Source organism: Triticum aestivum, chromosome 7A (genome assembly GCF_018294505.1).
Source record: "Triticum aestivum cultivar Chinese Spring chromosome 7A, IWGSC CS RefSeq v2.1, whole genome shotgun sequence".
NCBI lineage: Eukaryota > Viridiplantae > Streptophyta > Magnoliopsida > Poales > Poaceae > Triticum > Triticum aestivum.
Window position 1 is genome coordinate 119,057,591 of NC_057812.1, and position 72,089 is coordinate 119,129,679.

Sequence of the window (72,089 nt, forward strand, 5' to 3'; positions counted from 1 at the left end):
TTCTAGGCATTTACTCCTGAATATCTCCCACTCCCATGTTCTCAAGCTAGCCTCAATCTCCTGTCACGTTGTCTTGTTAGGAGTAGGTGCTGGCAAGAAAGTGATGAACCTCTGGGACAATTGAGAAAACATACATGATCAATCGTGCCTCCTTGGTAGTATATATAGACGAATTGTTAATAATGTATCTCGTGGTCCTTCGGATTGGACTTCATGCGTTACTTTTGCACAAAAGATTTTCAAAACTTTTGACCATATCTAATTCACTACCAGAAAACCTGGGGTTGCCGACGGCCAAATCTATGCCGACGGCCCCCGTCGGCATCTATGGACCTATGCCGACGGCCGAGGATAGGCCGTAGGCGTAGAATAGCCGTCGGCATACATCCATCTATGCCGACGGGGCCGTCGGCATAGACGAGGCCGTCGGGACCGCCCGAGATACGTCTACAGGGCCCGTCGGCATATGACAGGCCATCGGCATAGCCCGGGCCCACCTGCCCGGTCAGCGCTGACCATTTGACGATGTTGATCCTACGCCGACGGGCGGTAACGGCGGCCGTCGGCATATCTGTGGCAGAGGTATGCCTACGGCATAGCCATCGGCATAGGCCCCTCTGCCACGTCAATGATCCGTGTGCCACGCCACGTCATCGATCCGTGTGTGCACAGATATGCCAATGGCCTTGCCGTCGGCATATGTTTACTTTACTTAATTTTTTATTTTTACTTTGGTTATCTGTGGCAGAGGTATGCCTACGGCACAGCCGTCGGCATAGGCCCCTTCGCCACGTCATCGATCCGTGGGACAACCTCCGTGTGTGCATAGATATGCCGACGGCCTTGCCGTCGGCATACGTGTATTTTACTTTATTTTTTTTATTTTTACTTTGTTTTGTTATTTTTACTTTATTTTAGTTTTTGCTTTTGCATAAGATAATTATGCATTATCTAAAAAAGCATACCCGATGGTATATCGATTGCCCCCCGTTATGAACGTCGCTATCGCCATGTCACGGAGGGGGGAAACGGTCGACACGGAAGGAATTCTGGTTGGTGGGGGGATTCAGGGGGTAGCTATGTCACCGAAACATCGCACGGGTCCCGATGCATATGTGAAAGTGTTCATGCATGCATAGACGCCGTCTTGGGGCTCCGGGGTGTGCCCCCCTCACGGACGGCGCCGCCGCCGGCACCTGGAGGGGGGAAACGGACGCGTGGGGTCTACACGGAGGGGATCTTGCTGTGGGTCTGGCCCGGATGTTGCTCCAAAGTGTTCCTATGGGCTGACCTAACACAACCGGGTGGGGAGGTCCACTGGTCAAAGCCCGTCCGTGCAAAGTCAAAGGGCTAGATCCCGTGGTCAAACGCTACAGGGTTAGGCGACACGGGGGCACTAGGGGGGTAGCAATGCCACCGGAGCGTCACACCGGGCCCTCATACATACGGGGTGGTGTGGTGGCATGTCCGAAGAGGCGGGACGCGTCTCCGGGGCGTGCCCCCCCCCCGTCACGGACGGCGATGACACGGTAGTAGATGTTCTGCGGTAACGATGCGGCGTCAATATTACTAAATACTCGGAGCGTGATAAAATCATGAGTTTTTTTGCATGACGTGGGCACATGTGCTATAGGAACGATGGTATTTTCTCATAATTTTTGGTGATGGAGAAGTATCTAAAAAATTCCCTCTATGCGGATTGCCCTTCGCGCGTCTACGGCTGTGGCCGGCGGCCTCCGGGGCTAGCATGACGCCAAATCTTGCGTAGGCGGCCTCTCACAAGTCTGGAAGTGTTGTGGCGGTTGCAAACGCCCGGCACGCGTGTCCGGGGTGTGCCCCCCCTCACGGACGGCGCCGCCGCCGGCACCTAGAGGGGGGAAACGGACGCGTGGGGTCTACACGGAGGGGATCTTGCTGTGGGTCTGGCCCAGATGTTGCTCCAAAGTGTTCCTATGGCCTGACCTAACACAACTGGGTGGGGAGGTCCACTGGTCAAAGCCCATCCGTGCAAAGTCAAAGGGCTAGATCCCGTGGTCAAATGCTACAGGGTTAGGCGGCACGGGGGCACAGGGGGGGTAGCAATGCCACCGGAGCATCGCACTGGGCCCTCATACATGCGAGGTGGTGTGGTGGCATGTCTGAAGAGGCGGGACACGTCTCCGGGGCGTGGCCCCCCACACGGACGGCGATGACACGGTAGTAGACGTTCTGCGGTAACGATGCAGCGTCAATATTACTAAATACTCGGAGCGCGATAAAATCATGAGTTTTTTTGCACGATGTGGGCACATGTGCTGTAGGAACGATGGTATTTTTTTCATAATTTTTGGTGATGAAGAAGTATCCTAAAACTTCCCTCTACGCGGATTGCCCTTCGCGCGTCTACGGCTGTGTCCGGCGGCCTCCGGGGGCTAGCATGCCACCAAATCTTGCGTAGGCGGCCTCTCACAAGTCTGGAATTGTTGTGGCGGTTGCAAACGCCCGGCACACGTGTCCGGGGTGTGCCCCCCTCACAGACGGCTCCGCCGCCGGCACCTGGAGGGGGGAAACGGACGCGTGGGGTCTACACGGAGGGGATCTTGCTGTGGGTCTGGCCCGGATGTTGCTCCAAAGTGTTCCTATGGGCTGACCTAACACAACCGGGTGGGGAGGTCCATTGGTCAAAGCCCGTCCGTGCAAAGTCAAAGGGCTAGATCCCGTGGTCAAACGCTACAGGGTTAGGCGGCACGGGGGCACTGGAGGGGTAGCAATGCCACCGGAGCGTCGCACCGGGCCCTCATACATGCGGGGTGGTGTGGTGGCATGTCCGAAGTGGCGGGACGCGTCTCCGGGGCGTGGCCCCCCCTCACGGACGGCGATGACACGGTAGTAGACGTTCTGCGGTAACGATGCGGCATCAATATTACTAAATACTCGGAGCGCGATAAAATCATGAGTTTTTTTGCACGACGTGGGCACATGTGCTATAGGAGCGATGGTATTTTTTTCATAATTTTTGGTGATGGAGAAGTATCCTAAAAATTCCCTCTACGCGGATTGCCCTTCGCTCGTCCACGGCTGTGGCCGGCGGCCTCCGGGGGCTAGCATGCCGCCAAATCTTGCGTAGGCGGCCTCTCACAAGTCTGGAAGTGTTGTGGCGGTTGCAAACGCCCGGCACGCGTGTCCGGGGTGTGCCCCCCCTCACAGACGGTGCCGCCGCCGGCACCTGGAGGGGGGAAACGGACGCGTGGGGTCTACACGGAGGGGATCTTGCTGTGGGTCTGGCCCGGATGTTCCTCCAAAGTGTTCCTATGGGCTGACCTAACACAATCGGGTGGGGAGGTCCACTGGTCAAAGCCCGTCCGTGCAAAGTCAAAGGGCTAGATCCCGTGGTCAAACGCTACAGGGTTAGGCGGCACGGGGGCACTAGGGGGGTAGCAATGCCACCGGAGCGTCGCACCGGGCCCTCATACATGCGGGGTGGTGTGGTGGCATGTCCGAAGAGGCGGGACGCGTCTCTGGGGCGTGCCCCCCCTCACGGACGGCGATGACACGGTAGTAGACGTTCTGCGGTAACAATGCGGCGTCAATATTACTAAATACACGGAGCGCGATAAAATCATGAGTTTTTTTGCACAAGTGGGCACATGTGCTATAGGAACGATGGTATTTTTTCATAATTTTTGGTGATGGAGAAGTATCCGAAAAATTCCCTCTACGCGGATTGCCCTTCGCGCGTCTACGGCTATGGCCGGCGGCCTCCGGGGGCTAGCATGCCGCCAAATCTTGCGTAGGCGGCCTCTCACAAGTATGGAAGTGTTGTGGCGGTTGCAAACGCCCGGCACGCGTGTCCGGGGTGTGCCCCCCTCACGGACGGCGCCGCCGCCGACACTTGGAGGGGGGAAACGGACGCGTGGGGTCTACACGGAGGGGATCTTGCTGTGGGTCTGCCCTGGATGTTGCTCCAAAGTGTTCCTATGGGCTGACCTAACACAACTGGGTGGGGAGGTCCACTGGTCAAAGCCCGTCCGTGCAAAGTCAAAGGGCTAGATCCCGTGGTCAAACGCTACGGGGTAAGGCGGCACGGGGGCACTAGGGGGGTAGCAATGCCACCGGAGTGTCGCACCGGGACCTCATACATGCGGGGTGGTGTGGTGGCATGTCCGAAGAGGCGGGACGCGTCTCCGGGGGATGGCCCACCCTCACGGACGATGATGACACGGTAGTAGACGTTCTGCGGTAACGATGCGGCGTCAATATTACTAAATACTCGGAGCGCGATAAAATCATGAGTTTTTTTGCACGACGTGGGCACATGTGCTATAGGAACTATGGTATTTTTTTCATAAATTTTGGTGATGGAGAAGTATCCAAAAAATTCCCTCTACGTGGATTGCCCTTCGCGCGTCTATGGCTGTGGCCGGCGGCCTCCGGGGGCTAGCATGCCGCCAAATCTTGCGTAGGCGGCCTCTCATAAGTCTGGAAGTGTTGTGGCGGTTGCAAACGCCCGACACGCGTGTCCGGGGTGTGCCCCCCCCTCACGGACGGCGCCGCCGCCGGCACCTGGAGGGGGGAAACGGACGCGTGGGGTCTACACGGAGGGGATCTTGCTGTGGGTTTGGCCCGGATGTTGCTCCAAAGTGTTCCTATGTGCTGACATAACACAACCGGGTGGGAAGGTCCACTGGTCAAAGCCCGTCCGTGCAAAGTCAAAGGGCTAGATCCCGTGGTCAAACGCTACAGGGTTAGGCGGCACGGGGGCACTGGGGGGTAGCAATGCCACCGGAGCGTCGCACCGGACCCTCATACATGTGGAGTGGTGTGGTGGCATGTCCGAAGAGGCGGGACGCGTCTTCGGGTGGCATACAGACGGTAAACTAATGAATACCCCCCTCCAGGTGCCGGGTACCGGGTCACATACAAACGGTAAACTAAGAATCTAAAAATGTAATAATTGAATTGATTAAAAACTCCGGTATTCATCATTGAAAATGTACAATTGCTGTGAACCTTTTAGTGCTCGGGCACCGGGCCGGCTGCCCGGGCACACCCGGTGCCCGAGCACTGAAAAGTTCACATCAATTGTCCATTTTCTTCATATAAGTCTAATGAATACCGGAGCTTATAACGTATGGATTAGTGAACGATTTAAACAGGTCTAATTGCTTTTCCCTCGGCGAGGTGGGACTATTTTAAAAAAAAAAGTAGTTGCCATCTATGCCTACGGTCTGGCCGTCGGCATAGAGCCACCCTTATCCACTCGATGGCCCTCTCGCTATCAGGTGGGACCACCCCTATGCCGACGGCCTGGCCGTCGGCATAGGGCCACCTTATCCTCGACACCCGGCCCTCCTCCTCCACTCGTTTCTCTCCTCGCACCCCGATCCAACTCCCTCTCCTCGACACCCAACCGCCGCCGCCACCCTCTCCGCGCCGTTGATGCCCCCCTAGTCGCTCGCCCCACCACCGGCCGTCGCCATCTCCACCCACCCGCGCCGCGCCGCCGTCATCTCCGCCCTACTCGCCCCGTCTCCACCCACCCACCCACCACCGCCGTTATCTCCACCCACCCGCGCCGTGCTGCCATCGTCCCCCCACCCCCCCGCCAGAGTCCCCCGCCTGATCTCCAGCCGCTGCTCGAGCCCCTCCGCCGAAGCCCTCCCTAAGGGGGGCCCTTCCCCGACGCCCCCTTCTCCTAGCCCGGCCCCGACCAACCTCCTCCGCCACCGCGCCGACAACCGTCCGCCCGGCGCCGACCACCATCTGCCAGGCCCCGCCTTTGCCTCATCCCGGCCCCCTCCGACGTCGCCACCTCCCCCGCCCCTGTTGTCCTCCAGCCGCTCCGGTGCTGCTGCCCCTCGGTGAGCTCCCCCGCCCCCGGTCACTCGCCGGAGTTGTAGCTGATGCCGCTGTTGTGTTAGCTAGATAGACAAAATTAGTGTAGTGCAATTATTTTGTATGTTTAGTGCAATTTTAGTAGATAGATAGAGAAATGTTAAAATTTGGATAGTTGAATGAAATGGGTAGATAAGTAGATAAATTTCTAGGTACATCAATGTATGGATAGGTAGGTACATTTTAGTTTTGACCAAAAAAATTAATCAATGCGGTAAAAATTTAATTTGAAGTATCATGATCATCTAAGTTTTTTACTTTATGTTTTGAATAATGTATAATATATGCATTCTGTCCTACAATTTGAGATGTTGTTGAAATGCTACATGAGATGCGAAGTTCCAAAAATTTTACTCGGTGGAATTTAAAGGGTTTGTGGCGTCGCATCTCCCAAGCTACATAAGTATATTATCTGCCTTACCCATGCCAGAAAGTGTGTCTAAAGGGTTGGGAAGTTGTGTTCAAGGTGTCGCCACATGGTAAGCTACCAGACCCGAATGAAGACGATTACTACAACATTAACCCCATGACATACAAGGGAGTGTTCTATCAAGAGCAACCTGATGATGATGATGATGATGTGGTTAGAAACGATGACGCTAGACCATTGGGTGATGATGATGTGGACCCAAACGTCGACGATGCACGGAATGATGGTGAGACCATTGTCAATGAAAATGACATACTTATGCTAGAAAAGTTAAACGAAGACGCTGACGACGAGGAAGAGCCTCCACCTCCGTCGGACAACGAAGATGATATGATTGATAGTGATGATGAGACGGACCGAGAAAGAGGTTACAACAGTGATGATTCATATGGGTTCTAGCAGATGTACATTTCAAGTATTTTTTTCTATAGTTTAGGAATATGCCTTTTTATGCATTTTTATTAATGTGTTTATTATCATGCCTTTTCCTTCATTTCATTAATGTACTAATTGCTTTTTCTCTTTTCAATGCAGGTTCGTGGAACATGGGCAAGGGGAAGGCCGACGACGTGGGTTTCCTACGCAAGGTCATCGGCCTGCCTAGTTGGAGTGGTCGAGCACGTAATCCTCCCCCTCGGCTACTTGACGATGACTCCTCACAGGGAGGTCGAGGGAGAGGTGCCCCTAGAGGAGGAGGGGGCGGGGGGAGAGCCTCTAGAGGACGAGGTGCTGGGGGGAGAGCCACTACAGGGGGTCGCGGCCAGAAAGAGCGCACCCTCACCGACTTAGGGTGTTGTCTTCGAGGCCCTCCTCTAGTGAGGTACCCTCCTCTAGTGAGGTACACTCTAGGGAGGAGGAGGAGGAGGAGGTGGTGGTGGTGGAGGAGGAGGAGGAGGAGGAGGAGGAGGAGGAGGAGGAGAAGGAGGAGGAGGAGGTTGGGGAGGAGGTTGGGGAGGGGGAGGCAGGCGAGGAGGAGGGTGGTGGCGGGGATGATGGTGGTGACAGGAAGGGGGTTGACAAGAAGGGGTGGATGCGTGGTAACGCAAAGCTACCAAAGCAGGTTCCGGCTACTGAGGAGCAGAAGTGGCTCATTGAGCCCACGGGAAAAGAGTAAGTGGTTCATTATTTTGCTTGTCACATGCTTATTCCGGTTGTTATTTATTTTGCTTGTCACATGCTAATAGTTCATTCTTTTGCAGCAACTGGATATATTCTAAAGGGGTCCGTATTCCCAACGGCCTCATCACCGTCTTGCTGAAGTTATACTGGCCGGGGTTGTATTGTCCGGATCTAGTCAAGCAGCCGGCTCGTCGGGTTTTGGCCACGAGCTGGGACCATTGGGAAGCGGCCTGCCACGCGGACCATGAGACCCATGCCAAGGCCGTGTTCACTACTTTCTGGGTGAGTTCTCTTCAGAAGAACAAGTCCATTCTAGTTTCATGAAAATGATTTAACTCATGGCTTCTTCCATTCTTGTTTCATGCATGATTGTAGAAATTCTATCGAGTTCTTCCGGAGCACAGGGCTAGAGCGGACCAGATCGTGCTGCGCCAATGCAAGAAGAAGGCCTGCCAGATGCAGTACGAGGTGCGCTATGTGGCCATCTCCACATACTACCACGACGTTCTTGGTGTGAAGATGACCAAGGAAGAAGCGCGGAGGATGGGCATTACCTTGGAGAGGCCCGAGTTCTTGGCGGTAAGTATACAAGATTTTTCATTATGCTTTCATATATTATGCTTTCATTATGCTTTCATTATGCTTTCATTACCTTGTGGTACATTATGCTTTATGCTTTATGCTTCCATAACACCAATTTGGACACACCTACATGCCATTATGCTTTTATTATGTAGGTGTGTCCAAATTGGTGTTATGGAAAAGACGAGTCCTGGGCGGCATTGGTGGATCTTTGGTGTGATGAGGCTGGAGCCTGGGCGACTATGAGAACCAAAAATAAGGCTAACAGAGGGACGGAGGGAGTACATGCTCAGGAAAACCGAAACCACTATCTCCACAAGGCAGTTAATGTATGACTAACCCCATTAAACATTCTTCTTCTTCTTCTATTTACCATCACTTTCTTATGTATGACTAACCTCTGTTTGGTGGTGCAGGAGGAGAAACCGAAGCGGCCGCTCTCAGACATGCAGGCATGGGAGATCGCCCATACGCGGAAGGACTCCAAGCCTGGCGAGCCCTAGTACTACAACAAGAAGACCGCGGGGAGGAAGCAGGCCTACTCCGAAGCGTATCTGAAGTTGCATCCTGACACACCTGACCCCATTGCGGCGCCTCTGGACGACAGGGCGGTGGTGAGCATGGGGCCCAAGGAGCACGGTCGGGAGGCGGTTCTCGATGCTGTGATCACTCCTAGTATCTCCTACACACAGCTTCGCCGGATCGACACGAGCCTGAGCCAGCGCACGAGCCAACCAGTGACCAGTGCACAGTCCCTCTTTCAGGAGCAACAATCTGTAAGTATTTTCCCTCTTATCTTCATTGCTCACTTTATTTTCCGCATTTAGTAGTTTTATGAGTTCCATCATGTCATACCGTAGGCCTACCTGGAGTACACATGCCAGGAGACCATGGCGTGGCATCAGAGGCTTTATGAACACCAAGTGCAGAGGGATAGCCAGATGCAGCAGGCTTTTCATGATATGGCGGCCGGCAGGTGTCCTCAGTTCCCTCCAGCACAATGCCCTCCAGCACAACCAATGCTGATGAGCTTTGAGGAGTTTGTGGCACAGAACGCTGGCCCCTCGCCGGTTAGTTCATCCCCAATCTATTCACCCAAAGCATGTCATGCCTTTCAACATAGTCATATATCCCGTGCATGTCTTTTCAACATCCAGGGAACAGGTGGATCTACCGTTGGCGGTGGTCTTCGCAGCACTCCGGAGACACGGAGCCCGACCACTCCGATCCACGGAGGCGGAGGCGGAGGTGGAGGCGGAGGCGGTCTTAGCGGTAGCGCTGCCGCTAGCAGTGACGACCTGGGCTTCGGCGATCTTGGCGGTGACGACCTCCGCGGTGCTCGATGATCCTTGTGTGTGGTGATGATGCTTGAGATGACTTGTGTGTGGTGATGATCATTTAGATGACTTGTGTGCTTCTCTATATGCTTATGCTTATGTTGGTTGTGATGATGATCATTTAGAGACTTGTGTGTGATGATGCTTATGCATATATTGTTGTGATGGTGCCGGATGATATCCCATTGTGTTTTATATGTCTATCCCGTCATATATATCTGCTGATATGTGCTGCTATTTGAATTGAATTGATTTGAAAACAAACAGAAAAAAGAAAAAAAGCAAAAGAAAACTATGCCAACGGCTAGGCCGTCGGCATAGGGCTAGCGTGAGCTCCCAGTAGCTGACACGTGGCACCTATGCCGACGGCCTAGCCGTCGGCTTAGTTTAAAAACCGTGCCGACGGCTAGACCGTTGGCATAGGCGCCCATGTGTCAGCTACTGGGAGCTCTGTATGAAGGACTATGCCGACGACCTGGCCGTCGGCATAGCCCTGGTCCACGAACAGCGGCTGGTCGCCACATGGCAAACCTATGCCGACGGTCTAGCCGTCGGCATAGTTTTTGACCGAGCCGACGGCTAGGCCGTCGGCATAGGGATGCCACGTGGCGACCAGTCGTTGGGCAAACTTGACGACGGCCGCCGTTAGGCGTGATCGTTGCCGACGGCAAGGGCCGTCGGCATAGATGTACGGCCCCCGTCGGGAAAGCATCTACGCCGATGGCTTTTCTATGCCGACGGCCGCCCTGGCTATGCCGACGCATATGTTGCCGACGGCCCTATGCCGACGGGGGCCGTCGGCATAGGTCTGTCCCGACGGGACTCAGGGCTATGTCGACGGCCCTGGCCGTCGGCATAGGGGGCGATTCTGGTAGTGATTAATGGCTATACAACTAGAGCATCTGCTATCTTAAATTTGCTTTTGCTCCACCTTGCGTCTCTCTCTCTCCCTCTCTCTCTCTCTCTATAAGTATTACAAATTCTTTACCTATGGTTGGAAATCCCCGAACACGCAAATTGGATCATGGCCCATCTTGCGACCCCGACCTAGTTCATGGCCTCTTTTATATCTAATATTTTTTGCGAATTAAGAGCCAACCAAAATAGATTGGCACAACTAGATAAAAGTGTAACAACATGAAACTCCGATCAGATAATATTTTTTCAGGAGTAAAACCTGAAATATTTTTTTTCAGGAGTCTCCAACTAATTGTGGAACATTAAACTTTAGCTTCAGAAGAAAAATATTTTTTCATATAATTCACAATCCAGGTATCCATTCTGAAATAAACGCATATGTTGTGTTGTTTCATACTCCATATATCCCTATTCACGAAGAAGACTAGGTCAATGACAAGGAAGCAGGCATGATGCCGTTTAGCTGGGTATGGATAGGGCAAACATATTTCTACGTCGTGGCGAGCCGCTTATAACTTACAAAGGTGAGTATGTTGGGAATGGGGCTGGATGTAGATGTAGTGCGTGACTTGGTGGTGAACGCGACACAAGTGGTGGTCGGAGGCAGAGATTTCATGATGATATATATTGGGTTGGATCCGGTGGAAGGATATGAGGCACTGAACATCTAGCATGACTTCGATTTTGTGCAGAGCATGTGTCCAGTCCTCTTTGTTCTTGTGCGATGCTTATTTGTTTCCCGATATTATCATTGCAATAGGTTTAGCAGTCAGATGAACCAAAATTGCAACAGACAACACAATACCTTTTCAAGAAGATGATTACCACGATGTTTAAGAAACAAGGAGATATTATTTTTGCAGATGCAGATTAAAAGAGAAAATTGTGAACATCGAAAAATATATTAGGATGCAAGGTACACACTCGACTGGTCCTCAGTTGCATATACGTACATGGATTGTTAACAACGTATCCTTGTTGCTTGGAATCAATTTCAAGAGATATTTTTTGACAGGAGGTTCTGATAAAAAAAGTCCCCCGCTAATGTAATGTGACAAGCGCGTGATTTTATTTTATGTTCCTTCCAAACTTGTCATGTCAGTTTCAATTATGTCGTGCAATCCAACTTATTGAATTATCTTTGTTACCCACCCTAGTTCAAAAGAAAATATAAATCGCTCCAGTATTTTATGTATATTGAAATGCAATGCAGTGTAAACTAGCACTTAAAAGGAAACATGGGTGCATGTATAATCCTAGTACCAATAATGTAATCCACATAGTTTGTACCAAATGGTTTCCTATGGGGAAGGGGTCCCCTTGACGCACGTTTGCTCCAGTGTCGGCGCGGAGATTGGGAGGTAGCCCAGGAGCGGATGCAGATTGTGGTCTGTATCGACGACATCTGGAAGACGGAGCATGTGCTGGGCTCGTGGTTCGTGGATGGCAGATATGGTTTTCCCCTTCGGCATTTTAGTCGTGGTGGGGTGCTAGATCTGGAGTTCGATGGCGTGTTCAGGGTGTTGCCCCGGTCTGATTCGTTCAACTGTAAGGGCTTCACTTTTGGTGAGCCACCTAGGAGGTCCACAAAGCTGCATATCAGCGATGGAGCCGTGTCGATCTCGGGTGAGGAGGTGATTCGTCATTCTTTTTTTCGGTGGTTGCTGTGGTGGTGCTAGAGGCAGGTGACGGGCGTTGGTGTCAAGCTCAGAGATGTTCTACTATCTTTTCAGTTTTGTCATATCGGTCTTTATGTGACTTGTATTTTGTTCTTTATGATGCAAAAAAATAACTCGTAAGGTAAGAAATCCTCAAAGTTGGAAAGTGGGTCATGGTAGTGGCCCCCCTTCGACCCCCTTACCGTTTGGACTTGTTGAAAAGAGCATGCTTAGACCCTTCTCTCTCTCTGATTTCATCTGCTTTAACTAGATGATCCCAAAGAAATATTAGTGTCGAGCATATGCATCTTGGTTCATTGGCTACCGAAGCATATTTCAGTCAGTGAAGATTGCTCTGTGTGACTAATGTTTGTGGCATGTTGTACGCAAACAATCTGTAATAGACCAACCACGAAAGATCTAGAACACGAATGCATGGAGTTTGTACCCAAGTGCAATCTCTTCTCGTAACGAGTTTTCCATGATAACATCCTAACCAGAGAAAACTTGCCAATTTGAGGTTGTCCACATATCCTACTATTTTATTATGACTTACTAATAGAATGCCCCTTCTCACAGACTCCCCTCCCATCCGAGGTGCGAGATCAGAGTATCAACCAATTGTGGGATGATTTTCTAGTTTTGCATTCTAAATACAATTCCGATGTGTGCAACACCATCTCAACTATGTAACATGAAACATCTCATATAAGTATTGGATATTCATCACTAGCAAGAGATTAACATACAAGGAAGCGGTGATTTTGACCTTGGAAAATATCGTGGCTTATGCCATGTTTTCTTCGGGTATCGATTAGTCTACAAGTTGTTTTTTTATTCTAATTAAAAGGTAGTTTTCCTATCATGTTCTAAAAATAAATAAACCAGGTAAATGTTTCCATAATGAAACTGAGAACAATGCACTATTTAGTCAGTAGTTCAATCAGGAAGGTTTTGAGTATTCCACGCCAACCCGCATAAGGCCATGCTAGTTTGAATACCCAAATGCTCCAAAGTGGATTTGTGACTAATATCTAAAAATTCTCCGTAACTTTCTCCGCATTGTCAACCATCCTTGCATTATTATTAACAAAATCATGTTGTCCCCTAAATGAAAATTAACGACACTGGCTATCTAAAAAAACAATGATAGAAAGGTAACACATCATGGCAACTCTATCTCATAATATCTAAATCTAATCACAAAATTTTATCTAAAATTGACCATGTCATAATATCTCTTGTTCCCCATAACGCATACCTTAACCCTACTTATTCCTACCAAACACAAATATATGACCAATCCTAAAGCTTACTACACATCATAAACATCATACTAACTCCCATTTCACCATTTCATAGATGAATTTGGGAGAATTACTGAAAACTAGGTTTGCCCAAAAGTAAACAATGCCAGCAAATTAGCTGATTCCATTCAACCAGAACATGTATATACAATGGCAGAGCTATATGTATAGCTAAAGGGGATGTGTCCCCCCCATCCCAACACAACTTCTGGAAGGAAATATTTTTAAGGGGACATAATTAGAACAAAGTATTCTCATTAGCCCCTCCAAACATGTACTTTGCGTTTTGCCCCCCTGACGTCGCAATAAAGCTCCGCGACTGATAGATGTCACCTCAAAGGATGCAAAGGGTGTGATTCAAAGAAAAAATGGCTTCAGTCTAGAGAGATTTTAGAGAAGACTGACTGTGGCAGAGAGACGGAGAAAGATGTCAGTGGCTTGGGTTAGGAGAGGAGGAAGAAGAATCGGGGCTAAGTGAGTGGGTGGCCCACCAACAGCTTGGGCTCACATAACCCTTGGGTGGTTGGGGGGGGGGGGGTAAATGCAAGGAAAGCTATAGAGTGGCTATGAATGAAAACACCAGAGTCTAGCGTTTGGGGTTGTCCACATCTGCTTGATCAGTGGGAAGTAGCCAAGCAAGGGCCGAGGTGCAAACGTCTCTGTGACATTTGCAGAAAGGGCCAAATTTGGTAAAACATTTAGAAATGGTCAGTTTTTATTAATCTTTTATGAACTAGTTATTTTTTTTTTCATTTTGGCTATTAACCTAGTCTTCGTATCTTTCTTGACATCTTCCATTCCCTAGCTTGCAGTCAATCTCGACTCCCCCAACTTTGTAGAATCAGCTACTCACAACGCAACAAGAGAATATGAACCTTGAAGCAACCACTAGATGAAGATTGTTGATACCATTAATCTGTGAATCTCATTTCGTGTGTAGGGTGCGGAATAGCGACCATGCACCCCCACCAGCTCATTATGGGTGTGTTGCTAGGTTTCTCCGCATTTGATTCTTTTCTTTCTGTTTTTTCTACCATTTGGCATCATGAACAATTTTTACATTTTTTATTTTTTAACATTTCATAAAGATTTTTGAAGTTCCTGATTTTTATAAGTTTTTGTATAGTTTTCAAATAAATTATTTTTTAAATATAATTCATGGACATTTTTCAAATTTCATGAATATGTTTGAAATTCATATATGATTCTATGTAATATAATTTCTCCAAAATAAATTCATTGTATATATTTAAACTATAATAATATTTTTCTGAGAACATAGGGCATTTTAAAAACCCGGCGGCGCACCGCCCAAGAAGCGCTCTATGCTGCCTGGCCCGAGGGTTCACAACAACGGATTTGGCTCCTCTGAAGTGTAGGAAGTAAGATATGAGAGCTACAGTAACCTGAAGTAATCCCATCCCGCCGAGGCCCTATGCACACGCAATGCGCCAGTGCGGCCACACAATCACGACATGTCAAAAAAGTCTGGTATGCGTCTTTTATGCACTTGATGAGGCATGTGTGCTGTTTAGGCCTTGTAATGTTAGGTGCTTAGAGGGTTGGTTAGAAAAATAAACCAGCTTTTTCTTAACCATCAGTATTTATTTCTATAGGAGAAATGTCCAATTAAACGTCCGCCATGTACAAATGAGCATCAGTACTTAAAGAAAAGTCCGATTTATTTCTTCAAACACCTCTTCTAAGCATCTTACATTGTACAATGCCTTATAGGTATGTGGCCTACGACAGTTTGTTAACACAAGGTGGTATGACAGTATGGCTTGGCATCACTAGGAGACTAGGTTGGGTGAAAAGCTAGGTCTTACTTTCAGCCAGGCTTGGCTAGTTCCTTTTGCGCGGAGATGTTCATCGAAATTACGAGCTTAGTAAAATTAATCTATTTAGTTTGGTTCTCCTAATGGGTTTGTCCGCTTTTTTAGGGAAACATCGTACTTTATTTAAACAAAGTCTGAGATCTCGTCCGCTAATACACTAAGGAACAATCAGGAGGCGCAAGCCTCCAGACAAGAGAAACACCATCGCCTATAGCTACCTTAGCAAGCGTATGAGCAGCTCGATTTGCTGTTCTCCTTCGCCAAGTGATTTTGCAGCCCATCCAGCCCGGCATGAGGTCTTTGATGTCCTCCACCATTGGTCCCGCCACTCACAAGTTACGGGGCACAGAATTAATCATGTTGACTGCTTCCCTACAGTCCATCTCCACATTAATCCGCTGAATGCCTAGCTCACGTCCAAACACCAGGGCCTTTCGGCACGCCATCAGCTCGACGATCTCCGGCATCGAATTGTTTGGGAAGAGCTGGGTGAGGGCACCTCGGAAGGCGCCCTCATGATCCCTGACAACCACCCCTCCTCCGCCATTCCCTGTGACAGTAGACATAGCACCATCAACATTTACCTTAACCCAGTCGACTTCCGGCGGCTGCCATCCCTCCGGTGGTGGTTTAACAGGGACTCGAGCTTTCTTCGTCACCGCTTCCGCCCATTCGTCCATGAACGTCGACACCGAGCCTGCAACATCCGAGGGATTTTTGATACGAACCCCATCCCGCGCCTCGTTTCTTGCCAGCCAAAGTCCATAGAGGCCCTGCATGATCATCTCTTTCTCCTCTTCCCGAGCCTCTCCCATCTAGTTCCATAGCCACCTTCCAATGTCTTGGTTAGTGGCAATTCCCTCAAGAGGATGTGGGGCTTGAAGGCTGCGTCTCTCTGAAAAATTCTCCTAGAACTGTCTGGAATGATGGTAGCTCCAGAACCGATGGAGCAACGTCTCGTCCCTTCCGCATGCCATACAAAAAACGTCCGGTTTAATTCTTCTTCGCAGCAGTTCGGACCCAGTGGCCAGACCGTTGCGCATGATTCTCCATGAGTGCACCTTGACCTTATTGGGCACATGAGTACTCCACATGGCCAGCCAGTTTCTATGGGAGTTGACCCAAGATGACGACCCCGGGCACCCAGAGTTGGCCCTCCTTAAATTCATCGCCAAATGGTATGCCAACCGGACGAGTAGACACCATCCTTGGTATAGTTCCAAGCAAGGTAATCATCCACCCCCTAGCCTCCGATCGGAATATGCTTGATATTAGCAACATCGTCCGGAGTGAACATCTCATCAATCTTTGCTTCGTTCCATGAGTTTCCTTCCTCCGATAGAAGATCAACGACCTGGGTTGATCCAGGAATAAACGTCTGGCCTAGTGGCCGAAGGCTGCTTCTGCAGGGTATCCAATTATCGTGATGAATAAGCACCTTTGCTCCGCCCCAATGCGCCACATCGCCCCTTCCCTCAGCAGATCCCGGCCGTGAAGAATGCTGGGGAAGGTGAAAGACCCATTTGTTGGGCATGTGGCACTCATAATCGACAAGTCTTTGAAATATCTAGCTCGTTAAACCCTTACGCATAGGGACTCCGGGACTTGCAAGATCCGCCAGGCTTTGCTTGCCGAGTAGGCCTGGTTGAAAGCTTCATAGTTTCTGAACCCCATGCCTCCCTCTTTCTTTGACACGCACATTTTGTCCCAGGCAACCCAATGCACCTTGTTCTCACCATGAGTTGAACCCCACCAGAAGTTAGAGGAAATAGAAGTCAGGTTCCGTCACATTTTCTTGGAGAGTTGAAAACAACTCATAGTGAACGTCGATGTCGCTTGTAACCCGGATTTAGCTAGCACCTCCTTCGCAGCCTGAGAGAGCCCCTGTCCTTTCCATCCTAGCACCTTGCCTTTTGAACTCTCTCTAACATACTTAAAAGTACCATCTTTAGATCTGCCGACCGCCATTGGTAGACCTAGGTACTTCTTGCTGAGTGCTTCAGAGTTGATGCCAATTACTCCCTTCAGCACATTCTTGTTATCCTCCGTACAGCCCTTCCCAAAGAAAATAGAGGATTTCTGAAGGTTTACTCGCTGCCCTGACGCATGCTCATACACTTGTAAGATGTTCCTAAGAGCCTCTAAGTTGCCCTGAGACCCCTCCAAGAATACAATGCTATCATCGGGAAAGAGGAGGTGGGTCACATGGGGGCCAGTGCCGCCGAAGGACACACCACTAATCCTCTTCTCCTGCTGGGCTCTCTTGAGGAGCCCAAAGAAACCTTCAACACAAAGCAAGAACAAATATGGCAATGGCGGGTCCCCCTGTCTGAGACCCCGGGAGGGAAGAAACAGCTCAGACAGACCACTGTTGAGCTTAACTGAGAATCTGGCCATCCGAACACACCTCATAATCATGTCCACCCACCCTTGAGCAAGACCAAGACGTCGTATGACCTGCTACAGAAAAGTCCATTCTACACGATCACACGCCTTCAACATATTGATACGTCTCCACCGTATCTATAATTTTTGATTGTTTCATGCCAATATTATTCAACTTTTACATACTTTTGGCAACATTTTATATGATTTATTTGGACTTACTTACTTATCCAGTGCCTAGTGCCAGTTCCTGTTTTCTGCATGTTTTTTGTATCGTAGAGTATCCATATCAAATGAAGTCCAAATGCAAGAAAATTTTACGCAGAATTATTTTGGAATACATGTGATTTTTGGGAGTTGGAATCACCACAAACGGAGGCCCACATAGCCCACAAGACACCAGGGCGCGCCAGAGGCCCCTGGCGCGTGGTGGTGGGTTGTGCCCTCCTCGAACGTCAGTTGGAGCTCTACTTCGGGCGCAAGGAAGCTTATATCTGGAGAAAAAATCATGTTAAAATCTCAGCGCAATCGGAGTTACGGATCTCCCGGAATATAAGAAACGGTTTTCGGCCAGATTTGGGGAACGCGAAACAGAAGAAAACAGAGAGGGAGATCCAATCTCGGAGGGGCTCCCGCCCCTCTGCTGCCATAGGAGACCAAGGACCAGAGGGGGAATTATCCTCCCCATCTAGGGGGGAGGCCAAGGATGAATAAGAAGTAGGGGGGCTCTCTCCCCCTCGCTTCTGATGGCGCGGGAGTGCCACCGGGGCAATGATCGGGACGGCGATCTACATCAACAATCTTGCTACCGTCAACACCAACTCTCTCCCCCTCTATGTAGCAGTGTAACACCTCTTCCTCCCACTGTAATATCTACTTAAACATGGTGCTCAACTCCATATATTATTTCCCAATGATCTATGGTTATCCTATGATGTTTGAGTAGATCTATTTTGTCCCGTGGGTTAATCATGATCTTGGTTGGTATGATTGTATATTTTATTTATGGTGCTGTCCTACTGTGCCCTCCGTTCTCGTGAAAATGTGAGGGCCCCCCGCTGCAGGGTGTTGCAATATGTTCATGATTTGCTTACGGTGGGTTGCGAGAGCGACAGAAACTTAAACCCGAGTAGGTGGGTTATGGTGTATGGGAGTAAAGAGGACTTGATACTTAATGCTATGGTTGGGTTTCACGATCTTAATGATCTTTAGTAGTTGCAGATGCTTGCTAGAGTTCTAATCATAAGTGCATATGATCCAAGTAGAGAAAGTATGTTAGCTCATGCCTCTCCCACATATAAAATTGCAAGAATGATTACCGGTACTTGTTATCGATTGCCTAGGGACAAATAACTTCTTGTTGACAAAAGCTCTCTACTAAAACTAACTTAGTGGTGTCTTTATCTAAACAGCCCCTAGATTTTATTTACGTGCTCTTTATTATCTTGCAAACCTATCTTATCACACCTATAAAGTACTTCTAGTTTCATATAAGCAACCAAAACATTATCAGTTATGAGCCTCCCTGGTACAACAACACTTTGTTCCTCCGAGACGATCACTTACTTCGATATAATGTATGATAAGTTTTATGGTCACTTATCATGGAATGAAAATTCAGTTCATTTTAGGTTTTTAAAATATTTGCCTTTAGCTAGTAGAACCGATGTTGGTTACTGATCACAACTTATTGCTTGTGATAATGACAAAGTACCATGCTCAATGGTGACGATGAGCCAGAGGAGACATAAACCCAGGACACCATCGAGATGAGGGACAATATAACGATGGTGTGGCATGGGTGTGTGTTAAGTTAATGCGTGCGTGGTGTGAGCCTACTTATGGAGGATCTATAGTTGAAAAGGCTAGAAAATCATTTGTGAAAAAAAACAGATAATGAATGAATGAAAAACTATCATTGCCTCTATCTTCTTCTACCTCATGCCTAAGTTTCTTCTCCGTTCTTACCTGCTTATCCCGTGATCCCCAACTTCCACACTTCCCAACCCTGGTCTAGGTTTAGGAAAAGAGATATTACACTTGGCATCATAGGAAAGATCAGTAGTTATTACCATAAAATCCCAATAAAAGGTTTGGTCTTAGGAGCTTTGATATGTCCAAATCTCCTTGAGATCACATAATTACGAAGGCGGTTTGTCAGGCTTAATAAGTGATTACGGCGGTGCCTTTGAAACCATAACCACAAACATTGTCCATCCGAACCGCCATGATTTTGGATAAGCGAGGGGGGGGAATCATATGTTTGTATCCTACATTACTAAAGTAGGATTATGGAAAAATTTCCTCCATTTAGTATTATGATATTGGATAAGCATGAGGGTAGAGGAAACTATAAAATTGTTCATTTCCGCCATTTCATGAATGTGGAGATTTTCGGTATCCGATCTTAGAATAACTGAACATAAAGGTCATTTGATCTTTCATGGTATACTTGTTGTGCTCGCATGCATTTTATGCCATATTTTCCCAATGAAAGATTGATGCAAACAACGGTGCTAAAGCAATGATTCAGTTTAAAACTTCGAGAGTGGTACATGTATACTATCGACATTTGGACTTGATCATTGTACAATAATTCTAGAGTTAAAGTACATGATGTTCTGATCCTTGGTACGATATCTGGAAATGTTCAAAAGGAAAATATATATGGGTGCATATATAGTTGATCATTTACACTGAACATGCACTGTCACATTTAGAAAGTAATGGTTTGTTAGTAATTTAAGGTAATGCGTCCATCCAGATTGGCAATGCAAAGTTACAATATATGGAATGATCATGAGATCTTTGCGGAAGATGTGGGTGGATATATTACAAGAACAACCAAAGAATTTTAGAAAAAAATACTATGGTGGATAAATGAACAAGCTCGTGACACAGTACTCAAATGAGAACCACCAAGACAAATTCACTGTGAGTTGGTGCCACCCTCTTGCCCAAGATGGACTACCGGTTGCTTCAATTTCTAGAGTGTGCTCAAATGCACACCACAAAAATATATGCAACTACTAACAACAAAAATTATCACATTATCAAAGCAGTTAGTAATTGATATGTTGTTTTACTACCTCATGGTCACGAGATATAAAATGTCTGTAACAAAACATGCAAGAATAGGAAGAAACCAAGGGTTTCTTTTCTCGTCCAGGATTTTCAGAAATCGGTCAAAAACCGACCTTTCCATTACCCTCTAAGAAAGTTTGATACCATTCAAAAAATTGAATTATTTGAACTTAAACATTTAAGTAATGTCAATAGCACTTGTATGTGTACCTGAGTATAACGACCTAGTGATAAGTCACTGAATGCGACTCCTGAGTATCGAGTACCCATGCTTGCATTATACCTTTTTTATATGCTATTCAAGTTTAGAAAGAAAAAAACTCATCGTGGTGTCTTATCCAACACCATCGAAGCGTGCGACTACAGAATGATATTTTCACTTTTAGTCAAAACAGAAAATTGTTGTACGAAGTTTTCCACTTTCATCTAATCTAATGTTCTCCAAAGAGCTAGCTGCCAAAGATCAGATTTAACAACACGAGTGTATACCTCAAATTATTCACACACAAAATCCAGAAAGTGTCCAACTAACTTGTTGGTCACAAAACCGTAAAGAATATTTCTTATCGAATGATCTTCAATCCAAGTGTCGAACTAAAGTACAATACTGAGTGGATACAACTAATGTCAGGTTGCAATGAGGTGCTCGCGACCAAGTAAAGCATGTGTAGTTATGCGTTGCTACTTATGTCTCAAGATTACCATTACATTATCTTAGCTAGAAGAAAATTACCATGACATTCGAAAAATGACATAATCTTTCTTTAGCTTCACATTAAGATGGAGCGGAGTGAGTACATGACACTCCATACATGTTGTCCTAGACTTCACATGATTCTAGTCTTCGTACAGGATTCTAGTCTTCGTTCTGCATTTGCAATGGAGGTTGGAGTCAAAGAACAATGTGATGTTCGACAAGTACAATGCATAGTACGGGGTCGTAAGAGAGCACTAAGCTTTCTCTCCAGGATGTCTCCAACTCCTATATTCTCAAGGCATCATTAGTGTTCTCTTGCATTATCTTTTGCTAACCCTAGGTGGTCGAGAGAAACCTACCAAACAACTTGGACTATTGAAAAACTGACACATTCTATCGGTCCTCCTAGTTTGTATATATACTTTAGTTTTTAATAATGCATATCTTGTGGTTGCTAGGATTCAAGTTCATGAGATACTTTTGCACAGAGAGGGTCTTCATAATTAACTTCATAACTTATACAAGCATGTGTTATATTTTATTTTATCTTTGCTTCACTTACGGATGAGCCAAACTCATTGAACTTGCCCTCAAGTTACCAAAGAAGTTAATGTATTGCAATTAGAACGAATGGGGGATTTGTGCTCTACATGTATCATCCCGACGAATATCATAAATATTGAAATTCTTTGACCCCAAGAGATATCAGATGAGAATAGTCTTGACTTGAGTCGTAATAGAAAGGTTTGAATTCCTGGAAGATGCAAAGTGGATCATGGCAGTGGGCCATCTTTCCTCCCAACCCGACTTCATGGCATTTTTAAAATATAATTTGATGGTCAACAAATAAGAGCTAGCCAAAGACCAAATTAAGCAAAATGAGCTCAAAGCTTAATAACAAGAAACTATGTTGGATATTATTAATGCCAAGTCTCCAACTTAATTGTGGGGAGTCTCCAACTAATTTTTGACTGCTAAACTTTACCATCCGCAAAAAGGTATTTATGGTCTAATACTTTGCAATCCATACCTCCATTATCGAAAAAACCTGCAATCCATATCTCCATTCTCGAAGAAGACTAGAACCCACCGTTCATGTACAAGACGCTATCATTACTTCTGCGAAAATTAGATAACCAACCAGTAATTGCAACGATCCATTTGAAAGAGCGAAACTCAACCAACTGAGCTATATCCCTCCGTTCCAAAGCAAGAAATAGTTATATGCTTATTCTATTCTTTTCATCACAACTAGGCCATCCCAAACTTTAACAAATACAGATTGTGGTATTCATATATCGCCTTCTCGAACAAGACTAAATATGGGCAAGGACGAGGAGGCAACTATAAAACCAATCAACTCGATATTGACATTGGAAATGGGTGTCGGATAGGGGAAACCCATTCGAAACTTGAGTGGAGATGAATATACAGAGCCAGGTGTTGATGCATTGCAGGACAAGGTGGTGACCTCACCCCCCCTCCTCCATGTGTTCATGTTTGGATGTATTACTTCTTGTTTCTACACGTTATCCACACAACTTAGCAATCAGACAAACTAAAAATGCCAAGTTCTTAATATCTTCTCAAATAAAACATTACGACGATGTTGTAGAAACAAAGGTGATATTATGTGCTTAGATTCATATCAATAAAGTTGTGAACATCCTGAATGACATAAAGACATAATGTACACACTCAACCCCCCCCCAGTCATGTATATTTACATGCATAGTTAACAATGTAGAATCGATTACAAGAGGTATTTTTGTATGGGAGGTCTTCATAAATAATGCCTGCCTATAATGTTATGCAAATAAGATCAAGGTTTATCTTTTATTTCATTTGGGTTCCAAAAGTGTCACTATTATTTCCTATATGATACTAGACATGCTGTCTGAAATATTCTGTTACCAACCAGATCTGAATCTTAGGCAGATATGATGGTTGGAACACTCCCAACATTTGCATTTTGTTCCCAGCTCCACCCCATCGTGCCAATTTTCCATGGGATGCCCTTCTCAGCAGTTGCTGTCCAGGTTCATCTTCAAAGGTGGACTTACCATGGGTCCCATCCATTTCCGATGATAAGCAAAATCATCCAGTGCGTTGTCTTCAATAAGGTAGTCCACATCATCCATTCTAGTCTGAGTATGTCACTCTTTCGAACTCCTTCAAATGATCGATTGTGATTACCTTAGGCTGGTATAAAGAGTCTCAATGATCTCTATATCAAAAGTAATTCTTTTTGCCACTTAAGGGAATATTTCTGCGGGTCACCTTCCATAAGATGTCTTGTTATGGTATCATGGCAACTCAACTCCTCGCTACGTGGACAACCGTTCACCACCTTATTAAGTGTGGAATTGTGTCTACGTAGTGAACCTTCGTCATCTGTTACACTCCATCCCTCTGGATGTATGTTTCAAGTCTCAACTTGAGAAATGTTTAATGTCTCATTCCGCGAGTTGATTGCCGGTTGTTAGATCTTCGAGAAGGTCGATCCTTCTAGAATTTCCCTTTCCTCTTGTTGTCCTGATAGTTGGAGTTCTCAGAGCATGACATAGAGACAAAGATCATGATCGAATCAATGTTCTTATGAAGTGCAACCTGGATCATGAAGATTGTATTAGCTTGTGTCCCTCTGTCTTCTTACCTCACGACTTGAATCTCGGGACGAGATTCTTGTTTAGTGGGGGTGAGTTGTCACAGCCCTATAGTTTGTTTGCAAGTAGTTGCATAATCATCCATGCATCATGTCTAAATTTATTGGAAACCTGAAATGGGGGTGATCAAACCCTAGCACTTAAAAAATCCAAATAGGTCCAGCTTAAAAAAATGCATTCAATGAACCAAAAATGCTCTTCATTGATGTCTGGTATTTTTGGCAAGGGCTTAGACCCAAACCAAAAATAATGAACATTTTTAAAGAATAATTTCTGGCACTGAATTTAAATCATATTTTATTTGAATTTGGAATTATATTCCTAATATATGGAATATATTTCAAATAACCCTGAGTTATTTTATGTACATCTGGCCTAGTCCAAAGTATGTGCATAAAAACAATCAGAGTAGTTTGGCACTGTTTTAGTTCATGTGAATTTGCAAACAGTGGCAAATATTAAACAAAAACAGAAAAACAGAATTGAAACAGAAAGAAAGGAAAGAAGCAGAAACTTACCTGGCCTCACTGTGCAGCCCACCTAGTCGGCCCAGCTGTGGCCCAGCACCGTAGAGAGCCCAGCCCACCACCCCACCGCGTCGTCTTCCTCCTGCCAGTAGGAGCAGCTCGCTGTCGCACGCGCGCTCGCCCCTGGCCACCTCCTGCTTCCTCCCCGGACCTTCTAGCGACGCCACGGAGACTCCCCGTGGCCCCTCGCTCCTCTCCCTCACTCTCTGCTCTCTCCCTCGCCCTCTATTCCTTCCCCGAGCGCGACCAAACGCAGTCGTCGCCGCCGACGAGCTCCACCGCGGCCACCGGCCACCCCACGCCTCATCGATGCGCCCAGAAGCTCCACCACTTCGTCCTTGACCTCCTCACCGAGCCACGCCCCGCCGGACGCCCTCGAACGCTGTCTTCTTCAACCTCGGTCCGCCGAGATCGCCATCGCCGCCCCGCTTGCTCCGGCCCCTCCCCGAGCTCGCTGACCAGCCCTACACGATCCCCGTGAGCTTCTACACCATATCCCCCTTGTCTCCGCGACGTTTGCTAGCTCTAGTCACCGTTTCACCGATGACCGAAACCCGCCGCCGCCTGTGACCGCCACCGACGTGCCTCCGGCCACCTAGCGGCCCGGCCGTCGTGCTTAGCTCCCTCCCCGCGTTGCGTAGAGCACGTAGGTGCCTCGCACGAGCCTCCCCAGACACCGTAGCGTCGACCCCGAGCTCGCCCGAGCTCCGGCGACCGCCAAGGTCGACGCCGGTGATGACTCCGGCCATCTCAGGCCCAGCCGCTGCCATTACTCGACGCGGACGAGCGCCCGCGTCACGTAGACGCCCTCCGCCGGCCATTTGGTCGCCGGAGGAGGAAACCCGCACCTCTCCACCGTCCCTGGCCTTGCCGGCGACGAGCCCCGGGTCAACTCCGGCGAGTTTGACCTGGGTTGACCCCAGTTTGACCCCCTGGGTCACTGACTTGTGGTACCCAGGCCGCTAACTAAACTCGGTTAATGTTAGTTTAATGCTAACTAAATTTAGTTAGCTTAACTAACCACTAACAGACGAGACCCACAGGTCAGGGTTGACCTGGACCGTCGCCTTTGACCTGCTGACGTCACCATGACATCATGCTGACGCAGTAACTTATCTTTTGGATTTATTCTTTTACAGGAAATTCCAGAAAATAGCCAAAACTTCTAAAAATCATAGAAAATCAACTGTAGCTCAGAATGAAATAATTTATATATGAAAAATGATCAAAAAAATCCAATCTATCCATTTGTACCACTTTCATGCATGTTAGATCAAATTATACCTGCTGATCAGGTCAAACCAATTAAATGGCATTTGAATTTCACATATGGAGTTTGAATTTGAACCCTTGGTTCAAACCAACTTCATTTAATATGGTTGCTAGTCGCATTAGCTCAATCAACAGCATATTGCCATGACATTATCATGCATCATATTTGTTGCATTGCATTGATTGTGTCCCTCTTTGTTTGCCGGTAATTGTCCCCTCTCGATAGACGTGGTTCCGACGACGAGTTCGATGACACCAATGAAGAACTATACTATCTTCAGAAGTGCCAGGCAAGCAAAACCCCCTTGTTCATTCTGATACAAACCCACTCTCTCGCTCTTGCTCTCTTTTACTGCATTAGGACAACAACGATTCATCTGTTACTTGCTGCGGTAGCTGAACCCCTTTATCCTCTGCATGACCTGTCATTGCCACAGTAAATAGATGAAACCCACTAGCATGAGTAGGAGTTGTTTGACCCCTGTTATGCCTACTCATTCATGCTTGTTTGTCATGCCTGCTACTGCTTAGAGTTGAGTCAGGTCTGATTCATCGGGGACGAATTAGAGGTGTGTGAACATGTCCTACTGTGTGTGAGCTAAGTGTGTGAACACGATTTGGTAAAGGTAGCGGTGAGAGGCCATGTAGGAGTACATGGTGGGTTGTCTCATTGAAGCCGTCCTCAGGAACTGAGTTCTGTATTTGTGATCCATGATACAACTACTACCATGCATTGGGCCCTGAAATATGACCCCGCTCGACTTATTAATCACCGTTGTCCTCTGTCCAGGAGTTGCAAGTAGTTTCTGGTGTTTGTAGTATGCTGGAGGCCGTGGGCAGCGCTGACCCGAGGGGTGGGCTGTGATGTGGTAGGCACGTGGCTGGGTATACCGGGCACCCGTTAGGTGTCGCGGAACCCTGTACACATCGTTCGGGGCCGTATGTGGAAACCTCGACCGGACTCCCCGCGGATGGAACCTGAATAGGCGATAAACCTGGATTAGAGACTTGAGTGTTTAGGTAGGCCGTGGTCTACACCCACGTCGGCTTTCGCTTGAAGTCTGCCGAGCACATGTCCTGTGCAGACGCTAAGTGGTGGAAACATGTATGAAGAAGTACACCCCTGCAGGGTTAACATCATCTATTCGAATAGCCGTGTCCGCGAAAAAGGACTTCTGGGTTGCCTATAACAGTTCATAGACAAGTAAAAGTGGATACTCTAAAATGCGCAAGACAAACGTGAGTGCTATGGATGGCCTTCTCGTAGGGAGACGGGAGCGGATCCATAGTGGTGTATTGATATGGTGAATATGTGGACTCGTGTGCACCACCTCAAAAGAGTTACGTGCAGTCGTAGTTTAGGATAGCCACCGAGTCAAAGCTGGCTTGATGCAGTTAAACTCCACCGCCCCCTTTGTTGATACCGATGCATATGTAGTTAGTTCTGATATAAGTCTTGCTGGGTACATTTGTACTCATGTTTGCTTAATTTATGTTTTGCAGAGAGATTTCAGTCTCGCTAGTAGTTCCGCGTGGACTTCGACGTTTAGCTTGATACCTCAGCTACGATCTTGTGCCCTTGGCAGGATCTGGTAGATAGTCAGGCTTCTAAGCCTTTTTCATTTGTAGATGTCTGTACTCAGACATGTTAAGCTTCTGCATGTGCTTTGATTTGTATGCTCTGATTGTTGGGTCATGAGACCCATGTTTGTAATATCTCGCTCCTCGGAGCCTAATGAATAAATACTTGAGTCATAGAGTTATGTTGTGATGCCATGTTGTATTTACACATATCGAGCATATTGTGTGTATGATTGAAATGCTTGGTATGTTTGGGATCCGACAATCTAGTTGTTTATCCTTGGCAGCCTCTCTTATGGGGAAATGTAGTCTAGTGCTTCCATGAGACATAGTAGTCCGCTACAGCCCGGTTCACCGGAGTCCTGCTAGCCCAGCACTACTGCTCAGGACGCTTGACTGGCCGGCATGTGTTTCACTTCGTTCCTGTGTCTGTCCCTTCGGGGAAATGTCACGGATGACATCTGGAGTCCTGCCTAGCCTGCTACAGCCCGGGTTCCCAGAGTCCTGTTAGCCCAGTGCTACAGTCCGGATTCACACGCTGCTGACCGACATGCTTGATGTTGATTCATGTATGCCTGTCCCCATGGGTTAGTGCCGCTTTGGGTTCACGACTAGCCATGTCGGCCCGGATTCTCTGTCATATGGATGCTAGCGACACTATCATATACGTAAGCCAAAAGGCGCAAACGGTCCCGGGCCATGGTAAGGCGACATCCGCGGGAATACCGTGCGTGAGGCCGCAAAGTGATATGAGGTGTTACCGGCTAGATCGATGTGACTTGGAATCGGGGTCCTGACAGTACATCATTGCAGACAAAGTACAACTCAGGTTCACAATTTTCCTAGATCAAAATGTTTCTGAACCTAGGGATATGTATATAGTTACCAACTTTCTTACCGACGCAATGGTCATGGTCGTGGTCGCAGCAGCAGACGCCGAGGTCTTCACGGCGCCACCGCTCTCCTTCCACGTCTCCACCAAGTTCAGAGACAGTGTGGCAGTGGCGGACCCGTCACCGGCCATAAGGTCCATCAGCTTTCACGCCGGCCACGATGGCCAACCTCAACGCAGGCTTCGTCTTCTTCGGTTGTGCGATGGTGGATGCCTTGCTCTCCCTCGAAAACACCATGACGGCCACCGTAGACCCTTCCCTGCCCGCTGGCATGGTTGCAATCGCAGGCATCACATTCCCATCCAGCCCGCACTAGCCGGCTGCCTCTTCCGCGACCCGCTACACAACTATGGGGTTCCTGCTTCCATGAAAACGCAATATAATTTATATTCACCAAGAAGCAACAGAAGTAAGATCACTATATTAAATCCTGATAAACTATTTATGCCAAGATACATACGGAGCAACACATCGGTTAAATTTAATCTAGCAATATAGTACACTTGGCACCGGGTAAACCCCAAATTAAACAATGTGGTAGATAGTTGTTTAATTGAATGACTTGCTATTGAGCTGCTAGAAATGACTTGTTAGGATTTGTGAGATTTTTCTCAATATACCGAAGTATATGGCCATTCTCTCATAGCAAACAACCGATTTTCCCTTGAAAGCAAACAACCGATCCTTCTCTTCTTACCTTAAAAAAAATTCACCCTCTCACTCATCGCACGATGCAACAGTCACACTCACATCTCAATTTCCTGGCGTGCTCTGCCTACCACGGCTTCTTCTTGTCGCCTCCCCTCGACGCCACATCATTTAGCTCGCACCTTGCTCTCAGCGCCACGCCCCCTCCTCTCCCCTCCACGACATCCCAGGCCGATTCCCGGTGCCAAGGACTGCACACCATCATAGCCGAGGGTGACCACCACGACGACACAACCTGCTGCTCACTGCAACGCTGCACCTTCTCCAACAACATATTCCTCTGGTGTCTGTAGATGATGGATGCTGATTTGTAATTGCCAAAGAAACAACCGGTGTAGCTTCCTGTTTGACAGCATAGTAGTCAGAGAAATAACCTTGCATACCTAGATCACATGGTCATGATATCATGATTAAACTGGATTTCTTTTGCTATGATAATAAAATTAACCATAGTGGACTCTACAGTTCAGAAAGAAGTGGTTAATTTGGCGCAAGATAGATAACATAATTCTGAAAAAAAAACTCCATAATTTTTTTAGGCAAACCACAAAATAATTTAGTTAGAGGAGATAATAAATAAAATACCCCTTCAATTCTAGAATTGTTATAGAAGTGTCACAACTATGCTACTACTGCACAAATCTATGAATTTTTTTGAAATTAAATTATCACATCTAAACTCAAAACATTGGGGCATCCTTAATTCATACATTCAGAGCAACGGAAACCTCCTAATCGAACATGCTGGACCTATGTTCTAGAAACTTCTAAAAAAATTGTAAATCAATAGCAGATTCATGAACCATACATGACCTGATTAAGCCCTAGTAAGGATAAATCAGTGTCTATATGAATGCAACCACTTACCTTTTATCTCTTTGTCTTTTACGTAATCCAATTCATATGATACCCTTGGTTTTTCTGAACTTGATGGGTAACAAACAGTCTTCAAATATCCCGAGGGAAGAAAATTATCTGAAAGCTGCACTCTAACCTGCAACAATAAGGGGAGAAAATTAAAATACACATTTGCTAGCAAAAATGATCACCATGATCTTAAATAAGCAAATAGAGCATTATCGTTTCCACAACTGCAAATGACAGAGTACAACAAAACTGGAAGTACCAACCATCATATCTTGAAATATGTTGTTTACATTATCAACGGATCTAACAAAACTGAATTAAGTTAGAAACCCGATCAGGTGCAAGCTTGTACTATGGAAGTAGATCGATCATGGGTACAAGAAAGTAATTAAATTCAATATTGAATAACCTCCTCACTCATCTCTGGTGCTTTTGCAAGAAAGATATTAAATTCAATATCGGAGAGTAGATATCTTATTTTAAGCTTGACTTGATTCTATTGTTAACTAAATTCTACAAAAAATAATGCTCGCGTTCTAAAATTTGAGTCATCTAGCAAAATGTAGTTCAATCTATAAAGTTGTTGGTGCAGGCATCCACTCTGCCTCTAAACCTCCATTTCTCTTTCTGTCATGGTCATATTTTTGTAGAATTTAGTTAGAACCATCAAGTGAGCTTTAGTTAACTCACAAGCTTATATACATCTAGAACTTTAAGTTATACTCAAATCTCTACAGAAAGGTGAAAAAACATGCAGGAACTAAGAACAAACCGTGAACTTCTAACAAAACCTCAAAACTGGCACATGAGCGGACATATCCTAATATTGAACGTAAGTCGGCATGAAGATGTCCCAAGATACAAAATTCGTGTAATTTATCATGAAAATTGTCCCTGATACAATCTAAAGTCCAAATTTTCATAAATCTTTATTACATAAAAAGACTTATGTTTTCTTTGATTAAACATGCATACCAGACCTCTCCAACAAGATGCACCCCTTCAAAATGCTTTATGAAGCTGACAGATATAGAAAGCATGTAGCCATACCTATTCTTGTGCATGTCTTCAGAGCTTGAGAAAAACGAGGTACCAACAGAATACTAATAGTTTGCTGAGTGCTAACCACCTTGCAGGATGAATAAACACGATGGTCAAAGTCCTAATTAATTCAAACACAAACAACATAAAAAATTGAGATAGAAGCCACTGCAAACATACTTTTCTGAATCTGACAATCAATTGAATTGGCGCCTTTCTATTTGTACACTTATAGACATCTCAAATATCACAAATTACAGTTTAGATTTTGTTCACACCAGATTTTGTTCACATACTCTAGTAATTACTGGTAGTGAAAAAATGGTTTACAAATAAAACGTGGTGTGATCTTAAAAAAAGAATAGAACCTGGTGTGTTGTTGCTTCAGCATTGTTTTACTACAACGGGAAGCCATCGTCCTCCTTCCCGCTAGCTCCGAGAAACCGCATTTTGGTTGTCGGGGTGCCGGCGTCTTCTTCAACATGATAGCCCTCCCTCCATCTGCTTCTTGTTGTCTCCAGTTGTGCCAGCATCAGAGAACCATCCACCCCTAGCCTTGGCGAGTGCGCTGAATGGGCGACAGCAGAGTGAGAGTTGGGCCTGAAGATGCTATCACATGCCTTGGTGATCATGTGACCTGTCAGGCAGCAGTGTAACGGATACGGCGGTCACGCCATCCCCGGATGCACAGTTCCTCCGGTCCTTGCCCGCCACAACCCAGAGCCCTCCGCCATGCCCCATCACGACTCAGAGCCCTCCTCCATGCTCCACTCCTTAGCAATTTGTAAATCTAAGAAGTCAAAATGAACCACTCATATAAATCTTGCTGTGGAGTTGCTTCTACACGTGAACATAAGAAAAAGGGGTACCATAAACTACAATTAGGCAAAACTTGTGAACCTTCTTAGTCTCATACCTAAAGCTACAAGGCCGTTGTGGCACCTATCAGATAGTATACCAACAGATAGGATCGGCGGTCACGACATTCCCGAATGCACAGTTCCTCCGCTCCTTCCCCGCCACAATCCAGAGCACTTTGTCATGCGCCGCCGTCACCCAGAGCCCTCCTCCATGCTCCACTCCGTAGCAAAATCAAAGAAGGCAAAACAAACCACACATATAAATTTTGTTGTGAAGTTGCTTGTACATGTGAACATAAGAAAAATGGGTACCATAAACCAAGGTTGGAAAAAGCGCTAGGCGATAGGCGGGCGGTGACCCTCTGCCTAGCGCCTTGCCTGCCTAGGCGTAGACTAGGCGGCCCAAGGCGTTTCGTACGGTAGCAGGTTAGGAGGATAATTATTTGGGTAGATTTTGTACCATAGCATGTTAGAAAGACAATGTGGTGATAAAAAGGATAGACTTTGTACCATAGCAGGTTAGAAAGACAATGTAGTGATAAAAATAACATACATCAGGCAATGTGAAGAACTAAATATAGTCTATTCAATGGGGCAGCACGCCCATAGAAATATCAAATATTCAAATAGATTAGAGGCAAACATCACACAAATCCAATTGGCATAGCATTATAAATTATGAGTTCAACAGTTCACACATCAAAATGAAGTTCTTTAATTCCTAGAATCTTATTGGGAAGACTTCTCTCACAAGTCAAAAAGGGAAATTCCACATGGACGCACACACAAACGGTTTGACTCAATGACATAAAGATATAATATATAAAAAGTACTTAAGAAAATACACCTGTTCATTTGGGTCTCCTCAATTATCATTAGCCATTCTCCTCATCTGAATGCATCTCCTCCTCATCATCAAACTCCTCTTCTTCAGAATCAAATTCTTCTTCTTCATAAAGTTGTCTTGGTCTCGCACTTCTACGCGGCTCGAGCAGTTCATCGCCTCCCATTGCTTCTCCAATGCCACTCCCTGGCATCCCTGTACTATTCATCTCCTCCTCATCTTTATCCATATAGATGACTTCTGCATAATCATCTCCGCCCTCAAAAACAAAACCTTGAGCTTCAGTAGTTTCAGCGGATAAGAGGACATCAGTGATCTTCTTCTCCTTGATCATTTGTTTCTTGGCCATCATTCTCGAGTTGAATTGTATGAACACGAGAGAGTTTAGACGTTCTATAGTTAGCCTATTTCTTTTCTTCGTATGTATCTACAATAGGAAAAACATAAGGATTAAGAACAGGGAGTGTTTTAACATGTGACAGACTAATCAAGCTAGATGTGAGATTAGAGAGTCAGGAGACTAACATTTTCGAAGGTACCCCAATTCCTTTCACAGACTGAAGAACTTGATGTCAATGAGAGGATTCTCACAGCCATCCTTTGTAGAGCTGGTGCTTCAGTTCCATAGAGCCTCCACCAAGATGCTATGAATTAAAGCACAGAATCAAGTTAACAATGTATTGCATAAATTCTGAATATATATTGAATAAATTAGACTTCACAAAATCAGAATGCATACCTGCATTATAATCAAAATTTTGACAACTCCTCGCAAGCTTCTTTGCAAATGATCCTTCTTCAATTTAAAATTGACAGCTTGATCTTGTTTGTCATCATCACCATAATAAAAGGTCTCCACACAGCTAATGAACCCTTCGGCATTAAACTACAATTAGGCAAAAATTGTGAGCCTTCTTAATCTCATACCTGAAGCTACAAGGCTGTTGTTATCATCAACCATTGCTGCTGTATGTGTGTATATTGGTATTCAACCTCAATTCCTCACAATTTGTAAATCAAGCACATACCAGTAGCAGCCTCGTTGATGGTCTTTGTCACCGTCTGCTCCCACGAGGTCATCACGAGGCAGCCGCTGCTCCTTCCCATCATCCATCGTCTCCATCTTTCTCGGGCCCACGGGCTCGAGCAGGATGCCAACGACGGCCAGAGGGGCGGCGACGTGCATGCCGGCAGGTGGAAGGAAGAACAGGGGCGGCGGTGCTCCCTCCTGGAGGAGGGAGGAGCAGGGGCGGTGGCATGTGCGTCGGGAGGACGCCGGGAGGGCATGGGCGGCCGGGAGCGAGGGAGGAGGTGGGGGCGGGGCGGAGCCGGGATCCAGGGAGGGTGGGGGTCGGGTGGTGCCGAGAGTGAGGGAGAAGGTGGGGGCGGGGCGAGCCAGGATCTGGGGAGGAGATGGGGCGGCCGCCGGGGAGGAGGTCGGGGGCTGGCGGCGAAGGGATCTGGAGAAATCGCTAGGTCAGGAGGAACGGCTGGGAATCGCTAGGTTTTTTTTCGCGGGAGGGTTGCGGGTTAACGGAGGTGGGAGGATGACGAAAAAAACCGGAGGTGGAAGGATGACGAAAAAAACCAGCGAAATTAAACCGCGCAGACTATTCACCAAGTCGTCCATTAGGAGTAGAGATACAAGACAACTCATTCAATTATCTTTATTACTCTCCCATTTGAAAATAGAATCTCTATGGCTCCCAAATTAATACATGTATTTAAATACGTGCAATTTAAACGAGCGCGTAAATGGAAATATTGGTGCATGTATCATCCTGCTCGCAGTAATGTAAATATTCCCATTATTTCTCCTAAAAGGCTTCCTAGAATAAGAGGATGCTGATCTGAGTCCTAACTTGTAAGGTAAAAAGTCCCCACTGTTGGAAGGTGGATCATGGCGGTGGCCCTCCTTTCGACATCCACCAAAAATCACAACATTTTTGACTATATGGGCTTGTTAAAAAGAGCATGTTTGGTCCACTCCCTCCCGTATTCCATCCATTGGAACCAGACAGACTCAAAGAAATACTAGGCTATCTCAATGTTTGCGGCTTAGTTATTTGGCCGCCAAAGTAAATGACAGAGAACGAAGACTGCACTATGCAAATATGTAATAACCGTCGCATGTTTGACCGAGATGTTGAAGGTTTGGAATGCGGAGCAACAAAAGTTGAACACAAATGCAAACTCTTCTCCTAGTTGTTCTTTTGGGGTGAAAAAATTGTAACCATAGAAAACATATCAATTTGAGGTTCTACGGATATCGTCACATGTCATGTATGACTTGCGAGTAAAGGACTGGCCATACACCTATACTACACTCCCCCCCCCCCCCCCCCGGCTGTAGCACATGCACCCTTACGGTAACCGGGAAGTTGAGAAGCACCCGCCACCTACAACTAAGGCCATGCTAGTTTCACTCTTAGAATGTTGCAAAGTATCTTACTGATAGCAATCTAAACAACAATAAAATTGCATTCCTCCCCCTGGAAATGTGTAGCACTTGCAAAAGTGACATATCATACATGCTAGTATGCTACAAATAATGCATGCATGGACGCCACAATTATTCGTAAAAAATATATCAAGATCTTGCCCTGGAGAAAGGGATCATATTGTTTTATTATATTTGATGCCTTGCATATGCTTTTGGTTTTCCCCGATCATCTTCATGCATTATCTCCATCCCGAATTACTTGTTGCAAAAACAGATAAAAATGGATGTATCTATAACTAAAATAATACTAGATACATCCATTTATGCGATAAGTAATTCCGGACGAAGGGAGTATGTGGATTTGTATGTATGTATAGTACATAATTATTTGATGATGGACTTCTCCTCCTACTTGGGAGAATATGGCTAGAATGTATAGTGGAAGGAGATCGATATACTTTATAGTTAAGTGAAGGTTGGAGGTAATCCATTTTTATATATGAACACATACATTGGGAAGATTTAACAGTTTTATGTTTGTTTTCATGATTCCTAGGCTAGCTACAACCTGTTTTTGTAGGGTGCATGAATTATAATCTTTGGCGGGCTAGTAATAATTTTTTCTTCATTTGTGGTGCAAATTGAGGGTTGCTGCACTTTACCTTGCAAATGACCATTGTATTTTTGAACCAATCTTTTTAGACATCGCACCGGAAAAATTGAAGTCTCTAGCCGCAACATGCGAGCAGATCAATTCCTTCACTTCAAGGGCCAAATCGGATATGTTTAAATAATGTTTTTTTCATATGGACATGTCAAAAATTCAAGTAAGCGATTGGGGGTACCTTCATTTTTGACGTTCTACAAGCCATCAACATTTCTGACGGTAACTTGGGAGCAGTTTGTTCCTTGTGACTCGATTTGGCCAAATGACCTCTCACTGGTACGCGTCGGTGCTATGTAAACGGTTTTTAACCCCTTTCTGCGATGGCATTTGGAACTGTCGCCGAGTGAGTGTGGGCGATAGGGGGCTCCTTCCCACACGATCTAGAAACTGTCGGGGATATGGACCCTACAGTACTCCTACTCGTTTCTGCTCGCATTACCATCGCAGTCGGTATTTTATGGTACTACGTTTATGATGCACGGCCCATCAAAAATGGTTCACTATTATAGAACGTGTATGATGCGCGGCCCATCACAAACGGTTCACTGTTTTGAAGATTAGCTAATCATCGTACGAGTATCGGACAGGATTACGAAAACTCGGACTATCATAACATCGTCGTACACGACAATTATCGCACATGCTATTCTGTGGTGCAACATTTACGATGCATACTTCATCAGAAACAGTTCATGGTTGTGAATCGTTTACGATAAGGCAACTAACACAAACGTTTAGTTTGCCCGCACCTTTTGTGATATTGTCTGACATCGCACACGCTTTGCAAACGGCAACTATGTGCATGCTTGCACATGTTTCCTCTCTGTGAACCATCTCGAATTATGCTATATATCGCAAACATTTGTGTTTTACCAACCGTGTGTGCACTAACAACCTGGAGAGCGTAATTTCACCATAATTTAATTGCTGCTATTTCAAATTGTACCAGATTTGAATTTGAATTTGAATGTATGCTACAGCTTTATTCATATCCATCAGGTTCAAACAACCAATGCATTATTCGATTCATAGGTACATATGTTCAAGAATTACATAAGAACCAAATAAAGAATGATTAACGGCAGTTGTATACTTGTACTATTAAAGACGGTAAAGAAAGAGGCAAAATATATTCTAGTTGTTGAACAAGGTGAAGCGGAATACTCATATTGTGCCCTCCTCCATGCAGAAGGCACGCACGACTCTAGTCCAACCCCTTGTGATCAACGACCGGCCATCCTTCACGGTCTTCATGAAAACATCTAGATAATCATCATGTTCTGGTAGAAATACTTTAACCTTTGCATGCCCATCAATGATGTGGTTTGAGAGGTATCTTTAGTAAACTGCTTTGGCAACCACTGCAAAGGAAAAATATTCAGACATTGTCATCTAACACAAATCATTATGGGCAGTAAAAAGAAGGCTGCAGAGTTCTTACTTACCATCCTGCAGTTCACTGTTGTCTTGGATAAAGTGTAAACAAATAGTTTAATTGCCATCTTTGGACCCGTTTTATTAACAATCTTTATCAACTTCCTCACTTGATGCTGGTTCATCGACATCTCATTGCCCCATATGCACAAAGGGTCGACGCATGGATCTTTACCAATGACATATGTACCTAAAAGCACCAAGTTAACATTAGAAGCTAAACTACAATTGCACAATGATGTAGTACAACACTTTTATAATATGTCTATATACATTTGTATGTGGCAGTCCATTTGAAATCTCTAAAAAGACAAATATTTAGGAATGGGGGGAGTATCTTAAACCATATACTCACATATTAGATGAATTAACATCTTATATTATGGGCCGGAAGGAGCTTAGTGCATTCTTAAAAATTATCGGCTGATTAACTCCTGCTGTATCCATGGGTTACAGTTAGTTTGAGCTAGTTGCATCTATAACCCACCCAAACAAACTATCCAACCCAAGAGGTGCTAATTGGAGCTAGTTCTCCTAGTGCATTTATTGTCAATCTAACACTGTTATCCAAACAATTCTTTGGATGGAGTTAGTTCAGGGTTAGTCATGAGCTAGAAACTAACTATAACCTCTAGCTAAGTTGAGTATCCAGACCGGGTTGTGTTGTTGTTGTTGTTGTTACTGCTGCTCTTCTATGTATATCTAGGCATCATTAGAACATTAAGTACAGTGCATGTTGCTATGTAGCCTCAGATATATTACATATGGCCCTAGTTAACCTACCGATAAATGGGTTGCAGATATATTCAGTTAAAAGTACGATTCACCGATTAGTCCCTTATCAGGCCCCGGTCTATATGGTACCAGCTACTGATATCCTGAACAGTGAGCAGATATAAGCCATGGGACGAAACTAACCTCGATGGAAAACAGCAGTTGTTCCCAAAATTGTCCTGTGTAGGTACATCGAAAAGCATGTTAAGCACAACAGGCTAAACATCAACCAAAATTATCCATGGCAGACACAATAATCTCCAAAAGATAGCTTCAATGTGCAGGTTTAAGCACGCTAGTAAAGCCGAGTGGAAAGGTGTGCTAACTGCAATAGGCCTAACATTTAACAACAAGCAAACATAGTCATTCAAACTAGTATTGTTCCGGTCTAAGTACACTGGTTATTGTTAAATTAAAAATGGAAAGGTGTGTTAAGTACAAGATGCAGCAACCAAATGTAGTCATTCGTAGTGGTATTGTTGAAACTCGTACTGATGAAATTGAACTGCACAGTTCATACTTGCACATATAGAACATCACGTTGTGAATAAATGGAATAAACAAGTCATACTATGAACAACCAAAGATAGCATTTGAAACTTGACATATGCTAACTACAAACAACCGAACAATCAAAAAACTTTAAAAGAGGCATATGCTAGCTATAACAGGCTTAAGAGCAAGAAAACATATGCATTCCTATCGGTATGTTTAAAACTGGATTGATGAAATGTACTGCACAGTCAATAATTGCACATATAGAGCATCACATTGTGAATAACTGAAATAAACAAGGCATACTACAAACAACCAGATATAGCAATTAAAATTGGACATATTCTCACTACACTACAAAAGGGACTCGACAAAACAAATCATGGGTTTCCCCCTGTGAAATGGCACGGCAAAACAAATCATGGGTTTCCTCACTTGTCACTGATGGGCTCGTTCCCATGGGAAGAGCACGGACCCTGGATACGCTCCATGTTGTCGCAGATGGGCTCCTTCTAAAGGAAATATGCCCCAGAGGCAATAATAAAGTTATTATTTATTTCCTTATATCATGATAAATATTTATTATTCATGCTAGAATTGTATTAACTGGAAACTTAGTACATGTGTGAATATATAGACAAACAGAGTGTCACTAGTATGCCTCTACTTGACTAGCTCGCTGAATCAAAGATGGTTAAGTTTCCTAGCCATATACATGAGTTGTCATTTGATTAACGGGGTCAAATCATTAGAGAATAATGTGATTGACTTGACCCATTCCGTTAGCTTAGCACGATGATCGCTTACTTTGTTACTACTGCTTTCTTCATGACTTATACATGTTCCTATGACTATGAGATTATGTAACTCCCGAATATCGGAGGAAAACTATGTGTGCTACCAAATGTCACAACGTAACTGGGTGATTATAAAGGTGCTCTACAAGTGTCTCCGATGATACTTGTTGAGTTGGCATAGATCAAGATTAGGATTTGTCACTCCGATTGTCGGAGAGGTATCTCTGGGACCCCTCGGTAATGCACATCACTATAAGCCTTGCAAGCAATGTAACTAATGAGTTAGTTGCGGGATAATGCATTACGGAATGAGTAAAGAGACTTGCTGGTAACGAGATTGAACTAGGTATTGAGATATCGACGATCGAATCTCGGGGAAGTAACATACCGATGACAAAGGGAACAACGTATGTTGTTATGTGGTTTGACCGATAAAGATCTTCGTAGAATATGTAGGAGCCAATATGAGCATCCAGGTTCCGCTATTGGGTATTGACCGGAGACGAGTCTCGGTCATGTCTACATAGTTCTCGAACCAGTAGGGTCCGCACGCTTAACGTTCGGTGACGATCGGTAGTATGAGTTTATGTGTTTTGATGTACCTAAGGTAGTTCGGAGTCCCGGATGATATCGGGGACATGACGAGGAGTCTCGAAATGGTCGAGACGTAAAGATCGATATATTGGACGACTATATTCGGACATCGGAAAGGTTCCGAGTGATTCGGGTATTTTCGGAGTACCGGAGAGTTACGGGAATTTTCCGGGGAGTATATGGGCCTTATTTGGCTTTAGGGGAAAGAGAGAGGAGAGGCTGCGCCCCCCCCCCCCAAGGCTTAGTCTGAATTGGACTAGGGGGAGGGGCGGCGCCCCCTCCTTCCTTCTCTTCTCGTTTCCCTTTCCTTCTCTCCTACTCCTACTACATGGAAGGGGGAATCCTACTCCCGGTGGGAGTAGGACTCCCCATGGCGCGCCATAGTAGAGGGCCGGCCCTCCCCCTCCTCCACTCCTTTATATACGGGGAAGGGGGCACCCCATGGAGACACACAAGTTGATCAGTTGATCTTTTAGCCGTGTGCGGTGCCCCCCTCCATAATCCACCTCGGTCATATCGTAGCGGTGCTTAGGCGAAGCCCTGCGTCAGTAGCATCATCATCGTCGTCATCACACTGTCGTGCTGACAGAATTCTCCCTTGAAGCTCTGCTGGATCGGAGTTCGTGGGACGTCACCGAGCTGAACATGTGCTGAACTCGGAGGTGCCGTACGTTCAGTACTTGAATCGGCCGGATCGTGAAGATGTATGACTACATCAACCGCGTTCTCATAACGCTTCCGCTTACGGTCTACGAGGGTACGTAGACAATACTCTCCCCTCTCGTTGCTATGCATCACCATGATCTTGCGTGTGCGTAGGAAAATATTGAAATTACTGCGTTCCCCAAGAGTGGCATCCGAGCCAGGTTTATGCGTAAATGTCATATGCACGAGTAGAACACAAAGGAGTTGTGGGCGTGGCTATATACATATTGTTTGCCGTCACTAGTTGATTCTTGATTCAGCGGCATTGTTGGATGAAGCGGCCCAGACCGACATTACGCGTACGCTTACGCGATACTGGTTCTACCGCCGTGCTTCGCACACAGGTGGCTAGTGGGTGTCTGTTTCTCCAGCTTTAGTTGAATCGGTTTCAATGAACAGGGTTCTTTCTGAAGATCAAAAAGCAATCACTATACTACATTGTGGTTTTTGATGCGTAGGTAAGAACGGTTCTTGCTCAGCCCGTAGCAGCCACGTAAAACTTGCAACAACAAAGTAGAGGACGTCTAACTTGTTTTTGCAGGGCATGTCGTGATGTGATATGGTCAAGACATGATGAGATATAAATTGTTGTATGAGATGATCATGTTTTGTTGAAGTTATTGGCAACTAGCATAAGCCTTATGGATGTCTCTTTATTGCATAAGATGCAAGCGCCAAATAATTGCTTTACTTTATCGCTATGCGATAGCAATATTTGCAAGAGCAATAGTTGGCGAGACGACCATGTGACGACACGTTGATAGAGATCAAGATGATGGAGATCATGGTGTCATGCCGGTGGCGATAGAGATCATGACGGTACTTTGGAGATGGATATCAAAGGCGCAAGATAATCATGGCCATATCATGTCACATATTTTGATTGCATGGGATGTTTATCCTGTATGCATCCTATTTTGCTTAGTTCGTCGATAGCATTATAAGATGTTCTCTCACTAAATTTCAAGGTACAAGTGTTCTCCCTAAGTATGCACCATTGCCAAAGTTCGTCGTGCTGAGACACCACGTGATGATCGGGTGTGATAAGCTCTACGTTCACATACAACGGGTGCAAGACATTTTTACACACGCAGAAATACTCGGATTAAACTTGACGAGCCTAGCATATGCAGATATGGCCTCGGAACACTGAGACCGAAAGGTCAAGCGTGAATCATATAGTAGATATGATCAACATAGTGATGTTCACCATTGAAAACTACTCCATTTCACATGATGATCGGACATGGTTTAGTTGATTTGGATCACGTGATCACTTAGATGATTAGAGAGATGTCTATCTAAGTGGGAGTTTAAGTAATATGATTAATTGAACTTTAATTTTATCATGAACTTAGTCCTGATAGTATTGCATATCTATGTTGTAGATCAATAGCTTACGATGTAGCTCCCCGTTTATTTTTGGTATGTTCCTAGAGAAAAATAAGTTGAAATATGTTAGTAGCAATGATGCGGACTAGCTCCGTGATCGGAGGGTTATCCTCATTGTTGCACAGAAGTATTATGTCCTTGATGCACCGCAAGGTGACGGACCTATTGCAGGAGCAGATAGAGACGTTATGAAGTTTCAGAAATCTCGGTATGATGACTACTTGATAGTTTAGTGCACCATGCTTTACGGCTTAGAACCGGGACGTAAAAAACGTTTTGAACGCCACGGAGCATATAAGATGTTCCAAGAGCTGAAATTGGTATTTCAGACTCATACCCGAGTCAAGAGGTATGAGACCTCTGACAAGTACTTTGCCTACAAGATGGAGGAGAATAGCTCAACCAGTGAGCATGTGCTCAGATTGTCTGAGTACTACAATCACTTGAATCAAGTGGGAGTTAATCTTCCAGATAAGATAGTGATTGACAGAGTTCTCTAGTCACTATTACCAACTTACTAGAACTTCGTGATGAACTATAATATGCAAGGGATAACGAAAACGATTCCCAAGCTCTTCGTGATGCTGAAATCGACGAAGGTAGAAATCAAGGAAATCATCAAGTGTTGATGGTTGACAAGACCACCAGTTTCAAGTAAAAGGGCAAAGGAAAGAAAAGGAACTTCAAGAATAATGGCAAGCTAGTTGCCACTCCCATGAAGAAGCCCAAAGCTAGACCCAAGCCTGAAACTGAGTGCTTTTACTGCAAAGGAAATGGTCACTGGAAGTGGAACTGCCCTAAATACTTGGCGGATAAGAAGGATGGCAAAGTGAACAAAGGTATATTTGATATACATGTTATTGATGTGTACTTTACTAGTGTTTATAGCAAACCCCTCGGTATTTGGTATTGGTTCAGTTGCTAAAAGTTGTAACTCGAAACGGGAGTTGCAAAATAAACAAAGACTAGTTGAGGGCGAGGTGATGATGTGTGTTGGAAGTAATTCCAAGGTTGATAAGATCACCATCGCACACTCTCTTTACCTTCGGGATTAGTGTTGAACCTAAAATAAATGTTATTTGGTGTTTGCATTGAGCATAATATGATTGGATCATGTTTATTGCAATACGGTTATTTATTTAAGTCAAAGAATAATTGTTATTCTGTTTACATGAATAAAACCTTCTGTTGTCATACACCCAAGGTGAATGGTTTATTGAATCTCGATCGTAGTGATACACATATTTATAATATTGAAGCCAAAAGATGCAAAGTTAATAATGATAGTGCAACTTATTTGTGGCACTGCCGTTTAGGTCATATTGGTGTAAAGCGCATGAAGAAACTCCATGCTGATTGGCTTTTGGAATCACTTGATTATGAATCAGTTGATGCTTGTGAACCTTGCCTCATGGGAAAGATGACTAAGACCCCGTTCTTCGGAACAATGAGCGAGCAACAGACTTGTTGGAAATAATACATACTGATGTATGCAATACGATGAATGTCGAGGCTCGCGGCGGGTATCATTATTTTCTGACCTTCATAGATGATTTGAGCAGATATAGTATATCTACTTGATGAAACATGAGTCCGAAACATTTTGAAAAGTTCAAAGAATTTCAGAGTGAAGTGGAAAATCATCGAAACAAGAAAATAAAATTTCTACGATCTAATCGCAGAAACGAATATTTGAATTACGAGTTTGGTCTTCAACTAAAAAAATGTGGAATAGTTTCACAAATTCATGCCACCTGGAACACCACATCATAATGGCGTGTCCGAACATCATAACCGTACTTTATTAGATATAGTGCAATCTATGATGTCTCTTACCGATTTACCACTATCGTTTTGGGGTCATGGATTAGAGACAGCTACATTCACGTTAAATAGGGAACCATATAAATCCGTTGAGACGACACCATATGAACTATGGTTTGGCAAGCAACCAAAGTTGTCGTTTCTTAAAGTTTGGGGTTACGATGCTTATGTGAAAAAGTTTCAACCTGATAAGCTCAAACCCAAATCGGAGAAGATCGTCTTCATAGGATACCCAAAAGAAACTGTTGGGTACACCTTCTATCACATATCCGAAGGCAAGATATTCGTTGCTAACAATGGATCCTTTCTAGAGAAGGAGTTTCTCTCGAAAGAAGTGAGTGGGAGGAATGTAGAACTTGATGAGGTAATTGTACCTTCTCCCGAATTGGAAAGTAGTTCATCACAGAAATCAGTTCTAGTGATTCCTACACCAATTAGTGAGGAAGTTAATGATGATGATCATGAAACTTCAGATCAAGTTACTACAAAACCTCGTAGGTCAACCAGTATACATTCGGCACCAGAGTGGTATGGTAATCCTGTTCTGGAGGTCATGTTACTTGACCATGACAAACCTGCGAACTATGAGGAAGCGATGATGAACCCAGATTCCGCAAAATGGCTTGAGGCCATGAAATCTGAGATGGGATCCATGTATGAGAACAAAGTATGGACTTTGATTGACTTGCCCGATGATCAGTGAATCATTAAGAATAAATGGATTTTCAAGGGGAAGACGGACACTGATAGTAGTGTTACTATCTACAGTGATCGAATTGTCGCAAAAGGTTTTTGACAAGTTCAAGATGTTGACTACGATGAGATTTTCTCACTCGTAGCGATGCTTAAGTCTGTCCGAATCATGTTAGCAATTGCCACATTTTATAAAATCTGGCAAATGGATGTCAAAACTGCGTTCCTTAATGAATTTCTTAAAGAAGAGTTGTATATGATGCAACCAGAAGGTTTTGTCGATCCTAAAGGTGCTAACAAAGTGAGCAAGCTCCAGAGATCCATCTATGGACTCGTGCAAGCATCTCGGAGTTGGAGTATATGCTTTGATAAAGTGATCAAAGCATATGGTTTTATACAGACTTGCGGTGAAGTCTGTATTTACAAGAAAGTGAGTGGGAGCACTGCAACATTTCTGATAAGTATATGTGAATGACATATTGTTGATCGGAAATAATATAGAATTTGATGGAAAGCATAAATGAGTGTTTGAAAAGAGTTTTTCAAAGAAAGACCTCGATGAAGCTACTTACATATTGAGCATCTAGATCTATAGAGATAGATCAAGACGCTTGATATATTTTCAATGAGTACATACCTTGACAAGATTTTGAAGTAGTTCAAAATGGAAAAGTCAAAGGAGTTATTGCCTGTGTTGCAAGGTGTGAAGTTGAGTAAAGACTCAAAACCCGACGACGAGAGAAAATAGAAAGAGAATGAGAAGTCATTCCATATGCCTCAGTCATAGGTTCTATAAAGTATGCTATGCTGTGTACCTCGCCATAAGTTTGGCAAGAGGGTACAATAGTGATCCAGGAGTGGATCACTGGACAGCGGTCGATCACTGGACAGCGGTCAAAAATATCCTTAGTGGAATAAGGAAATGTTTCTCGGTTATGGAGGTGACAAAGAGTTCGTCATAAAGAGTTATGTCGATGCAAGCTTTGACACCGATCTGGATGACTCTAAGTCTCGATCTAGATACATATTGAAAGTGGGAGCAATTAGCTAGAGTAGCTCCATGCAGAGCATTGTAGACATAGAAATTTGCAAAATACATACGGATCTGAATGTTGCAGACCCATAGACTAAACTTTTCTCACAAGCAAAACATGATCACTCTTTGGGTGTTAATCACATAGCGATGTGAACTAGATTATTGACTCTAGTAAACTCTTTGGGTATTAGTCACATGGAGATGTGAACTAATCACATAAAGATGTGAACTAGATTATTGACTCTAGTGCAAGTGGGAGACTGAAGGAAATATGCCCTAGAGGCAGTAATAAAGTTATTATTTATTTCCTTATATCATGATAAATGTTTATTATTCATGCTAGAATTGTATTAACCGGAAACTTAGTACATGTGTGAATACATAGACAAATAGAGTGTCACTAGTATGTCTCTACTTGACTAGCTCGTTGAATCAAAGATGGTTAAGTTTCCTAGCCATATACATGAGTTGTCACTTGAATAACGGGGTCACATCATTAGAGAATAATGTGATTGACTTGACCCATTCTGTTAGCTTAGAACGATGATCGTTTAGTTTGTTGCTACTGCTTTATTCATGACTTATACATGTTCCTATGACTATGAGATTATGCAACTCCCGAATATCGGAGGAACACTTTGTGTACTACCAAACATCACAATGTAACTGGGTGATTATAAAGGTGCTCTACAGGTGTCTCCGATGGTACTTGTTGAGTTGGCATAGATCAAGATTAGGATTTGTCACTCCGATTGTCAGAGAGGTATCTCTGGGCCCTCTCGGTAATGCACATCACTATAAGCCTTGCAAGCAATGTAACTAATGAGTTAGTTGCGGGATGATGCATTACGGAACGAGTAAAGAGACTTGCCGGTAACGAGATTGAACTAGGTATTGAGATACCGACGATCGAATCTCGGGCAAGTAACATACCGGTGACAAAGGGAACAACGTATGTTGTTATGCGGTTTGATCGATAAAGATCTTCATAGAATATGTAGGAGCCAATATGAGCATCCAGGTTCCTCTATTGGTTATTAACCGGAGATGAGTCTCGGTCATGTCTACATAGTTCTTGAACCAGTAGGGTCTGCACGCTTAACGTTCGGTGACGATCAGTAATATGAGTTTATGTGTTTTGATGTAACGAAGGTAGTTTGGAGTCCCGGATGAGATCGGGGACATGACGAGGAGTCTCGAAATGGTGGAGACGTAAAGATCGATATACTGGATGACTATATTCGGACATCGGAAAGGTTCCGAGTGATTCGAGTATTTTTTGGAGTACCGGAGAGTTACGAGAATTCGCCGGGGAGTATATGGGCCTTATTGGGCTATAGGGGAAAGAGAGAGGGGAGGTTGCCCCCCCCCCACTCGCAAGGCTTAGTCCGAATTGGACTAGGGGGAGGGGCGGCGCCCCCTCCTTCCTTCTTTTCTCTTTTCCCTTTCCTTCCCTCCTACTCCTACTACATGGAAGGGGGGGGGAATCCTACTCCCGGTGGGACTAGGACTCCCCAGTGCGCGCCATAGTAGAGGGCCGGCCCTCCCCCTCCTCCACTCCTTTATATACAGGGAAAGGGGCACCCCATGGAGACACACAAGTTGATCAGTTGATCTTTTAGCCGTGTGCGGTGCCCCCTCCACCATAATCCACCTCGGTCATATTGTAGCGGTGCTTAGGCGAAGCCCTACATCGGTAGCATCATCATCGCCGTCAACACGCCATCATGCTGACGGAATTCTCCCTCGAAGCTCTACTGGATCGGAGTTCGTGGGACGTCACTGAGCTGAACGTGTGCTGAACTCGGAGGTGTCATACGTTCGGTACTTGGATCGGTCGGATCGTGCAGACGTACAACTATATCAACCACGTTCTCATAACGCTTCCACTTACGGTCTACGATGGTACATAGACAATACTCTCCCCTCTTGTTGCTATGCATCACCATGATCTTGCATGTGCATAGGAAAATTTTGAAATTATTGCGTTCCCCAGGACCTCCCCCTTAGAAGAGCACGGCTATAGGGTGCACTCCCTGATGTCGCAGACGGGCGCTTTCCCCTTGGAAGAGCTGGAGAGGGTGCCCTCCTCGTGGTAGCCGTCGATGAGGTCTGACTTGGAAGCTGTGGATCCCAAGCCAGTGTCACAGAACGTGTCCTTCAGAAATGACAAAAGGGGCTCGATGGCAATGTAGAATGGGAAATTGTTGACAACGAGCCAGAGGAGATCAGCGGCGGGGCCATGGATGAGATTGATGGCAGTTGAACCCGAGGAGTTAGGGGTGGGCCACTTAACCTGTGACATAGCCCGCCTCAGGCCATCGCTGTCGGTGACCTCGATGTCGTAGCCGGCGGCCGAGACATGCCCGCATACTCTAGCCCGCTGCTTGAGTGTCTGCCGCCAGAAATGGTCGTCAGCTTCCTCGGTGACGTTGGGCGAAGAGACCGCTATACACCTCTTTTGGGCTAGTCGCTCCCCAAGCTCCACGGGAAGCGTAGCCGGGCTTAGATTGCGACGATCTGGAGTGGGGGATGGGGATGGGGATCTGTGGGAAAGGGGGCGTTTGGCAGGCTTCATCAGAAAAACTCAGGGCGGCCTGGGTATGGAGATCGGTGGGTAAGATGCACGGGCAAACCGGCAGATGTTGACAATGGAGGCCTTGCGGCAGCGGCAGTGGCGGCGGCAGGGACCTTGCTAGGGTTTCGAGCAAGGGAGGGGGTGTGTGTGTGCGCACGCCCGAGGAGGTGTGTGTGTGTGAGTGTTGTGTGTGTGTGGAGGGGCGGGGGGTGTTTGAGGAAATGATGTGGGTACTGAAAATTTTACTACACGGGAGTCAAACGTAGGAGTGAAATGCCGAGCTATTGAAAATTTTGATGATAGTGCATTGCACACAGTCCGGAGATAACAACCGTGTATTATGAAACAGAAAAACCCTGGAGGCGAGCAGATATTTTATAGGGATGCAGGCGGGATTGGGAACAAGAAACGTCACACACAGTCCGGAGATAACAACCGTGTGTTATGAAACAGAAAAACCCTCGAGGCGGGTAGATATTTTCTAGGGATGCAGGCGGGATTGGGAACAAGAAACATCGCAGACGGTCCTGAGATAACAACCATGTGTTATGAAATAGAAAAACCCTCGAGGTGGGCAGATATTTTTGATAGGGGGAGCCTCGTGGAGCCCAATGTACTTTGCGGATGTGTGCGTGACAGGGGCACCGACGTGGCACACGGTGATACGTCTCCAACGTATCTATAATTTTTGATTGCTCCATGCTATATTATCTACTATTTTGGGCAATATTGGGCTTTATTATCCACTTTTATATTATTTTTGGGACTAACCTATTAACCGGAGGCCCAGCCCAGATTTGTTGTTTTATGCCTATTTCAGTGTTTTGAAGAAAAGGAATATCAGACGGAGTCGAAACGGAACGAACTCAACTAGAGAAGTTATTTTTGGATGGAAACACACCTGATGGACTTGGACCCCACGTCAGAAGATACGGGAGCTGCACACAAGGGTGGGGGGCGCGCCCACCCCCCTAGGGCGCGCCCCCTGCCTCGTGGGGCCCCCGTGGCTCCCCTGGCGTGCTTCTTCTGCCTATATAACTCCATATACCCTAAAACTTCCAGAAGAGAGATTATATAGGGAGTTCCACTGCCAGAAGCCTTCGTAGCCACCGAAAACCAATCTAGACCCGTTCCGGCACCCTGCCGGAGGGGGCAATCCTTCTCCGGTGGCCATCTTCACCATCCTGGCACTCTCCATGACGAGGAGGGAGTAGTTCTCCCTCGGGGTTGAGGGTATGTACAAGTAGCTATGTGTTTGATCTCTCTCTCTCTCTCTCGTGTTCTTGATTTGGCATGATCTTGATGTATCGCGAGCTTTGCTATTATAGTTGGATCTTATGTTTCTCCTCCCCCTCTTCTCTCTTGTAATGAATTGAGTTTCCCCTTTGAAGTAATCTTATCGGATTGAGTCTTTAAAGATTTGAGAACACTTGATGTATGTCTTGTCGTGCGTATCTGTGGTGACAATGGGATGCCACATGATTCACTTGATGTATGTTTTGGTGATCAACTTGCGGGTTCCGCCCATGAACCTATGCATAGGGGTTGGCACACGTTTTTGTCGTGATTCTCCGGTAGAAACTTTGGGGCACTCTTTGAGGTTCTATGTGTTGCTTGAATAGATGAGTCTGAGATTGTGTGATGCATATCGTATAATCATACCCACAGATACTTGAGGTGACAATGGAGTATCTAGGTGACATTAGGGTTTTGGTTGATTTGTGTCTTAAGGTGTTATTCTAGTACGAACTCTAGGGCTGTTTGTGACACTTATAGGAATAGCCCAACGGATTGATTGGAAAGAATAACTTTGAGGTGGTTTCGTACCCTACCATAATCTCTTCGTTCGTTCTCCGCTATTAGTGACTTTGGAGTGACTCTTTGTTGCATGTTGAGGGATAGTTATGTGATCCAATTATGTTAGTATTGTTGAGGGAACTTACACTAGCGAAAGTATGAACCCTAGGCCTTGTTTCCTAGCATTGCAATACCATTTACGCTCACTTTTATCACTTGCTACCTTGCTGTTTTGATTATTTCAGATTTCAAATACCTTTATCTACTATACATATACCACTTGTTTCACCATCTCTTCGCCGAACTAGTGCACCTATACAATTTACCATTGTATTGGGTGTGTTGGGGACACAAGAGACTCTTTGTTATTTGGTTGCAGGGTTGCTTGAGATAGACCATCTTCATCCTATGCCTCCTACGGATTGATAAACCTTAGGTCATCCACTTGAGGGAAATTTGCTACTGTCCTACAAACCTGTGCACTTGCAGGCCCAACAACGTCTACAAGAAGAAGGTTGTGTAGTAGACATCACACGGTTAGTTTGAGTGAACCGTGTCTATTGCGTCATCCGACTTGTCTAATGTTCATAAATTTGGCAAAAAATGATGCGGGAGAGGATCAAAACACGAACACACTTGCATGTGGACCAAATTTATGTATCAAAAGGGTGGTTTGATTTTCAAATACCGAATGCAACTTCGATGTGGCACCTCTCTCGCAAAGCGCACGGTATTGCTTGTCCCCCCCCCCCCCCCCCGTGTTGGCACGAAGGGAATCCTAAGCTGAATGCATGCCCCCTCCCCCCCAACCGAGGTTCACCTAGCAAAGTGCAAAGTAGCTAGCAGCCTCCCTCCTCCCTCGTGTCGGCATGAAGGGAATCCTAAACTATGAATGTATGCCCCCCCAACCGAGGTTCACCTAGCAAAGTGCCAAGTAGCTAGCAGCCCCCTCCTCCCTCGTGTCGACACAAAGGGAATCCTAAGCTATGAATGCATGCCCCCCAACAGAGGTTCACCTAGCAAAGTATGAAGTAGCTAGCAGCCCCCCTCTCTCGTGTCGGCACGAAGGGAATCCAAAGATATGAATGCATGCCCCCCAACCGAGGTTCACCCTAGCAAAGTGTGAAGTAGCTAGCAGCCCCCCTCCCTCGTGTCAGCACGAAGGGAATCCTAAGCTATGAATGCATGCCCCCCCCAACCGAGGTTAACCTAGCAAAGTTCAAAGTAACTAGCAACCCCCCTACCTCGTGTCGGCACGAAGGGGATCCTAAGATATGAATGCATGCCCCCCCAACCGAGGTTCACCTAGCAAAGTGCGAAGTAGCTAGCAGCCCCCCCTCGTGTCGGCATGAAGGGAATCCTAAGCTATGAATGCATGCCCCCCCCAACCAAGGTTCACCTAGCAAAGTGCAAAGTAGCTAGCAGCCCCTCCCCCATCGTGTCGCCACGAAGGGAATTCTAAGCTATGAATGCATGCCCCCCCAACCGATGTTCACCTAGCAAAGTGTGAAGTAGCAACACCCCTCTCTCCCCCCCCACACACACACACTTTCAGTCGACGGGCCAGAGAGGCATATCTCACCAAGATGGATCATAAAACAGACCAAGAATAATCCACCTTGGTTGTACAGCCTGTCTTTTGTTGTTGGTCAAAGTGATGGCCGTCCATGCGACCCCGGAGATGAGCTAGCTTGCCAATAATCGCAAAAGTAGCTAGTCCCCGAAGACAACCACTGCATGCGTGTGGCCCAAACATATGTATGGAGAGGTGTGTTTTTTAGTAACAATGGAACAACTTTGGTGTGGCACCGTGATTTCGAACTAGAAATCCCCATATTGAGTGAGGGTTAGATTGACGATGCATATGTATGTTACACCACACTTCAAGCCAACGACGGGGATTCATGCATGCGTGCATAGTATATGCGGTCAAACTTAAGGTTTGAATCTCACCATGACCTATACTACGATAACACGAACCAAATGAAGAATATGCCATGGTAACCTATCTTGTTGTTGGTCAAGGTGATCATGGATGTCCACGCGGGCCCACAAATATATAGGCTTGTCGCTGATAACCACGTGAGAGAGTGTATCGTTCGAAGGAAACCACTACATGCATATGTATGGAGGTGATGCGTGCATGCATATTTGAATTCCATTTCACAACATTGATGTGGCGCGTGCGTCAAAAATCATACAGTAGCTCCCCACACAAAGAGAGAACGGTTCATGATGTGTCGTTGTACTAGCCACTTCGACTCGATGGAAGGGATTCATGCGTACACATGCATGTGTGTGCTCAAACTGTATCATGCATGCCATCCCAGAGCAAAAATAATAATCCCCTCCTAAGTCAAATTAACCTCTCTTGTTGTCAGGCAAAAAGTAATGATGGACCAAGCAGGCCCATAGATGGAAAGCATCGATATCGCTGATAACCGCTTAAGTGGGTGTGAGAGGACAACCACCACCGCTTTGTATGTTGGCCAAACATATATGTTGAATACCCAAAATGCACAATTTTGATGTGCCACATGCCTCAAAAACCGTAAACCATGCATCCACACAGAGCAAGGTTCATCATGAAGCGTACTACATATGATGGTCCCCTTCCCCCCTCTTCACTGCATACTATATATGCTCCTACCATAATATATGTACAACCCAAAAGAATCCTCATCGATGGTGAAATTAATTAACCTCTCCCGATGTAGGTCAAAGTGATGCATGCATGCATGCATCGACGATGGCCTCGTGGGCCATAGATGGAAGCGTCACACGTGAGTGTCCTAACTAGGATAACCACCGCATGCATGCTTGTGGCCCAAAAAGGTGTTGTGTGATGTTTGAATAGCCAATTTCACAATTTTGATGTGGCACGTGCCTCGAAAACCAAAACGTCCCGACACTGAGTGAGTTGTACTTGTTTACGGACGGGTACGTATAGTATATATGCTAGTCCCCACCCACCTCTTTGACGCGTACTATATACCAACATAACACAAACAAAATAGATCTACTTGCTTGTTAAATTAACCTCACTGGCGGCTGTTCGTCAAAGTGATGGACGACGACCTCACGGGCCCACAGAAAGCGTCACACGCGAGTATCGGGTGTCATGTAGGACAACAATCGACTGCATGTGGCCAAAACATGTATGTATGAAAGGGGTGTGTAATGTCTTAAATAACGATTTCACGACTCTGATGTGGCACACCTGCCTAACAAAACGGCCAACCCACACGGTGGCTCACAACTCGTAGTATACTGCGAGCCACCCGCCACCCTCAGACGCACACAACCACACACACCGTGAATCCACCGCAACTATGATGCATGTTAAATTAATTATCCCACGGTGAACATATGTTACCAAAGGATGGACGTTTTAATTTCAAAAAAATCACGGAGATCATTAAGACATTTTAGTACATTAATTGATTGATTTTCTACGGGTATAATGTGCAAAAATCAAATTTGAGCTACATGCACATGTGACAGTGCACCTAAATGGATTGCAAAAACACATGTGTCTCATTGGGTGCATGTTTACTCCCTGTGCAACAAATTTCAAACATTGAGAATCTTGATTTTTAAATTCTAGTACATCCAAAACTTATTTGAAGTTCATGAAATTTATCGTGTTGCCATATGGACACCAATACAAAGTGGCATTGTACTTTTTTGTCAAATTCGAGACCAGTTTAGATGTAATATTTATATAATTACAAACGGGAGATTATTAATAATTGGGAACCAATATCCCAAACGGATTATTTATTTGAACCGTGAGCGTTAGACCAACAATGGATACGTGTCATGCTTCGGTTAAGCAATAAAGCGGCAGCATTAATCATCCAAATAGAAAAACAAAATACGTGCCGCTGCGCGGCCCGTGTGTCGTGCGAGAAGGCATGAGTTGATGGGACGCATGCGAGCAGTCCGCCGCGCAGGCAGACGACGAGGCATGCGTGCAGGTGTGTGAATTGACGGAGGCGTGCTCGCTGCGCAGTGTGATACGTCTCCAACGTATCTATAATTTTTGATTGCTCCATGCTATATTATCTATTGTTTTGGACTATATTGGGCTTTATTTTCCACTTTTATATTACTTTTGGGACTAACCTATTAACCAGAGGCCCAGCCCAGAATTGTTGTTTTTTTTGCCTATTTCAGTGTTTCGAAGAAACGGAATATCAAACGGAGTCCAAACGGAATAAAACCTTCGGGAACGTGATTTTCTCACTGAACATGATCCATGAGACTTGGACCCAACTCCAAGGAACAAAAGAGGCGGTCACGAGCCTGGGGGGCGCCCCCCCCAGGGTGCGCCCCCTGCCTCGTGGGCCTCTCGGAGCTCCACCGACGTACTCATTCCTCCTATATGTACCTACGTACCCCCAAACGAACAGAAGAGGAGCCAAAAACCTAATTCCACCGCTGCAACTTTCTGTATCCACGAGATCCCATCTTGGGGCCTGTTCCGGAGCTCCGCTGGAAGAGGGCCGTCATCACGGAGGGCTTCTACATCATCATAGCCTCTCTAATGAAGTGTGATTAGTTTACCTCAGACCATCGGGTCCATAGTTAGTAGCTAGATGGCTTCTTCTCTCTCTTTGAATCTCAATACAAAGTTCTCCCCCTCTCTTGTGGAGATCTATTCGATGTAATCTTATTTTTGCGGTGTGTTTGTTGAGATCGATGAATTGTGGGTTTATGATCAAGTCCATCTATGAATAATATTTGAATCTTCTCTGAATTCTTTTATGTATGATTGGTTATCTTTGCAAGTCTCTTCGAATTATCCGTTTGGTTTGGCCGACTTGACTGGTAGTTCTTGCCATGGGAGAAATGCTTAGCTTTGGGTTCGATCTTGCGGTGTCCTTTCCAAGTGACAGAAGGGGAAGCAAGGCACGTATTGCATCATTGCCATCGAGGATAACAAGATGGGGTTTATTTCATATTGCATGAATTTATCTCTCTACATCATGTCATCTTGCTTAAAGCGTTACTCTGTTTTTAACTTAATACTCTAGATGCATGCTGGATAGCGGTCGATGAGTGGAGTAATAGTAGTAGATGCAGAATCGTTTCGGTCTACTTGTCATGGACGTGATGCCTATATACATAATCATGCCTAGATATTCTCATAACTATGCTCAATTCTGTCAATTGCTCAACAGTAATTTGTTCACCCACCGTAGAATACTTATGCTCTTGAGAGAAGCCACTAGTGAAACCTATGGGCCCCGGGTCTATTCTCATCATATCAATCTCCATCACTTTAATCTTGCTTTGCTTTTACTTTACCTTCACTTTTCACTTTGCATCTTTATACCAAAAATACCAAAAATGTTATATCTATCAGATCTCACTCTCGTAAGTAACCTTGAAGGGATTGACAACCCCTAATCGCGTTGGTTGCAAATAGCTATCGTTTTGTCCAGGTACAAGGGACTTGAGCGTGGCCTCCTACTGGATTGATACCTTGGTTCTCAAAAACTGAGGGAAATACTTACGCTACTCTGCTGCATCATCCTTTCCTCTTCGGGGAAATCCAACGCAAGCTCAAGACGTAACAAGAAGAATTTCTGGCACCGTTGCCGGGGAGTCTACGCAAAAGTCAACATACCAAGTACCCATCACAATCCCTATCTCTCGCATTACATTATTTGCCATTTGCCTCTCGTTTTCCTCTCCCCCACCTTGTTGTTTTATTCGCATTCTCTCTCTCTCTCTGTCCTCCCTCTCTTTCTCTGTTTGCCTCTTTTCCCTCGTCATGTCAGAACCAAAAAGAGTTGGGAGTTCTCTCCCAAGTTCTAGTGCTTTAGACAATCCTACTATCTTATCTAAACTCATGAATCGGAATGCTATAGATCAACTTGCCGGAGTTATCAATGATAACCTTAGTAATTTTGATGAAGATGATTCTGGAATTTTTCGCTATTTACTTGATGAATCCTTGAAAGATGCTTGGGATAGGCTGTTAAGGATCCGGGCTAGCTATGTACCCCAATATCAAATTGATGTTTACTTAAAAAGCTTTTATGTTGGGCTACCCGCTTCGTTCAAAGAAGTTTTAGATTCTATTTTCGAGGGGGGATTTCTTGAAGGGGACCCCATAGATACCTATGAGAGGATGAAAAATATATTTGGGCACCCCATTAATGAGAAAACTGAAATCACATCCCTCTTGCTTTCTCACCAAAACGAATCTATTAAAGACATAAAGGCTAGCTTAGATACAAACTTCCGTAACATACTTAATCTTTCTTCTACCATTAATGGCCATGTGCTTTATAAAAATAGAAAGATTAATTCTATATATAGCAAGCTTGCTCTTTCCTTTTCTAATACCAAAGATGGCAATACCTAGATCTATCCTCGCTATTATGCCTAGCTAGGGGCGTTAAACGATAGCGCTTGTTGGGAGGCAACCCAATTTTATTTTTATTCCTTGCTTTTTGCTCCTGTTTAGTAATAAATAAATTATCTAGCCTCTGTTTTGGTTGTGTTTTTTTTGTTTAATTAGTGTTTGTGCCAAGTAGAACCGTTGGGAAGACTTGGGGAAAGTCTTGTTGAACTTGCTGTAAAAAACAGAAACTTTAGCGCTCACGAGAACTGCTGTCATTTTTATTTGGAGAGTGCCATTTAGTTAATTATTTTTGCAGATGATTAATAGATAAATTCCTCACGTCCATAAATTTATTTTAGAATTTTGGGGGTTCCAGATCTTGCGCTAGCTACAGATTACTACAGACTGTTCTGTTTTTGACAGATTCTGTTTTTCGTGTGTTGTTTGCTTATTTTGATGAATCTATGGCTAGTAAAATAGTTTATAATCCATAGAGAAGTTGGAATACAGTAGGTTTAACACCAATATAAATAAATAATGAGTTCATTACAGTATATTGAAGTGGTCTTTTGTTTTCTTTCGCTAACTGAGCTCACAAGTTTTCTGCCTTAAGTTTTGTGTTGTGAAGTTTTCAAGTTTTGGGTAAGGATTTGATGGATTATGGAACAAGGAGTGGCAAGAGCATAAGCTTGGGGATGCCCATGGCACCCCCAAGATAATATAAGGACACCTAAAAGCCAAAGCTTGGGGATGCCCCGGAAGGCATCCCCTCTTTCTTCTACTTCTATCGGTAACTTTACTTGGAGCTATATTTTTATTCACCAACATGATATGTGTTTTGCTTGGAGCGTCTTGTATTATTTGTGTCTTTGTTTGTTAGTATGCCACAATCATACTTGCTGTACACACCTTTTGAGAGAGCCATACATGAATTAAAATTTGATAGAATACTCTATGTGCTTCAGTTATATCTTTTGAGCTAAGTAGTTTTGCTCTATGCGCTTCACTTATATCTTTTGAGCTAAGTAGAATGCTCTATGTGCTTCACTTATATCTTTTGAGCTATGTAATTTTGCTCTATATGCTTCACTTAGATATTTTAGAGCACGGTGGTGGATTTTTTTTAAAGAAACTATTGATCTCTCATGCTTCACTTAAATTATTTTGAGAGTCTCTTAATAGCATGGTAATTTGCTTAATAATAATATGCTTGGTATTCAAGATTTATGAAAATTTCTTTTGAGTGTGTTGAATACTAAGAAAAGATTGAAGCATGATAATTGTTTTGAGATATGGAGGTGATAATATTGAAGTCATGCTAGTTGAGTAGTTGTGAATTTAAAGAATACTTGTGTTGAAGCTTGTGATTCCCATAGCATGCACGTATGGTGAACCGTTATGTGATGAAGTCAGAGCATGATTTATTTATTGATTGTCTTCCTTATGAGTGGCGGTCGGGGACGAGCGATGGTCTTTTCCTACCAATCTATCCCCCTAGGAGCATGCGCGCAATACTTTGCTTTGATAACTTCTAGATTTTTGCAATAAGTATATGAGTTCTTTATGACTAATGTTGAGTCCATGGATTATACGCACTCTCACCCTTCCACCTTTGCTAGCCTCTCTAATACCGCGCACCTTTCGCCGGTATCATACACCCACCATATACCTTCCTCAAAACAGCCACCATACCTACCTATTATGGCATTTCCATAGCCATTCCGAGATATATTGCCGTGCAACTTTCCACCGTTCCGTTTATTATGACACACTCCATCATTGTCATATTGCTAGCATGCTCATGTAGTTGACATCGTATTTGTGGCAAAGCCACCATTCATAATTCTTTCATACATGTCACTCTTGATTCATTGCATATCCCGGTACACCGTCGGAGGCATTCATATAGAGTCACATTTTGTTCTAAGTATCGAGTTGTAATTGTTGAGTTGTAAGAAAAATAAAAGTGTGATGATCATCATTATTAGAGAATTGTCCCAGTGAGGAAAGAATGATGGAGACTGTGATTACCCCACATGTCGAGATGAGACTCCGGACGAAAAATAAATAAAAGAGGCCAAAGAAGCCCAAATAAAAAAAGAGGCCATAAAAAAGAGAAAAGGCCCAAATAAAAAAAATAAAAAAATGAGAGAAAAAGAGAGAAGGGACAATGTTACTATCCTTTTACCACACTTGTGCTTCAAAGTAGCACCATGATCTTCGTAGTAGAGAGTCTCTCATGTTATCACTTTCATATACTAGTGGGAATCTTTCATTATAAAACTTGGCTTGTATATTCCAATGATGGGCGTCCTCAAATTACCCTAGGTCTTCATGAGCAAACAAGTTGGATGCACACCCACTTAGTTTATTTTTGAGCCTTCATATACTTATAGCTCTAGTGCATCCGTTGCATGGCAATCCCTACTCACTCACATTGATATCTATTGATGGGCATCTGCATAGCCCGTTGATACACCTAGTTGATGTGAGACTATCTTCTCCCTTTTTGTCTTCTCCACAACCACCATTCTATTCCACCTATAGTGATATGTCCATGGCTCACGCTTATGTATTGCGTGAAGATTGAAAAAGTTTTGAAAAAGTTAGAGTATGAAACAATTGCTTGGCTTGTCATCGGGGTTGTGCATGATTTCAATATTTTGTGTGGTGAAGATAGAGCATAGCCAGACTATATGATTTTGTAGGGATAACTTTCTTTGGCCATGTTATTTTGAGAAGACATAATTGCTTTGTTAGTATGCTTGAAGTATTATTATTTTTGTGTCAATATAAACTTTTGTCTTGAATCTTTCTAAGTCTGAATATTCATATCACAATTAAGAAGATTTGCATTGAAATTATGCCAAGTAGCACTCCGGATCAAAAATTCTCTTTTTTATCATTTACCTACTCAAGGATGAGCAGGAATTAAGCTTGGGGATGCCTGATACGTCTCCAACGTATCTATAATTTTTTATTGCTCCATGCTATATTATCTACTGTTTTGGACTATATTGGGCTTTATTTTCCACTTTTATATTACTTTCGGGACTAACCTATTAACCGGAGGCCCAGCCCAGAATTGTTGTTGTTTTGCCTATTTGAGTGTTTCGAAGAAACGGAATATCAAACGGAGTCCAAACGGAATAAAACCTTCCGGAACGTGATTTTCTCACAGAACATGATCCAGGAGACTTGGACCCTACTCCAAGGAACAAAAGAGGCGGTCACGAGGCTGGGGGGCGCCCCCCTAGGGCGCGCCCCCTGCCTCGTGGGCCTCTCGGAGCTCCACCGACGTACTCATTCCTCCTATATGTACCTATGTACCCCCAAACGAACAGAAGAGGAGCCAAAAACCTAATTCCACCGCCGCAACTTTCTGTATCCATGAGATCCCATCTTGGGGCCTGTTCCGGAGCTCCGCCGGAAGAGGGCCGTCATCACGGAGGGCTTCTACATCATCATAGCCTCTCCGATGAAGTGTGAGTAGTTTACCTTAGACCATCGGGTCCATAGTTAGTAGCTAGATGGCTTCTTCTCTCTCTTTGAATCTCATTACAAAGTTCTCCCCCTCTCTTGTGGAGATCTATTCGATGTAATCTTATTTTTGCGGTGTGTTTGTTGAGATCGATGAATTGTGGGTTTATGATCAAGTCCATCTATGAATAATATTTGAATCTTCTCTGAATTCTTTTATGTATAATTGGTTATCTTTGCAAGTCTCTTCGAATTATCCATTTGGTTTGGCCGACTAGATTGGTAGTTCTTGCCATGGGAGAAGTGCTTAGCTTTGGGTTCGATCTTGAGGTGTCCTTTCAAAGTGACAGAAGGGGCAGCAAGGCACGTATTGCATCGTTGCCATCGAGGATAACAAGATGGGGTTTATTTCATATTGTATGAATTTATCTCTCTACATCATGTCATCTTGCTTAAAGCATTACTCTGTTTTTAACTTAATACTGTAGATGCATCCTGGATAGCGGTCGATGAGTGGAGTAATAGTAATAGATGCAGAATCGTTTCGGTCTACTTGCTCAATTCTGTCAATTGCTCAAAAATAATTTGTTCACCCATCGTAGAATACTTATGCTCTTGAGAGAAGCCACTAGTGAAACCTATGGCCCCCGGGTCTATTCTCATCATATCAATCTCCATCACTTTAATCTTGCTTTGCTTTTACTTTACCTTTACTTTTCACTTTGCATCTTTATACCAAAAATACCAAAAATATTATATCTATCAGATCTCACTCTCGTAAGTGACCGTGAAGGGATTGACAACCCCTAATCGCGTTGGTTGCGAATAGCTATCGTTTTGTGCAGGTACGAGGGACTTGAGCGTGGCCTCCTACTGGATTGATACATTGGTTCTCAAAAACTAAGGGAAATACTTACGCTACTCTACTGCATCATCCTTTCCTCTTCAGGAAAATCCAACGCAAGCTCAAGACGTAGCACAGTGTCATCGGGAGGCGTGCGAGTAGCTCTATACATCTTTGGTAGGCATGCCAGCAGTCCGGTGCGTAGGCTCACCGGGAGGCGAGCCATCAGTTTGACCACCGCCCGCCTCTCTCCCACAACTCCCACTACTCCATATTAATGGTGCGCCCGAGCGGCCGCACCCCCATTGACGGTGTCCTGGACTAGGGGGTACTTACCACGTCGTCTCCCGATTTATTAGATTGGGCCGAGGCCCCCATGGCCGTATACTGATGGGCCAGTTCGGACAGCTGCCGCATACAAGGAAGATTCCACAAAGACTTGGCGATCAAGACAAGGACTTCTCCCCACCGGCATATTCGGCTAGGACTCTTATTAACCTAGGCCTTTGGTGCATTATATAAACCAGGGCCAGGCTAGTCGATAGGAGACACAACTCCATATACAACAATCATACCATAGGCTAGCTTCTAGGGTTTAGCCTCCTTGATCTCGTGGTAGATATACTCTTGTACTACCCTTATCATCAATATTAATCAAGCAGGACGTAGGGGTTTACCTCCATCAAGAGGGCCCGAACCTGGGTAAAACATCGTGTTCCTTGCCTCCTATTACCATCCGGCCTAGACGCACAGTTTGGGAGCCCCTACCCGAGATCCGCCGGTTTTGACACCGACATTGGTGCTTTCATTGAGAGTTCCGCTGTGTGATCGACAAAAGGATCGATGGCTCGCCTGCAGATCAACTACGACTTCGGCATCTTCGTCACCAGCTCGACTGGTCACCTTGGTTCGACCAAGAATTGCGCCCCGTGTTCGGATCACCATGTCCGGACGAGGGCCTTCATCAAACATCAACTCCGATCTCTATCAAGATCACAGAGGAATCATCTATGGAGCTCGGGGGCTCAACGTCAACATTGCCCTCAAGCGACCGTGCTATTTTTCTGGACAGCGAACTCGTATCTGCCACCACCACCTCCTCGAGTATCCCTTTGACGATTGCTTTGGTGGAATTGTGCGGAATTGAGTCTACAACAACCCTGAAAAATTTCATCGAGTTTCGATGGAGGAATCTCTGGCAATCCACGATATACCGGAGCCCTGTCAAATCTGGACGGGAATTTGGATGAGTTTAGGGCATGGTGTCCAGCTTCTAGCTCGGACGTACTTTGGAAGATCCAACCGTTGATCGGCTGCAGAATTCCCATATCTACCACCTCTCAAAATTTCGGCTCGATCCGACCGTCCAAACTCCGGGAACCTTCCGATTAGTGCATCACTTTTCGGATCTATTTTCTGCGCGAAAACGAATCCGACCTGAGTTCATCTTTTTTATGAACAGGATTTCGGACATCTCTTTTGAAGGAAGTTTTGTATGGGGTATTGTGTTTTGTTCCCGAACGCATCCCACTAATTGTAAGATCTTTTGAACATGATCTTCAACATCATGCTGGTGTCAAACCAGTCCGACAATATTACTCCACGGCTGCCGACCTGCGCTAGACACGGCGTCACTTTGTTGAGCCGAGCTCAACTTCTTCGGATCATCATCTCGGCAAGCCGAACAAGAGCCCAACATCGCGAAGAATAAATCATCACAAACATCACCGCCCCACGGATTACACGGAGCGGGCATACCGGCATCGCCGCACGGTCGCTTCATCAAGCCGGCATCGCCCATGTCACGACCTGCATCGACAGGGCCGCACTATTGCTTCTTCAAGCTGGTGTCCATCGCGCCGACCTACTTCGACTCATCGGCTGACATCGAGGCTTCGACATCTCAGCTGGACCGGGGGCTTCGCCATCTCTTCATCAACCTACTCCGGACACTTTGGCGTCACTAGCCGACCAGCTCCGTCACGTTAGCTGGGCCGAGGGCTTTGCCTCGGCGAGTCAATCTTTACCAGCATTGCCATGCCGTCATTTTATCGCCCATCAGGCAATGGGTGTGCGGAGCGGGTCCCAATTTTAGGAATCACCTTCCTTCGGATTGCTACAACAAATAAACCAGGTGCTATTAATCCGAGTATTTTTTGCTTGTTTGGGTTCATTTTTCCCAAGGAATTATTACTCTGGTTTGTCCGTCATATGTACACAGGTCTATCAAATGGTGGCTGCATTAACGACAATCGCATGGTGGTTCGGTCAGTTTCCGTACATAGTCCGGCGAACGCCGCACTCGGAGCTCGGACCGACCTGCGAATTCAGGCTTTGCCACGCCTTTACCGCATCACGCCGACGCCCTGCATCGACTTGACTTTGGCGCCAGGACATATTTCTTTTATTACTCACTTTGCATAAATTATTTATTATGCAACGACTTTTTTAATTATCATTATTACTATCATCTCCGGTTTGCACTATTTTTTGTGCACAGAAAAATGATCCGGGGACTTCGGCGTCACTCTGCCGGTCTGCATTGATCGTGCTATGTCACCACTTCGGCGTGTCAAGCTCTCCGCTCCTCCACCTCGGGACCGACTTGAGGGATGGAACCTTGCCCCGCATCAAGCTCGGACCGCGTCATCAATACCGAACACATTAACCAGCTAAGTCGCTTTCATGCTCAAAGCTTTAATTTCTAACTTGCGTTCGGTTCGACCAAGCATTATACTATTTTTTGGAAAAAAGTTGCTTCTAAAAAATTTCCTTGTCCAAACTTTGTTTGTGACGCATAAATTCAAATACCCCATTTACTTGGGGGCTTCCTTTATGAAGCTTTTCCTGTTGCATATGATTATACTTGTACGACTTCGTTCCTTATTCGTGTATTACGCCACAATATGCACCACATTGACTTAAGCGATTTGCAAGCTAGGTTGCCTCGCTCCTGTGTTTACCCCTACGTTCCCGATTGTTCGGCTAGGGAGTAAAGGGAGCACCTCTGCGATTGTCACGATCGGGTCACCCAAGCCGGACCTCAGACTGGGTGAAGCCGAAAGCTAGCACTCTTATAGTTATTCAATGATGGTCGGCACACAACGGAACTCATGAGTAAAAAAAATCTATTGCACAGTCTCATAATAACAATGAGCACCGAAGAAAGGTATCGGTGGGGGTACTATTTTCTTTGAAGATGCTTCTTACTCTTTGCAGTAATATAGCATAAGTTCCCCGAGCGCGCTTTGTCTGTTACAGCCTTATGGCCTGATTGCCTGGTTATTGGAAACACCGTCGATATTCTCGACCGATGGAGTACATAACACTTATCGGTCCTTAACCGAAGAGGGAGAAGCCGGCAGTCGGTTAAGACGCGTTTAAAGTTCGGTTGAACATAGATATGATATAAGTACTTCGGTACATGCAATCATTCTTCTACCCAAGTCACTTGGGGGCTCTTAAGTTTATTTGAGCTGTTTTATAATAAGTGTTCTTCTTCTCAGTCATTGCAAAGTTCTATTATTATTATTTATCACTCCTTTTTTCGACGCGAGTGTGCGGTCACTAGCCGGGGAGCCTAATTTCTCTCTCAAAGCCGCTAGAGTTTAGTTTGCTAAACTGGCCTAATGAGAAGTACTCCACCCTCGGGATAGGAGGTTGAAGCCGTAGGCTGACCCACTCGAAGTCTTGAGATAGGATGTGTTAAAGGATGACAGAAGCACTTCTTTTTTCTAAGACCAATTTTCGGATTGACACCGAACACTTGATCTTGTTCGGACGTCATGTTTTTACTGACGTTTCTTGGTTTTCCAAGCTTTTTGGCACTTTTAAACTATTTGTGCTTTTCCAGCATTAGTCTCGCAGTGCAACGCCGGACACCTTTAGGGATTCGGCAAAAACATTCTCAGATATTGCTATATATGCATCGGTTTCGAATTGTGTCTTCGGTCAATAGTTGGGTTGCCCGGATCCTGCACTTGCTCCCTACGTTCCGTTTTGTTCGGCTAGGTGTGCAAAGGGAGAACCATTGCGATTGTGCTTCCAGCTCACATGGTTAAGCACCTTAGTGGAGAAACCCGAAAACTGACTGTCACAATGAGCGTAAACTGGTCAGTGATCCGATTACTATGACGGGCCATTCATAACATTGGCCGAAGTGTTTACGGCTTGACCTCGACTGTCGCCGAACACTACCGGGGGCTATTAACTGGCCTCCCAAACTAAATCCTCGATATTTTGCTCTTACATTCGAGCTGAGGTTTCATGATCATGCTTAGCATGACAACCCAAAGAAAGGAACCGATAGCGGAACTATTTTCTTTGGAATACATTTCTTCTGTTAAACAGTAATATAACATATCTCTCTACGTACCTTTGTTTATAAAACCGTGTGGCCAGATTGCCTTGTTTGTCATAAATCTTTGCCCTCATAAAGGCTTTATAAAGTAGGACAAACACTCCTCGGCTACTGGCCAAGGAGGTGGAAGCCGATGGTCGGTCAACAAAGTTTTGTACAATGTGGATCCGAGCATTAATGACGTAAAGTACTTGGATACATAGAGTCATTACACATAATTTGTGATTTTACTATGGATATTGATCCTTAATTCGGCCACCCGTGCCCGCATTAAGGCTCGGGGGCTACTGGGCTTCGGGCTTATTATTTACAAATATTAAAGGGGCACATCGATCCCCTGATCTGGTGTTGCCACCCGACCAGTGTCTCGGGGGCTACTGCATTGCTTGTCCAATGCAGAAAATTTTACGTGCAATATAGTTTCCGAGGAGATTTTGATCCTCAGGTTGGTCGGCCGCACCCAACCTGAGTCTTGAGGACTGAGCACGCTGCTTTTGTGTCCCGAAGTATTCTGCCGAGCTAGGACTTGATCCTTAGGCCGATTTTGCAAATCAACCTGAGTCACAGCGGCTACTGGGATCAGCGGTCTTATGTCATCCTTCATGTGCATCTCGGGTTTTAGACCGATACACACCTTGAGGGCTACTGGCTATATATCTCGGCAGAGAATAAATTGCACCAATAAAAAATATTGACAAAAAATCGGCCCATAGTCGGGGTGGTGCACCACCTCGGAAGCAGTCCGACATAAAGCTCGGGCGCTAGTGACTGGCTCCATAGAGGGCATTTCCGGCATTAAGCTCGGCTAAACTCCTTCAACTTTTTTGAACCAAGGTGATATGACACCTCGGCTATAGTCCGGCATTGGAGCCTGGACACAGTCCGGCGTTGGAGCTCGGATATATTTCGGTGTTGGAGCTCAGATATACAGTCCGGCGTTGGAGCTCAGATACATAGTCCGGCGTTGGAGCTCGGATACATTCCGGTGCTAGAGCTGGGAAGCGGTCCGGCGTTGGTGCTTGGCTGCAAAAGATACCTTGAATGCAGTCCGACGTTGGAGCTCGGACGCAAGAGGACCCTGCCCCCCAGGAACAACTTCAAACCCGAGGTGTGGCATAAAAATAAACAAGGCATTGATAAAGGCCGGAAACTTAAAGGGGCTCCTCGGATACCCGACGTGTAAACTCGTCGAATGCATTTTGGCGATCCTCAAGATCGAAGATAAAGAAGATTTGTTGAACCAGTTTTCAAGACCGGTGACCGAAGATGAAGAACAGTTCGGAAGAATCGAGGAGCGTCCCTAACTTGAAGACCGGTTCAGGGGGCTACTGACGGTGTCCTCGACTAGGGGGTACTCACCATGTCGTCTCCCAATCTATTAGATTGGGCCGAGGCCCCCATGGCCGTATACTCATGGGCCAGTTCGGACAGCTGCCGCATACAAGGAAGATTCCACAAAGACTTGGCGATCAAGACATGGACTTCTCCCCACCGGCGTATTCGGCTAGGACTCTTGTTAACCTAGGCCTTTGGTGCATTATATAAACCAGGGCCAGGCTAGTCGATAGGAGACACAACTCCATATACAACAATCATACCATATGCTAGCTTCTAGGGTTTAGCCTCCTTGATCTCGTGGTAGATATACTCTTGTACTACCCATATCATCAATATTAATCAAGCAGGACGTAGGGTTTTACCTCCATCAAGAGGGCCCGAACCTGGGTAAAACATTGTGTTCCTTGCCTCCTGTTACCATCCGGCCTAGACGCATAGTTTGGGACCCCCTACCCGAGATCCGCCGGTTTTGACACCGACACCCATCCTCGTCACACACACACACAATCCTCTCTCTACGCTTGCATCCTTGATAACCCACAAGTATAGGGGATCGCAACAATTTTTGATAAGTAAGAGTGTCGAACCCAACGAGGAGCTAAAGGCAGAACAAATATTCCCTCAAGTTCTATCGGCCACCGATACAACTCTACGCACACTTCATGTTCGCTTTACATAGAACAAGTACGAAACTAGAAGTACTTTGTAGGTGTTGTTGGATTGGTTTGCAAGATAATAAAGATTACGTAAATAAAAAGTAGGGGCTGTTATAAGTAAAGAAGCAATAAAGTAAATATAGCGAGTGTGGAAAAGTGGTGGTAGGAGTTGTGAAATTGCCCCTAAGCAATTGACTACTTTACTAGACCGATAGCAAGTATTATGTGGGAGAGGCCACTGCTAGCATGTCATCCCTGACTTGGAATTCTATGCACTTATGATTGGAACTATTAGCAAGCATCCACAACTACTAATGTTCATTAAGGTAAAACCCAACCATAGCATTAAGATATATTGGTCCCCCTTCAATCCCGTATGCATCAATTTCTATGCTAGGTTGAAGCTTCTGTCACTCTTGCCCTCCAATACACAGTCCTATCAACATACAACTAACCCTAGGGTGTGATCCACGCGTGCAATCATATGATGGGCACCAAAGGACAACAACATAACCACAAGAAAATTAAATCAATCATAGCAATTCATCAACCACCGATAGGACAACGAAAATCTACTCAGACATCATAGGATGGCAACACATCACTGGATAATAATATGAAGCATAAAGCACCATGTTCAAGTAGAGGGTACAGCGGGTTGCGAGAGTGTGGACCGCTGTAGATAGAGGGGGGAAGGTGATGGAGATGTTGGTGAAGATGGCGGAGGTGTTGGTGTAGATCGCGGTGATGATGATGATGGCCACGGCAGCGTTCCGGCGCCACCGGAAGAGAAGGGGAGAGGGGGGCCCTTCGTCTTCTTCTTCCTTGACCTCCTCCCTAGATGGGAGAAGGGTTTCCCCTCTGGTCCTTGGCCTCCATGGCATGGGAGGGGCGAGAGCCCCTCCGAGATTGGATCTATCTCTTTGTCTCTCTTTGTTTCTGCGTTCCCAGATTCTTCCCTTTCACCGTTTCTTATATTCCCGGAGATCCGTAACTCTGATTGGGCTGAAGTTTTAACACGATCTCTATTCGGATATTAGATTTCTTGCGGCGAAAGAAGGGCATCAACCGTCGTACGGGTGGCCCATGAGGGTCAGGGGCGCGCCCCCCGGCCTCGTGGCCACCTCGGGCACCATCTCGCATGGATTTTTCTTCCCAAAAATCATATATATTCCAAAAAAATCTCCGCCAATTTTTATCCCGTTTGGAATCCGTTTGATATGGATATTCTGTGAAACAAAAAAACATGCAACAAAAAGGAACTGGCACTGGGCACTGGATCAATATGTTAGTCCCAAAAATAGTATAAAAAGTTGCCAAAAGTATATGAAAGTTGTAGAATATTGGCATGGAACAATAAAAAATTATAGATACGACGGAGACGTATCAGCATCCCCAAGCTTAATTCCTACTCGTCCTCGAGTAGGTAAATGATAAAAAAATAATTTTTGATGTGGAATGCTACCTAGCATAATCTTGATCACATATCTAATCATGGTATGAATATTAAGATACGAGTGATTCAAAGCAATAGTCTATCATTTGACATAAAAACAATAATACTTCAAGCCTACTAATAAAGCAATCATGTCTTTTCAAAATAACATGGCCAAAGAAAGTTATCCCTACAAAATCATATAGTCTGGCTATGCTCCATCTTCACCACACAAAATATTCACATCATGCACAACCCCGATGACAAGCCAAGCAATTGTTCATACTTTTGACGTTCTCAAACCTTTTCAACTTTCACGCAATACATGAGCGTGAGCCATGGACATAGCACTATAGGTGGAATAAAATGGTGGTTGTGAAGGAGACAAAAAGGAGAAGATAGTCTCACATCAACTAGGCATATCAACGGGCTATGGAGATGCCCATCAATAGATATCAATGTGAGTGAGTAGGGATTGCCATGCAACGGATGCACTAGAGCTATAAGTGTATGAAAGCTCCAACTGAAACTAAGTGGGTGTGCATCCAACTTGCTTGCTCATGAAGACCTAGGGCATTTGAGGAAGCCCATCGTTGGAATATACAAGCCAAGTTCTATAATGAAAATTCCCACTAGTATATGAAAGTGATAACTCAAGAGACTCTCTATATGAAGAACATGGTGCTACTTTGAAGCATAAGTGTGGTAAAAGGATAGTAACACTGCCCCTTCTCTCTTTTTCTCTCATTTTTTTCTTTTCTTTTTTTCTCTTTTTTTGGTAGGCTTCTTTTGCCTCTCTCTCTCTTTTTTGGGGGGGTCTTATTTGGCCACTTTTATTTTGATAACCTCACATGGGACAATGTTCTAATAATGATGATCATCACACTTTTATTTACTTACAACTCAATATTACAACTCGATATCTAGAACAAAGATATGACTCTATATGAATGCCTTCAGTGGTGTATCGGGATGTGCAATGATCTAGCGTAGCAATGACATCAGAAAACGGACAAGCCATGAAAACATCATGCTAGCTATCTTACGATCATGCAAAGCAATATGACAATGAATGCTCAACTCATGTATATGATGATGATGAAAATTGCATGGCAATATATCTCGGAATGGCTATGGAAATTCCATGATAGGTAGGTATGGTGGCTATTTTGAGGAAGGTATATGGTGGGTTTATGGTACCGGCAAAAGGTGCGCGATACTAGAGAGGCTAGCAATGGTGGAAGGGTGAGAGTGCGTATAATCCATGGACTCAACATTAGTCATAAAGAACTCACATACTTATTGCAAAAGTTTATTAGCCATCAAAACAAAGTACTACGCGCATGCTCCTAGGGGGATAGGTTGGTAGGAAAAGACCATCGCTCGTCCCCGACCGCCACTCATAAGGAAGACAATCAATAAATAAATAATGCTCCGACTTCGTTACATAACGGTTCACCATACGTGCATGCTACGGGAATCACAAACTTCAACACAAGTATTTCTACAATCCACAACTACCCACTAGCATGACTCTAATATCACCATCTTTATATCGCAAAACTATTGCAAGGAATCAAACATATCATATTCAGTGATCTACAAGTTTTATGTAGGATTTTATGACTAACCATGTGAATGACTAGTTCCTGTCATCTCTCTAAATAGATATAAGTGAAGCAAGAGAGTTTAATTCTTTCTACAAAAGATATTCCCACGCTCTAACAAATATAAGTTAAGCAAAAGAGCATTCTACAAATGGCGGTTTTCTATGTAAAGAGAAACAGGCAATCCAAACTTCAAATGATATAAGTGAAGCACATGAAGCATTCTATAAAGCCATACTCAAAAGATATAAGTGAAGTGCAATGAGCATTCTATAAATCAACCAAGGACTATCTCATACCAGCATGGTGCATAAAAGAAAATGAAAACTAAATGCAAAAGACGCTCCAAGATTGCACATATCGCATGAACGAAACGAATCCGAAAACATACCGATACTTGTTGAAGAAAGAGGGGATGCCTTCCGGGGCATCCCCAAGCTTAGACGCTTGAGTCTCCTTGAATATTTACTTGGGGTGCCTCGGGCATCCCCAAGCTTGAGCTCTTGCCTCTCTTCCTTCTTCTCACATCGAGACCTTCTCGATCATCGAACACTCTTCATCCACACAAAACTTCAACAGAAAACTCGGTAAGATCTGTTAGTATAATGAAGCAAATCACTACTCTAAGTACTGTTGCAAACCAATTCATATTTCGTTTTTGCATTGTGTCTACTGTAATATAACTTTTTCATGGCTTAATCCACTGATATGAATCGATAGTTTCATCAAAACAAGCAAACTATGCATCAAAAACAGAATCTGTCTAAAACAGAACAGTCTGTAATAATCGGAACATTCACCATACTTATGATACTTGAAACATTCTACCAAAATTAGAAAAAATAAACAATTTGTATAGGAATACAGTGCAAAAAGAATCAGAACCATTTGACGTTCCAGCTAAAAATGTAAAATTTCGCACTACAGCCAAAGTTTCTGTACAGCACCGTACAAACCATCAAGCAAATGTAAACATCCTAAAGGCAAACCTTGGCACATTATTTTTATAATACAATGGAATTGTAAAAGGGGATAATTATTTTTATTGAAAAGTTTCTGTAATCAAGATTCACAAAGTTTCCATGAGCATGAACAAAGTTCAAGGAGCTCTCCCACTTTAACAATGCTTGTCTTTCTCACTTTCACTTCCTTTTTGAAAAAGTTTTGGGTTCCCCTCTTTATTTTTGTTTTTTTAAACGATATGAAAGCACTCAACAGAAATAAATGACTCTCTAAAACTTCTGGGTTGTCTCCCTGGAAGCGCTTTCTTTAAAGCCATTAAGCTAGGCATATAGTGCTCAAGTAATGAATCCACCCGGATCCCAAGGTATATCAAAGCTAATTTTAATTAACAACAATTTGTAATTTAGTAGTGAGCACAAAGTAACATATATCATGCAACAACGAAGTCTAACTCTCTTCCTATGCATCGGCATATCATAAAAGAACAATTCATGCACACATAGTAAAGGCCAATGCATAGTATAAACAGTTTCTTGCAATTTTATCATATTGGAAACATAGAGAGGTGGATATATAGTTCCTCTCTCATAATAATTGCAAGTAGGAGCAGCAAGCACATGCATATTATATTCATCAAAATCATCATGTGTAATAGTAAGATGCAACCCATCAATATAATCCTTAATAAGTGCAAACTTCTTCGATATAGTGTAGTCGAGAGAATTCAAAAAGATAATAGGACTATCATGCGTGGGTGCAATAGCAACAATTTCATGTTTAACATAAGGAACTATAGCAAGTTCATCTCCATAAGCATAATTCATATTGGCATCTTGGCGACAAGCATAGCAAGCATCATCAAAAAGGGATATTTCAAAAGAATCAATGGGATCATAACAATCATCATAGCAATCATCCTCCGGTAAGCACGAAGGGAAATTAAACAATGTATGAATTGAAGAGTTACTATCATTAGAAGATGGGCACGGGTAGCTAATCCGCTCTTCCTCCTTTTGTTCTTCGCTCTCCTCCTCATCTTTTTCATCCAATGAGCTCACAGTTTCATCAATTTCTTCTTCCATAGTCTCCTGCAAAATATTAGTCTCTTCTTGGACAGCGGAGACTTTCTCAATAAGCGCACTAATATAGGAATTATATTCATAATTATCATAGAAATATTTAAGATAGCTAAATTTTTAGGCCTATAAACATCATCATCATAAGCTTCATGCTTTTCAAACAAAGATTCAATTTCATAAGCACCCTTAAAAGCAACAAATTCTTCTATTTGTTCCACATCATAGTAATCATATATACCATTAGCATAAGAA